Source organism: Ceratotherium simum, chromosome 8 (assembly GCF_057802395.1).
Source record: "Ceratotherium simum simum isolate JZ-2026a chromosome 8, ASM5780239v1, whole genome shotgun sequence".
NCBI lineage: Eukaryota > Metazoa > Chordata > Mammalia > Perissodactyla > Rhinocerotidae > Ceratotherium > Ceratotherium simum.
The window spans coordinates 56,791,251-56,863,339 of record NC_141907.1 but is presented as its reverse complement, the minus strand read 5'-3'; the positions used below and the strand labels follow the sequence as shown (position 1 = coordinate 56,863,339).

Below are 72,089 nucleotides of genomic sequence, written 5' to 3'. Positions count from 1 at the left end.
AAATGTCTGTGTTGGTGATGAGAACAGAATTCTGACTCAAGACTTGCTTATTTCAGTTCTGGGACAGAGTTTTGAATATATTCTTTCAATGCTTACTAGAGGTGTTTCTACCAGTTCTTTATGACATGAAGACATGCTAACATTCTTGATATAAGTTTGCCTGCCGTATTCAGATGCCTCTACATATTCTATGGAGCAGTGGGTAGGCAGAATAAAAACTCCCACCGTATGCTTTCCCAGAAGTTGGCAGACGATGAAGACTGTGAATGAAGGAGGAATCCCTATGAAGAGAGAAATCCCCACCCCCAGAGAATCTTTGAACTCCTCTGATACCTCTCCAGAATGTTCCCTGGCACCAGGTAGTCATATTATATCATAATGGTATGATTACAAAATATCCTTGGAATAGAAATTTCTTTTTTAAACAAGGATGTTCACTAATAATCCCTGTAACTGAAATGCATAGTGTTCATACACTTGCTTTGGAAATTCTGTCTATTCCCTTTTATATCTCTTATTATATTTTCACAATAACTTCATAGTTTCATTTTAGGCTAAATAATCATTTTATAGAAGAGTATATTTCCTTGTCCAGATTTGAGTAAAGATGACATGACAGAAGACGCCATACCACTGATCACCACAGCTGTTGTGGAGAAGTTCAGCACTTTAAAATATAATTAATATATTTTCAAGCAAGATGTACCATTGGTCCATTACCCAGTTGTAAAAATAGATTGATTAATATTTCACTCAAGGAAAATCATCAAAATACATAGGATTTAGCATTCATGTTACCAGTTTATATCCTCTGATTCAAATTATAATGCGTAAATCTGAGGAATTTATATATTATGCTCTTAGAACTCTATCAAAAGTGAAGGACTCTATTTTCTGAATTTATATTAAAAATTTAAAAGTTTATGAAGATAACATCAGTATTATATTAACTAAATTTTCTTGACAGTGACTGTAATTACACCAATTTTTGTAAAATGGTTTTTTGAGAGTTAAGAAATGGATTGCTGCAAATGTGGCATTAGAAAACATAAAACATGGAGTTATATTTAAATGTAAGAATATTAAAGTACTACCTCTTCATTGAATGAATCATAGTTGCTTTGAATATTTCCCCACTAAAAACAAAGAAAAAAAATTGTTTGCTTCATTTAGTTATTTTAATAATGTTTTTCTTTTTAGAATATTTGCTATTAGAATACAGTTACTTTATATTTAAAATGATTACAGAGTAAATTCTTCTTGGTATAATACTCATCTCTGAATTTCATAATTTTTCTAATTGTGTAGTCATTAAAAAAAAGATTATCCATTTTGAAACAGATAGAAAATAGTATTTTCTCTTATAATTTTTAATTTCCATTTTGGGTTAAGATTTTTACTATACACACATATATATACACATGCACATAGATGTACATACACTACTGTATTTTACTGAGTACTCAACCTTTTAGCTGATAGCATACATAATTAAAAAAATGCTTTTAGGCCACCTGCAAAGGTCTTGAATAAGAATCATCAACTCAACAGGATCATATAGAAAATATAGTTTACATTTTACTCAGATATAATACATTATAATGTTGGTCTAGCATGACAAAGATTAATTAAAGTGAAAGTAGTGATCCATTCATCAATGTGGTTGAATCTCAACGATATAAACATTGAAAAAAGCCAGTTGCAGAATGATATACAATATATTACGTGTCGTTTATGTAAATTTTAAAAAATTCGCAAAACTTTTCTACATATTTTAAGAGCCATATATGTGCACACTACAATTACGTGAACAAGTCAGGGAAGCATACACACAAACTTCAGAATGTTCTACATCTAGGATGGGGCAGAGGAGAATCAGATCCCTAGGGGAAGCTTCAGCAGGACTGATAACATTTTATCTCTTTTACTGCAAAGATCTCAGGTCAATATGGCAAGTGGCTTACATTTGTAAAATGTAAGTCGTGGGTAAATAGATTTTAGAAAATTATTTAAATATTCAGGTCAAAGCAATGTGTTCCTATTTTTAACTTACTGAATTTATAAATTAATATACAGTCTAACCATAGAAATGTTTTCTACTTAGAAATTTTTTAAAAGGCAATTGTAAAGATCTTTCTCAGATTCTTCTTTGACTTACTGTTCTTTGCATAAGCACACTCAAAATACAAATCAAAACTAGGAATTTCATTATGGGAGATTTCTGTGGGGAAAAACATTGACATATTTACTTTAGCAAAGTGGAAATTTATAGTTGCAGGATACCATCTGATTATAAGAAGCATGAACGGAGGGTACAATAAGAAAGGAAAATGAAATTGTCTCATTTATACTCAATGTTTTACATAGATTTCTTCATTATTTCCCAAAGCACCTCATTTATGAAACTCTTAAATGAGAGAAGACTAAGTAACTTGGGTAAGGTCATGTCTTATAATGTGACTTACCCTGACCTATTGCTTAATTTCAGTCTTACCTTCTAGTACTTTAAAGAGTAACTTCATATCCCTATAGAAATGCCATTCTATCCTAAGTCTTTCACGTGTGGCTAGATTAGCTAAGGCTGGTGAACATCTCCAGAACGTGCCCATTTTGTGTATTGCTGCCCCTCATTTCAGTCTACTCTTATTTTCTATACTACGCATACAACCTGACACACACACATTCACAAACACATGTCACAACATTGGCCTCTTGAGTTAAAGGGTAAATCCTTCTTGTTAATGATTAGGCATCAATCCTATGTGCAGGAAAAAAAGTGGGGGTTGTTTTATTTATCATTACCCCTACTATACATACTCAAAACATTCCTTCAGATTATTGCTGATCTTTTTCCCTTAGAATTTTCAAAGAAGACATTATCTCTACAACTTATCTAGCAAAGAGAAATAAACTATTTAGCATAAAGCTATTTTGTAAACATCTTTCTTTCTGTCACTCAGAAATATTAGGTTACTGGAGTACTGTGACCTAATCGATTGTTTAAGGAATTGTTAAACTCCAGGCATTTTATAGAATCTTGTAATTACAAGGATCTCACTAAGCATTTTTGGGACTACTTATATATTTACAATGCAGTTCTGAACATGCTTAGTGAGATCCAAAATATATATAGATTTCCTTCCATAAGCCATACATACTCTCATCAGTGAAGGACTACGATTTATGCATACTTTTATCCCTACAAACTAGGCACGATGCTTTAAACATACTATACCATCAATAAATGTTTCAGGAACATATAAATTATCCAGCCCTGGTGTTATTGAGGATATATATCTTAGTCTAATAAATCTGGGAAATTCTTAAGGAAAAAAACACACAATCTCTAATGGTTGTACTTTATCTAAAATTTTCTATTTATATAATACCCCTCTTATTTGGAATAAGACTATTAGAAAGCCATTTCCCCTTTATTCCCCCAAGTAGCTGGAAATTAGGCTATATGAGATTATTCTTCACATTTCTGATGAAAAGTATTAAATAATACCTCTCTAACTTATGCTGTAGGCAAAGAAAGTTAAAATTCTTAATCTTTCTTCAGATATTCTCTTTGCTTCATCTTTTTTACCTTTTTTTTACAAAATTAATTCAATAATATTCAAGTTCATCAATTCTTTGATGCATATTTTTTCCCACGTTAGTACCTCTGAAATTCCATTTAAAATGTCTTTACATCACAATTTGGTATTAAGAAAAGTAATATATTTTTACACAGAAAGTCACAGAAACAGACCAAAACATTTCACGGTGCAGGACTATTATTAAGACCTTTTAATTACCTTAATTGTCTGCATATTATCTATCTATCTGTCATCTATCTGTCTATCTATCATCTATCTATCAATCTATCATCTCTGTATATCTACCATCCATCTATCTGTCATCTATCTATTTAGGGGTACTTAAAGTAACAGTGTGTCTTAGATGAAATATGGAAATATTAAATAATGATTTTCCTTGTTTACCTGTAAGTATCTAAACTCTCAACCATAAAATTTGATAAGATAAATGAAGTTTTCTTTCTTAAACAAGTGACCTACTGTTGCCAGCAACACCACTCTGACCCCACTAGAAACCTGAAAATAAATATTGTGTGTATGTAGGTGTAATAAATTCTAGCAACAATAGTCAAAGCAGCTTATCAGGGGCAAATTAAGCTCTAGGTTGCACAATTATCAGAGTTTACCGTCATACCCCAAAAAATCATTTCCAATTTTAGCAATAAAAACATAAGTTCAAATAAAGTGATTCTATGAGTACACATAGTAGTTATAAGAACATTTTGAAGCAAGGATACAGAAAAACATGTTAAGTTTCTTGGGCCAATCACTAAATGGTTAGAAGCACCATTTTATACAAAATAGAATGCTATGCACTGTGATAAATATGAAGAACAATGAAATGTTATGAATATAATGTTCATATTCTTTTTAGAATCCTAAATTGTACCTTGAAATTAAATAACCGTAGCAATAGTTACCATTTAAGAATATTTTCTGAGATACCACAGAGAGCTTACCTTCCGATTTCAACATTTCCTTCATCTACTTCCCAATTTATTAAATAATTTTATATTAATTAATTGATGATCTATTTAGGGTACAATAAATATAATGTTCTATAAGGATCTTAACTTCCTTTCCTGGTGTAATCAATAAATTGATTGATTTTTTTCCTCCTTCAGAAAATACCTAAAAGAGATTAGATGTAGTTAAATCATTTTTAATGGTGGTACCTGATTTCCACACTTAGTGATAGGCAAAGAATCTAATATGATCTAAGACTCAGTCCCACAGCTATTTAAAGTCTTTTTGTACTTAAGATGTACTGTTATCTCTCATGTCAATCTTTTCATTCAAGCATCACCAGAACTTTGTATGATCAGTCAAATAATTAATCATTTCCATGACCTTTATCTTTCCTGGAAAATTTTATTCTTTTCTATTATGGTGAGGAATCACAGCAAGTCTAGGCTGAAATGCCATTTATGCTATTTTAATAGATATCTCAGAGGCTAGGTCAACGTTTTCTCTACACAAATAAAGGGAAACATGCCCTCAGTAGAGTAGTAAAGTTGTTTATTCCTGTTGGAAAGAAGCTTTTATCAATGTCTGGTTCAGACATTTAATTTTTTCTCTTTGTTATAATTTGGACAAGGTTTATGTGGCAACCTGCAGTATCTTAAAATAATGAGATCTGATGAACATTTTCATATGACCATTTTGAGACTTATATAAAATAAAAAAAGTACTGGATGAGGTGGGAGGTGTACAATGATAAAAGCAGGGAGACCAGTTAGGAAGTTGTTGCAAAAATCCAGGAGAGATATGTCAGACGTGGTGGGACAGTATAGGTGTGCCGATAACTTTGGATAATTTGAAGTTTCAACTTCCTCGCTTTATTGAAAGATCAGATGTACAGTTTCAGAGAAAGAGAGTAATCAAGAATACCAAGAATTTAGTCTTCAATAAATGGAAAAATGATGTTGACATTTACTGAAAAAAGACGGAAAGGCCAAGTTGGGTAAGGGGAGGACCAGGATATTAGTATTGAACAGATATAGTATTTGTGATGCTTATTGAACAACTAAGTGGAAAAGTCAGGTAGGCAATTGGATATATGAGTCCAGAATTCAAAAGATATATCCAGGCTTTAAATAAAAATGTGGGGACCATCAATATGACAGTGGTTAGATGGTATTTAAACCATGTGATGAGATGAGACCAACAAGGAAATAAGTGTAGGGAGAGTAAGGAGAAGTCCAAAGACTGATCCCTGGGACACTGAAGTATTAAGAAGTTGAGGAGATGAAAAGGAATCAGCAAATGTGACTGAGACTGAAATCTTAAAGAGAAAGGAGAAAATTCATGAGAAGTTACCTTGAAGCTTGCTGAAGGATATATTTTAAGAAGGTAGGAATGAATAAATTAGTCAAATGCTGTAAATAGGCCACGTAAGTTGAGAACTAAGATCTGACCACTGATTTAGTAGCATGAATGTCCTTGGTAACTGGCCAGAAACTTTCAGTGAGATTAAGTGTAGAAAGCCTGAATGGAGCATGTTTAAGAGAGATTCTGAAGAGAAAAATATAGAAAATATTTTAAGTGACAGAACGACTGTAAATATATATCAAGCAGGGTCCATCCAGAAGAGAAAGCACAATTCTTTGAACAGAGGGAATGTAACATAACTAACTGTGTTAACCAAGTATTGGAGAACTGAAAAGATAAAAGAGGAATTAGGAAGCACCTGCCATCTACGGATTTAGGGGAACTAAGAGAAGGTATGTTTTTAAAAACTTTATAATTTTTGAGTTAGGCTTTGTGGGGCTGATACCCAGACTTGTGATGATGAGGCACAGAATGGCTATCTCTGAGAGGGAGTGATGTGGTTGGTTTTGGGTGTTTTGGAAAAACTGCAAAAATTGACCAGCTGTTGCTACTATAATGATTTGTTGCTGAAGTGATGAAGATACATTGTTGGGAAAAGCTGATAGGAATAGAAAGAAACAGGAGTGGGCATTATCTCTCCCTTGGTACCCTTTATGGAAAAAGTCTAATAGACTGCTGACAGAAGGAGGATTGGAATACGGTTTGCAGGTTTTCAGCCTTCCCATCACAAAGAAGAGTACAGAAAGTTGACTTTGAGATGAGACAATAGCTTAGGGACAGTAATAGTTCATCTGTTTTAACACTCCCTTCTACGTATATTTCAATTTCCATACAGCAAATGAACTTTATGCTTCCACCTAAGAAGGTCTAGCTACCCTGCATACAAATGAAGACACTACACATTTCATGTTAATATTGCTTTTAGCCAAGACTTCAGGTGACTGGAGCTTTTTCCTGGGTTGAGGGAGTGACCTAAATTTTTATTCCTGAAGGGTCAGGATCCTTACTGGTCCTGTCTTTTTTTTTTAAGTTATATAGTTTTCCATTAACTTTTCCTGTTGCAAACAGAAGCACTACAAAATACCCCGGTTACAGACATAGTCCATCTTGATACTCCTGTCTAGATGCAACCTGATATTTTTTGCCCATTGGTTCAGTGGTATTCTGGAGTCATCCCAATTTCAAACTCAATTGGAACATTTTTGGTCCTCAAGGATGCATTCTTCCCATGGGACACAAGATCTCCAAATTAGTAGAGTTCAAAACTGTGGAGATGAGAAGTAAAACTCCTATGACTGGGTTATTAAGTATCAAAGTAAGAGAAGCTCCTCACACTTCCACTCCATTATCCCAGGAGCTGTGTATTATAGTCATGATGGGAAGAACAGCATATTTAAAGATAGAAATATGCAAATTATAAGATAGAAGCTCATCTTTTCAGGAATGTTGGACTCCCAACAGGCACCATAATTGAGTTGTTAGTAGACCATTTCATCATTCCATTAGGCCAGCTGCTTCTGGTGATGGATTATATGGTAAGACCTGTTGATCCTTTAGTTATGAATACATTACTGCTCTTCTTTTCTGGTGAAATGAGTTCCTGAAAGGGAGACAGTATTATGCAGAATATTACTCTGGAGAATAAGGGATTTTTGAAAGTCTGTGGATGATGGTGCTGGTAGATATTATGAGAAGGGAAAGTTAGTCTATATTGAGTATATAAGCCTATCTCTGTGAGAACAAAAAGCTGTTCTTTTCGTAATAGAAGCAGGCTCATATAATCAATTTGTCACCAGGAGGCTATTTGGTTCCCTTGGGGAATGGGGCCATATGGAGGCTCAGCTTTGGTTTCTCCTGATGGCACATTAGCAGTAGCTGAGCCATGGAAGCCTACACAAGAGAAAGTCCCTGTTTTTAAACCTGTACCTGGCCTCCATCTTTGCCATCATGGCCACTTTATACATAGGCCTCTTAAATAAGCTTGTGATGGCTGGGAAAAAAGGATGACAGACATTCACAGAACATGTCATCATGTGCACTTGATTATTGAGGCCTTCTTTTTAGGTAGAAGTGCTAGATAAGCATCCACATGGAACACAAATACAATTGTAGAAACAACTGATACTCATTCCAAGAAGTCAATCCATGTACCTCTTCCAAGCCCTGACCCTCTGGTCACAAAAAAGGTATATGGTAGGAAAGGATATGTAGCGGGCTGTCTGGTAATCATTGGAAGAAGTTCTTGATACCAGTGCAGAGATGTGAGCAGTTGATACCATTGCAGAGTCGTGAGCATCCTGAAGAACAAATGAGAGTAATCACATGTTTGTAGAAGTCAACACTGAGTAAGAATCAGACGCTTTCCCCCAAGCAGTGGCATTATATCATTTTCCAATAGCTAGATGGAACACTATACAGCAAAAAAAAAAAAAAAAAAAAAGTATAAAATGGAGATACACACAGAGAACCTTGTAGATGTACTTTAATATTGATCAAAAGAAGCAAGACTCAAAATAATGTATATAGTAGTATTTCTTTTATAAAAAGTTCAAAAATAGGCAAAACTGAACAGTATTATTTTAGAGAATGCGTCAGAGGTGGTAAAATTAAAAAGAAAAACAGAATGAATTACCTTAACCTACTAGACAGTTTTTAACTTTAGAGATAAGGAAGGAGGTGGATTGATAAAGGGACACACAAACAGTATCTGAGGCGATGGAAATGGTTTATAACTCAATGTGAAATTTCCAGTTGGTGGTGGTTACATGTGTATTTGTTTTAGGATCATTTATTATAATGTATGTTTAATGGACTTTTTTGAATGTGTCATACATCTCACCAAAAAAAGAAACTTAAAAATGTGTGGTTTTTAAGATATTTGACAAATTGAATGTAATAAATGAGGGAGACAGAAATTGAAGAACTTCCCAATCTTCCGGTTTGGATGACTTTCCTGTATCTCAAACCTGATGCCTGTTTTCTCACTCTCAGCAGTTTGTTCTCCACAAAGGACATGACATCAATTCAAAGCAATAACATTTACCTTTCACTCAACTGAACTCCTCTAATGCAGTCAAAAGAAAACGAACGAACACTAAAGAAAAAAATACCAAAATATTATTGTAATAAGAGATGTAACTCAAATTTCATACCCTCACAACTGATGGACCAGAACATTCCACAGTACTTTGTAATAAAAGCAAAAAAGGTAAATTTTTCTCTATGCTAAAATGTCATGTTTATTCAAAAATGCCAAATTTTTCTTGGATTAAATCCTTCCTTTCACCCCATGAAAAGCTCAACAAAAGACTAAGTTCCAAATGTGATAGTATTACACCACATAATATTCCATTAGCAACCATGATTTGATAGGGTTTTCTTAAATATCTCTTTTGTGTGTATTTGTTTTTTTTTGTTTTAATTTATTATTATTATTTGTTTTTTTGGTGAGGAGATCAGCCCTGTGCTAACATCTGCCAATCCTCCTCCTTTTTTGCTAAGGAAGACTGGCCCTGGGCTAACATCTGTGCCCATCTTCCTCCACTTTATATGGGACGCTGCCACAGCATGGCCTGCCAAGCAGTGCGTTGGTGTGCGCCCGGGATCCGAACTGGCGAACCCCGGGGCCGCCGCAGCGGAGCGTGCGCACTCAACTACTTGTGCCACTGGGCTGGCCCCAATTAATTTTTTCATTGCAGTAACATTGGTTTATAACATTGTATAAATTTCAGGCATACATAATTATACTTCTATTTCTGCACAGATTATGTCATGTTCACCACCCAAATACTAATTACAATCCATCACCACACACATGCACCTAATCATCCCTTTCACCCTCCTCCCTCCCCCTTTCCCCTCTGGTAACCACCAATCCAATCTCTGTCTCTATATGTTTGTTGTTGTTTTTATCTTCTACTTGCAAGTGACATCATCGGTAGGTATTTGACCTTCTCCCTCTGACTTATTTCGCTTTACACAATACCCTCAATGTCTATCCATGTTGTCACAAATGGCTGGATTTCACCGTTTCTTATGGCTGAGTAGTATTCCATTGTGTATATATACCACATCTTCTTCATCCATTCATCCCTTGATGGGCACTTAGGTTGCTTCCAAGTCTTGGCTATTGTGAATAATGCTGCAATGAACACAGGGGTGCATGTATATTTACGCACTACTGTTTTCATGTTCTTTGGATAAATACCCAGCAGTGGAATAGCTGGATCATATGGTAGTTTTATCCTTAATTTTTTGAGGAATCTCCATACTGTTTTCCATAGTGGCTGCACCAGTTTGCAATCCCACCAGCAGTGTATGAGAGTTCCCTTCTCTCTACATCCTCTCTAACACTTGTTGTTTCCTGTCTTGTTAATTATAGCCATTCTGATGGGCCTGAGGTGATATCTCATTGTAGTTTTGATTTGCATTTCCCTGATAGTTAATGATGTTGAAGATCTTTTCATGTGTCTTTTGGCCATCTGTATATCTTCTTTGGAGAAATATCTGTTCAGGTGTTTTGCCCATTTTTTAATTGGGTTAGTTTTTTCTTGTTAGGTGTATGAGTTCTTTATATATTTAGGAGATTAACCCCTTATCAGATATATGGTTTGCAGATACCTTCTCCCACTTGTTAGGTTGTCTTTTTGTTTTGTTGGTGGTTTCCTTCGCTGTGCAAAAAGGTTTTCAGTTTGATGTAGTCCCATTTGTTTATTTTTTTCTATTGTTTCTCTTGCCAGGTCAGACATGGTGCTTGAAATATGTTGTTGACACTGATATCAAAGTGCGTACTTCCTATGTTTTCTTCTAGAAGTTTCATGATTTCAGGTCTTACATTCAAGTCTTGAATCCATTTTGAGTTAATTTTTGTGTATGGTGTAAGATAATGGTCTACTTTAATTCTTTTGCATGTGGCTGCCCACTTTTCCTAGCACAACTTATTGAAGAGACTTTCCTTTCTCCATTGTGTTTTCTTGGCACCCTTGTCGAAAATTAGCTCTCCATAGATGTGTGCATTTACCACTGAGCTCTTGATTCTGTTCCATTGATCTGTGCATCTGTTTTTTTTTTTGGTGTTTTTATTATTTATTTTTATTTATTTATTTTTTGAGGTAGATCGGCCCTGAGCTAACATATGCCAATCCTCCTCTTTTTGCTGAGGAAGATCAGCCCTAGGCTGACATTCAGGCCCATCTTCCTCCACTTTACATGGGACGCTGCCACAGCATGGCTTGCCAAGTGGTGCGTCAGTGTGCACCTGGGATCCGAACCGGCGAACCCCGGCACCCGCAGTGGAGCGCGCACACTTAACCACTTGCGCCACGGGGCCGGCCCCCCGTGCATCTGTTTTTGTGCCAGTACCAGGCTGTTCTTCTGTCACTTTTGGCATTTCAAAATTGATATAACCAAACTGTCTTTTTTACTTTTCCCATTTTACAAAAAATAAAGCAGAACTCCACATGACAAACAAACAATAATTGATCATCTTCTATATTATGATTTGCCTATTCTCTTTCCACTTTCATTTGGGAAAACAATCCAGAAACCCTGGATTCCTCTTTTATTCCTTTCCACCCTTTGTCTTATCTAATTGGTCATCAAATCTTACTTAATTTTTTCTAGCATCTTTCTTTCTCAGTATTTCTTTTTATTTGTACAGTCACTAAACAAGACTTTCTAACTGATGTCCTCAGTTTCAGTTTCTTCTCTACTAATACAGAACACACACTATGTCCATATTATCATTGTAAAAATAATACTTTAATTTCATCCTTCCTTGATCAAAAAATTCTTAGTGGTTGCCCAATGCTTAGGGGCCCTGTTCAACTCCTCATTATGTGCGATGTGTAATCCATAGTCTCAGGCAACTGAAATTTAGATAATCTTTCTGGAGTGTCCTTTAAAACGCCTGTAATCTTTTTCAATTTTATCAACAATTGACCATAGATTGGCTACTTTTTTTAACTTGCAAAAAACTTACAGGTTTATTTTTGAGTAAATGGTCTTCCATAGAATTTGGAGGATTTTATTTTGTGTGCAAAAATGAATGAAATTATTTTCTAGAAATTAATTAGATAAAATTTTCATTTCTTCTTTTTCCATGATATAAAAGTCAGTGCTTCCCAACCCTGGGTGCACTTGAAAATCATCTGGAGAACATTCAAAAATGCCACTACCCGGACCTAACCCACCAATTAAATTAGAATTTTTGTGTGGGGCTTGAGAACAGTGTTATTTTTTTTATTAAATATTTAAGAGAGCTATTCAAGAGTGCAGTCTGGGGTGATGGTGAGGTGGGCTAATATTCAACAGCTGTCAAAATACTTATTTTTGATATTAGGGAGAATATTTTGTGATACGTGGCAGCTGTATACTGTTGAATGCAAGTGACCTATTTATATTACTATTTGTTCATTTACCAAACATTTTTAAAGTAACCATTGTGTGCCAAGCTCTGTTACTGGACGATATAGAGGTAGAGCAAATGAGCAACAGTAGTAATAGCTTCAGTGTATCAAGGGCTTTGTATACATTGTGTATTTCCATAGGCTCAACAATTTTTGAATAGACTGAGATTATTATGCCTATTTTTCAGAGTCTGAAAGTCTGTCTTAGAGAAGTTAAGTTACATGCTTAATATCTTGAAGCTAACAGTTGTTAGAGTCAGGATATGGACCTAGGATACAATCTTTCTGTCTCTAGAATCCAGCCTATTAACCAGTACTGTCTAAGGACAGGAGCTATTTCTGATTCTGAAGGAATAAAAATAAATAAATACTTTAACAAGTCACACCGGTATTCGCTGGGGGAAGTTATTGCAGTAGATTCCTCTTTGTTTCCTTATGGTCTAGCGCCACGCCTGGACTCAAGCAGATGTTCAGTAAATGTTGAGCTCACACGAACCTGTGAAGGTCCTAATGGGTAGCAAGGAGATAATGTATTATCTCTAAAGGGCCAGTTGTCCTTTAACAGGAAATCTCTGGAGAAATATTCTAGTGTACGCCCTGACAGTTGGATTTTCTCTTTTTTGTAAGGCAAGTGACTGATTTAAACTTTGATTTCCAAGGCATTCACTTCAAAGAAGAATCTACTTCAAAGATGGCTATTTCCAATAAACACATGCCAGCCACAGGACTAGATAAAGAGCCAATCTCCCTCCCCTAATCTCCTTCCTTTTTGAGATTTTGGTTGATTTTGATAACTGATCATTTAGAATGCTTACTTTTTCTTTTTCCGTGCTTTAAATTCCCAGTCTTATGTTTTAAATTCACCACTAAAGAGTGAGCCTGTGAAACCCTAGGTCTCCACCCTCGAATCCAATAAAAGCAGAACCCTAGGCTCACACTTTCTCACTCTCTCTACTGAGGACCTTGCTCTGAGGCCCCAGGTGTGCCATGTAACTTCCAGTACCTATAAATAATGACTTTTTTTCAAAATTTCCTGATGGTTATTGCAGAGAGCATCTTGCCTTCATACTAAGAACCACAAGGGCCAATTCAGCCGCAGCATTGGTTATCTGTAGGCTGAGACCACACACTACAGATGTCTTAACTTGAATGAATTTCTAATAATGGGAGTTTGCACATCAGAGCAGGTGTGAGTGTGAGAAATTGGGGCTCAGAATGGATGTTTTCAACTTGTGATGTAAGCTTTGGTAGCAAACAATAGGCCAGGTCTTGCAAACTACATTTGCTTCTTTAACTGGAATTTTTTGTCACAAACTGACATCATAGTCCTTCTAAAAAACAAAAATGTGTTAAAGCTATCATACAGTTCAACTAATTTCCAAATTTCATCCTATGCTTATTAAGAGTGGTATGGATATGAATAAAGATAAGATTAATTTGAGTGATACAGTAGGACGTTTGGGGTATTGTGGCTCTCTTTGAATATACAAAATAGAAGAGAAAAATTACAGACCAATGAGACAGTGATCAAGTTCCTTATCTCAAAAATATTGTCAATAATACCTGAAAGTTGGTAGGTATTAAATGTTATCTATATAGATATTTTTCAAAATTTACTTTTAGATGGCTATTATTTTATTTTATTTTTTGATGAACTAGTGAGAAGAATCACAATGTATAAAAAAGTCAGAGTATGAAGCATTGGTGTCTGTTATTTTCTGGGAAATGTCTCATTGCATTAATAATCCATCTGGTTACCCCTAATTTAGTCCAACTATTCAGTCACAGCCTGAATCTTCTCTCAACATTATCTTTGTCTATACTTGAATAATGCCAGGGATGAAGCACTTGCTTCCTCCAAGCCAGGCCATTGCATTTTAAGACTGTCCTAATTGTTGAACTCTTCCCACATATTGAGTCAATATGTCCTGGCTGATTTGTTACATAACAAATATAATGCATCTTCCCATGAAGACATAGAAATCTTTCAGATATTTGAAGCCAGCTATCATGTTCCCTTAGAAATACTTATCTTTTTAGGTTAAGTCTCCCACTTCCTGCTTTCACTTTTCACAAAGTATACTTTCTAATTGCTTCAAGTTCCAGGTCGTTTTCCCATAATTCTTGTTTAGCTCTCTTAGAGCTCAGTAAATTTTAACCTCTCACAATCATTTCACGCCTTCATATTTTGTTTCCTAATGGAAATATTTCCCAACAAATGTGTTTGGAAACAAAGCAAGGGCTCTTATTTCCTTGTTTATCCATATGCAGGAAGAGGGTCTAGAGTTCCTTTAACCATAGAACAAAGAAGAGGGTTAATCGTTGAGTTACGCAGCTCTCTTCTTTCTTCCCCTCTCCTTGTGGTGTGTGTGTGTGTGTGTGTGTGTGTGTATGTTTTAAAGCAACCAAATAAGAATAAACAGGATCTGTTCAGTCATCATTATTTAAAGGATTCTACCTTACTTGGCTCTAGGAGTAGGAAAGTGACTATAACATCGATTGAGTTCATTTAGTTTAGAAATTTTCTTAACAGTACCTACGGAATTTTTTACTAGAGGTTTTATAGAGAAAAAGTAAAAAGTAATTGGTGCTGATATTTAGAGGAGCCCAGTTGTTATTTCTGATCCCTATGGGTTTTAAACAATTTGAGAAATGGACAGAGCACTTAAACAAGGATTTGAAATCCAAAAGGAACTTTATTCTTTTTTCTAAACAATGAAGGTTAGATTGGGAGACCTTTTTATCATGTCACCTGAATTAATCCTTGAAGTAACACAAGTGGCAAAAGACATGTCTACTGTCAGCTTTAAAAGTCTTTGAGCAACAAAGGCCAAATAAATGTTTTAAAGTGACTGAAGGGAAAGGTCAGGTTAATGGTGTCATATTCCCACATATTTTCCCTAAAAATCATTTGAAGTCACCAGCAAATTAAGAGAGAGAAGCACAAGGTGAAAGAAAATTATTACAGGAAAGAATATTCAACATGGTTACTGGCACATGTAATTGACTGGAGGCAAATAGATGAGATTCCTACAAGATTTTTATTCAACTAGATTGTCAAAGAAATCTTAAGCCCAGACTAAAATAATCCTTTGACTATTTGAGACTTAAAATAGCTAATTCTTGAGCCTCCAGTCTTCTATGGCAGAAAGTAGGCTTTGAAAACCATCCAAGATGGAAAATCCACTTTAGGTATGACTGCAGAGAACAACGGATTCAGTATTTATTTCCAGAGAGAAAAGTCAGGGAACTTCCCCACTTCAAGTCTTTACAACGTGTGCTCAGTAAGATTTTAGAATTGTTATGGACAGTGATGATTGTTTCTACGTGAGAGTGTTTATTTTGTTTATGCTGTCTCAGTTTTATCACTGCACATCAGGTGTTTATGGGGGCAGATAACTTGTCTTTTCAGCTCAATTTTCAGGAAGAGTAGGAGTCACATTACAGTGTGGTGGAGAGTTAGAATCCTGAATTTTGTCTTACTTGGCAAGTAAGTGACAGTGGTCTGTGCTGAGGAGGAAGAGTGAAATGTATGTATTTTAACTAGCAAGGTGAGGTGTGGAGATATAGGCTATGTATTCACCAATCTAGTTTTTGTTAGCTACCTTTATTGTTACATAGGGAACATGTGACTGCCTATTATATAATGGGAGATGGGCAGAAGTGGTAGATCCTTTCTCAGTCCTGGCCATAGAACTTTCCTTGATCTCTTTCACCCTCTCTCTTTCCCTTACCACCGTCATAGAAGCAAGTGTTTTAAGATGGTAAAGCCATACAGTGAAAGGAACTCAGATTTTTGATTCACTGTTTGAAGGAAAGACCCCTAGCAGAATCATCCAACTCCCACTGTGGTGTACTTGAGAGATAATTATTTATTCTTTTAAGCTGCTGAGATTTGGGGGTTCTATATTATAATAATCAGCTTATTTTAACTAACTTGAGAGAAGCCTAAGATAAACAAATATTAGAAATCATAGAGGTAATGGGAGGTCCCATTATCAAGGGTAAAGATTAGGCATTTATTCTGATATCAGAAGTCATGCAACTCTTTACAGTTAGGAAAGTGACATGATCTGACTTTGGGTTGAAAGAGATAATGGATGAACAAGGGTGTTTGCAGGGGCATCAGTTAGGAAGCTGTTGCAGTAATCCAAGTGAAAAATGATAATGGTTTTGGCCAGGTGGTAGCAGTAGAAATAGTGAGAATTTTTTAGCTTCTGCATGTATTCCAAATGTGGAGCTGACAGTATATACTGATAGCTTGGATGTGGTTTATGAGTGAAAGAGATGGGTGAAGGATGACTCCAAGTTTTGTGTGGTAATTTCCTGAGATGGGAAAGATACTTAAAGGACAACTTTCCATGTCTTTATAACATGAAAGGTGAGCACTTCAGTTTTTGTTCCCAGAAGGCTCAGGAATAGGCGAAACTAGATATTTCTCAAGCCTGCTTGTTAAGGTCGTCTCAAGATCAATGATAAAAAATTGCATTTGAAATTAGTAATATAAATTTCTTCCTATTATTAAATTCTCAAAAAATTAAATTTCTTTCTCCTTGTAAAATTCTCTTTTAAAATAGAAAAAAAAAAGTCTTTCTTGTCTCCTTATTCAGTTGAGTGTGAGCGTTTCATTAGCCATGCTGGATGGAGTTGGGTCTTGTACACAGCAACTGCAAGCTGGGCCACAAATTCTCACTTTTAGGGGAAGTTTCCAAGAGAATTACCAGAATTGAGTATAGAGTTTATCCCTATCATATTGCTTTTGCTTGTCAAAATTTAGTATGTTGGAGGATAAAGAAATAATAAGAGAAAACAGAAAAAATGAATGTTACTACTACCTCTATAGAGTAGCGGCTAGTTTTTGCTGGTTATTTTTATTTACAACTATGAGTATAAGTGTTATCATCAGCAATTTCTCAGATGATTGTCATTTGTAGCACCACATATCTCATTTGATAGGGAAATTTTACCTATGCATAGGGCCTTTTCCAAGAGTGGCACTGAGATTTCAAAATTTTTGAATATTTTTGCATGTTGAGACATTGTTATTATTCAGCTTTTATCCAAAGTTTCCTTTATCCTTTTAGTGTTTCTCCCTTCTTCTTAAGGGTCTTAATTACATGTTTGTTGCTGTTTGTGTTACTAAATATGCAATCCTACACTGAATATGGAATCTATCTCAGGAGATGGAGAATCATCCTCAACCATTTCCTGAAGTCAAAATTCTTTTTTTTTTTTTGTGAGGAAGATCAGCCCTGAGCTAACATCCATGCTAATCCCCCTCTTTTTGCTGAGGAAGACCGGCTCTGAGCTAACATCTATTGCCAATCCTCCTCCTTTTCCCCCCCAAAGCCCCAGTAGATAGTTGTATGTCATAGTTGCACATCCTTCTAGTTGCTGTATGTGGGACACCACCTCAGCATGGCCAGACAAGCAGTGCATCAGTGCTGCCCCCGGGATCCGAACCCCGGGCCACCAGTAGCAGAGCGCATGCACTTAACTGCTAAGCCACGGGGCCGGCCCCAAAATTCTAATGATATCAAAATTTGTATCCTTTTGGGCCCCAAAGAATCAAAATTTCAAAATATTGTTCTCAGTCTTTGAATTTTCCAGGCCATTAGTAACTTGTGTCACTGCACTAGCAGCAGGTACATTACTTTCTGCAACCACTTTTCCACCAGCAGAGGGATGTGACTCCAGTGCATCTCTGCCTTCAGTTCTCCTTCCTCTCCTTGTAAGCAGTCCAAGGTGAGTTTTAAAAATATTAACCTACTTCTTAATTAAGTTCCTATTCTTCCTACCTCATGTAGGGCCAACTCTGTTTGCAGGATCTCAGCCCTTTACATTTTCTTTCCCCTGATTTTCAGGTTCAAACAGACAACTAGGAACTGATTTATGAGGATTCGTATGTTTGAAGATATGAAGGTATGAGTTTGCCAAAGCACTCATTCATTGCTCAAACAAATAGCACCCATCTTTCCACGTCTGAGTACGGTGATTTAACTAAGGAGTTATTCTCTCATCAACCCAATACCTAACTCCAATCTGAATTCTATCTATTGCCACTGTGGTATAAAATGGCCCTCCCAAGAGTTATCTCTGTTCTAATCCCTGGACCTATAAAGGTTACCTTATTTGGCAAAAAAGGATGTTTGAGAGAGGTGTTTAAGTTAAGGATTTTAAAATGGAGAGATTATCCTGGATTATCTGGGTAGGCCCTAAATATTATCACATGTATCATTATAGAGGGAGGCAGAGGAAGATTTGAACACACATAGAGGAGAGAGCATTGTAAAGAAGAGGGTAGACAGATATTCGATAATGCATTCCTTGAAGACTGGAATGATGCAGTGGCAAGATAAGGAATGGTAGTAGCCACAGAAAGAAACTGGAAGAGTCAAAGCTCCCCAAAAGCCTGTTGAGGGACCTTGGCCCTGCTGACACATTGATTCTAGCCCAGTAAAAGGGATTTTGGACCTCCAGAACTGTGAGAGAATGAGTTTTTGGGCTTCCAGAACTGTGAAATAATGAATTTTTGTTGGTTAAGCCATCAACTTTGTGGTAATTTGTTGCAACAGCCAGAAGAAACTAATATAGCCATCACGCCTAACTTCATGTTAGTTTGTGTTATATTCTAATTTCTAATAAAGTTCTAATTCCATGTTTTCTTGGTATGCTTTCTCATCCTGCCTCTGACACTTTTCCAGCTCTATTATCTTTGGCAAATCATTTATCTTCTCTGTTACTCAGTTTCCTAATGTTTAAAATGGGGATAATAGTAATACCTACTTATATGGTTATTATAAGGGCTTGATAAATTAATATTTGTTAGGAGCTTAGTACAGCACCTAGCACTGGCAAGTGCTATGTAAGGTGATATGAAATAAATCTACTTTAAAAAGTAGATAACACATTTTGGGGTAAGGAGAATGCAGAGAGAGTTATGGAATGATAGTTGTCTCCCCTTCAACTACCTTCTTCCACTTTCAGGAGAAATAATTAGGAAACAAAAGATAAAAAAATTCTATTTGTGTTGTGAGCTTTTTTAGACAGTGTTTGTTCAAAAGACAGGCATATATTGCTGTCATATGTTTAAATCTCTGACAATTTTTGTTTTCATAGTTAGGAAGCAGCCTTTTAAAATTTTAAATTGGAAAAAATACGTCATAAACATCATTTCTGTATAAATTAAGTCCAATGAAAAAATACCATAACACAACCAATATGGTGAGATAGATATTTTTAATATGACAGAAGGAAAGTCTTTGGAAAAGAAAGTAAATTTTTGTAGATTTCACTGATTTCTGTACCAGTATCTGAAAAAGGAAAATAATATATTAGTTTTATATAGTAGAGTTACCAAATTACTTGCACTTACAGCAAAATTTATTTTGTTGATCTATGAACTTAATGTTAAAGAACTATACTGAATGGTCATCTACAAATCTATGCTACAATTAAATACACATTTAAGAGAATCAAGCTTGTTTTCTTCTATCTTCTTGTAGATATTATGCATTCTTGTAACAATTAATTCATTTAAAAATGCAATGTTAATTCAATGTTATAATTTATTTGCATACATGTATATGCTATACAGGACTTTTTTGGGTATTAGGTTCAGTTCAATACAGTCTCCTGATACTGAATAATTTGAAGTAGAATTTTTTCTCTACTTTAAGAGACTTTTCCAGAAAAGTAGCACTCTTTCCTTTACCTGTTGTGAATTAAGTAATTAACATAGTAAGAAACTAAATACAAATCCTTACTGAAATTATTAAATTTATTTAGTATCTTGAACTAATTCACCAACCAAGACCCTTTTATCTTATATAATAGATAAATAAATAAATACCAAAGGAATATAGCAATAGTCAGGGTTTAACTAAAAAGTAAAGCCTTTCAATTTCCTTGGCAACAGCTGCTGTTTAGAGGCATCACCAACAATACTAACTGCCATCACGCCTGGTTTTCAATTCCACTTCAGCTACTGTTGTCCCTTCAGTAGAAATTCTGATCTGGCTGACAATCAAATAAAGCCTTGCCATTTTCCTGTCTAGTGAATGTTTATAACAGTAAAATTGGAACAGCTTTAGGAAGGAGTGAAGGAAGGAGAACTTGCAATGGAGGTAATCAAGTTTTTTGCTTAGATGACTAAGATGGAATGAGTCCTGAATGAGCTTTTTGACCAGAGCCTTTCTTCCTAGGACAGTGTGTAATGGGGGTTGGGGAGCAAGGTTGTGGGAAGGAGGTGGGAACTGAGAGATTTTAGATGTAAATTGCTTTTTGTTTTTTCCTAAAATAGTGGTTCTCAGAATGGGGTAAGTGTGGTGACTGAATGGATAACATACAGAATGATCTGTGAGAACTTTAACAATGGTTCCTCTCATCTATAATTCAACCCCCTTCCCCATATGGAAGTTTCTTCCCTAGATTGACCACTATTATTTTAGAATATTCAAGTAATAATCAATTTGGATCAATTTAAGGAAGAACTATCTAGTTGTCCAAACGTTACCTGAGTTCCTTACACAGGACATGAATTCATAATTTCAGAGGTTCTGGGCCACAGACCACCAGTACCTCCCTACATCCCACTTTCTTGTTTTCATGTAGAAAAAATATATTCAAAGGTAGTTTCAGATGATGAGATTTAGTCTATTTAATGTGTGATTTTTAAATTTCATTATCCTATATGACTTACAGAAACAAATGCATGGTACTCTCCTCTCTGGAAAATTTCATTCTGTTACCTAAAAAAAAAGAGATCTTACACAATGATAAAATGTACTTCATTTCATAGTATTGGGCCTATCTTTTCTGAATAATTTTTAGTCTCTAAGAAGTTGTGTCCTGGTGATCTCTTCATAACGCATGTTTAGAATACTCTAGATTGCCACCAGATTTAGTTTTGGAAACAGAACAGGTCAAATCACTTACTCTCAACGAAGATCCTTAATAAATTCCTTTGACTACATGACAAAGTCCCAGGTATTTATCAGTGTACCCCTTCTTATAAATCTTATTTCTTTTTATCCACACTTTCTAACATTTCCCTTCTATCCCCATGTGAGCCATGAACTACAGGTATACACTAGTAGATGGATAGTGCTTTGTGTCAAAGAAACCTACTGAATGAACGTGTTAATATGTGCAGCGTTGTAGAATGGGACTAGCTCTTTATACTTCTCTGGAGCAGTTCTAAACAACTTTTAACTTGATCTTGATCCACATCAGGAACAAGGGAACAAGAAGAAAAGTTCGTACCTTCTTCTAGAAAACAACTACTAGGAGTATCGATTAGTGGCAATGTACCGCAGAAATTATTCACCGGTAGTTATAAGCTCTCGTTTTTTTTTCAGCCTGTGTCCAGGGTTCAGAGTATCTTCCATGTGGTTTGGAATCCCACTTTCTCTTTATAAAATAGCCACTTGCTTGGGCTACATATACTAAAAGTTAGGGACTAAGTGCTTCTTAAATATTTTTTCAAAAAATTGTTATTTTTAAAAAGTTCAGAGAACTGTATTTTAGTTCAAGATGAATAACAGAAACTGGATTTATCTTCTCGCCTGAAACATATTTTCAAAGAGTACCAGCAATATGAGAAGCAACAGTTTCTGAGGATCTGAACATTAGGCTGTAACAGACAGTTATCCCTAAAAGACAAGAAGGAAATGGGATGAACCATATGACTATCCTAGCTTCCTGCCTGGAGAGTTTCCAGGCCTTAGTGAAGGGAGATGGAGCTGGGAGTCCAGGAACAAGGTGGCTGAAATTCACAGGGCAAAGCACCTGAGAGGAAGAGGGGGACAAAGTAGATACAAGGATCTAAGGAGGTTACCCTCATATTTTCAACTGAATATAGATTATTTGTATAAAGATACTACCTGAAGCCAGGTAAACAACCACTTAAAAGGACAAAATGGAACTATATCTGGTGTTCACACAGGGCAGGGAACAGTTTTTGATCCCACAAGCCAGAGTAGAAAAACCTCAGAATTCACAGCGCATATGACGGAGCACTCAGAATGGTTTGATCTCTGTGATGGAAACAATTAGCCTTAGATAAAAATGTTTTTCTGTTCCCGCTTAATAAAGCTTAAAGCATAGTGACCTAATGGCATCCTAGAATAAAGCTCATAATGCATGTATGTGTATATAATATGTATATTTGAAAAACAATGCTCTCCCTTAATATCAGAAACAAAGCATGGATGTCCATCTAATAACTTTTATTTAACATTGAACTGGAGGTTTAAGCCAGTACAGTATGCAATGAATAAAAAAATAAATGTCATCCATTTTGGAAATTAAAATGTTCATCAATAGATGAATGGGCAGAAAAATTGTGATATATCCATATAATGAAATACTACTCTGCAAAAAAATTTAGACAGATCTATTGATATACATAGTTGCATGGATAAATCTCAAAATAATTGTGCTGAGTGAAAGAAGCCAAACTCAAAATTCCACTTACATAAAATTCTAGAAAATGCAAACCAATCTGTAGTGACAGAAAATAGATCAGGGATAGGAAAAATGGGAGAGTGGGATTAGGAAGGAACAGGAGGAAACTGGCTGTGGTGGATATATTTATTATCCTGGTAATTTGTTTCATGGGTGTATACATATGTCAAAACTTATCAAAGTGTACACTTTCAGTATGTGTAGTCAATTTCAGTAGTATGTCAACTGTATCTTAACAAAGCTGTTCAAAATGTTTAAGCTGATATACGTTTGCTTGTAGAGAGATTGTGTTTCTTTCCCTCTCCTACAAATCTTGTTCATTACAGAAGTAAGATCTAGGTAACCCACCTGGTCAAGAAAAGGAGAAGGCTGAGTTTCTGGGGCAGCAGGCCCCAATGCAGCAGGTGAGGCTGCAGCAGGTGACGCTGCAGCAGATGTGGCTGCAGGAGGTATGGCTGCAGCAGGTGAGGCTGCAGGAGGTATGGCTGCAGCAGGTGTGGCTGCAGCAGGCTCAGTTTCATCAGGCTCAATTACAGCAGGTTCAACTGCAACAAGCTCTGGGTCAGGAGGTGTGGCTACAGGAGGCTTGGTTACATCAGGTTCTCCTGCAGCAGGCACAGCTGCATTAGGTGGGCCAAAAGGTCCTACAGGTCTACTTGAGGGAGGGACAAAGGGGGAAGCCCTCCAACCAGAAGAAGAAGGAGGGGCCAACCAAATAGGTAGGGGAAAACTAGGAATGTGGTAGAGGGGGGCTCCAGGAACAGTGAGAATCCAGGGATATGGGGGTACCCCTGTACGAGGGTCAGGATTCCCAGGGTAATTGGGGAAATCATTCCCTGGAGGATAGTAAGGAGGAGTGAAATCATTGTCTGGTGTGGGATAAGGAATATTCAGAGATGGGTTAAGTGGGTAACGATTGCCATTGTAATCCTAAAGGAGAAGCAAATAAGTTAATTAAAGTTGATTGTTCATGTCTTCTATTCTATGTATATAACATGTTATGACTGTGATGATATATGATGAATGAAAACTATTTTTTTAAGAATTTCGATTCAGTCTCTTTCTTAAGGCTAATGTGCTTCCATAATTTTTGAAATAGGAACTAATAATTTCTTAAGAAAATTCAATAAACCCCAATTTAAGGGGAAATATTTTGTGTTGAGGCAAATCGGAGTGTTATAAACTGCACAATTTGCCAGCCTAGGCCAGGACAAAAATAGAATAAAAGAGAGTGCACAGTGTAGAATTGATGCTTCCAGGCCCTCTGCTCGGCGTCCCCTGCTCAGCCTAATGCCCTCACTGCTCTCCGGGTCTCAAAAGTGCTCCACTGAAGCATTCACTCGGTTATGCTTCTTCTAGGTGTCCTTCTGAACTCCTCCCCACCCTTCATCAAAGCTTCTACTCCTTCAAGGCCAAGCATCTCATATTGTTATTAAGAATGAAAGCAGACTGGATATGGATGACTTACTACTGCCTTTTTTTTTCAACTAAGATATAATTGACTATGGTTAATAACACTGTATTGTATGTTTGAAAGTTGCTAAAAGAGTAGAACTTAAAAGTTTTCATCACAAGAAAAAAAATTTACAACTATGTGTGGTGAGGGATGTTAACTAGACTTACAATGGTGATCATTTTGCCATATATACTACTGGCTTTTCATGTTTAATTTTCCCTGTGGTGTTCATGTTTTAAATGAGAAGATTATTAATGTTACTAATGCATTTACTCCTAAATTTCACATGATTCCTTTCAGTAGAAGGACGTCCACATTTTCCTCCAATTGCTCTAGGTTTGTCTATTACATGTATGTAAAACTGTTGGGGAGCTCCAAGGTCACAAAATCATGTGAGAATTTACATAAAATTAATATGTTTCTTGGTCTCACATACATGAAGTTTTATTTCCTATTGTAAATTCGTCAGTTTTTATGAGCAAATTGGTAAGTATTAATTTACATATCAAGATCCTGGATTCTTTGATTCATTGCACAGCTCAATTATAATTCAAGGAATTAAAAGTGTTTATAGCATAAATATCATTTTAAAATATAATAAACTATATTTAACATTTCTTATCATATGTTTATGTTAACACTAACCGGTCGATGGAGTTATTTTCTTTACATGTATTCAAAGTTAATTTGTCGATAACAGACACTATTTATGACCGTAGACTCAGTTTTCATAATGGTTGGAAAATATTGCCTTCTTTATCAACAATACTTTTTCTATGATATAAAGCTTTATTTATATAATTAAATTTCCTTTTAAAGCATTTAATCTAATGAGCAGGCAGTGAAACTACTCAGGATATCAGTATGAATAAAAAATTATAGAAAGTATAAATATAAATACGCTTATACGTATACATGTATTTTTAAGTGAGCCCATCACAGCAAGAAAAGAGAACATGTTTCTAAGTTACTTCCTTAGCTTTTCAAAGAAAAACATAATAATTTGAAATTATTTAACATTATTAGATAGAAAATGCTATTTTAAAAAGAAAATTAACAATGTAAAATACATTTCAGTATCTTAAAGTGTAAACAAATATGGATATATTTTACCTCTTCACTAGATGAGAGAAATTTCTAAAACAACAAAGAAAGCAATGTTGGTTTTAAATTTCACACCACTGAAAAACATCTTTCTTTAGATCCCAGCTTATACTCCGAGTAATTATAACTGACAAAACTCTCTGAGTAACATGAAATTTTCTTTCTTAAGTGATATAGTTGTTTGCCTTGTTTTCCTGTGACTGTGTAGACTCAGTCCTGTTATTCTAAATCCATCCTTACAAAGTAGATATGCAACGACCAATTTTAATGTCTTACTGGTTCCAGTGTTGCTACACTGTCATTAAATTCCTTATTCACATATAGTTATAACCTTTCAAGTACAGGGAACCAAATGTTTTTATTCAATTCTGTGACTAGTTGCTTACTTACACCAGATGTTTACATTAGATTATTATTTGTGTTTATCACAAAATCCCCAGTGACTAAGCAATGCTTTGCAATATAACTTCTCAGTAAACGTAGATTGTTCCTCAGTGGCTTTAGGATTTTTAAGCTTTTCCTTGATGGATATTCAAAGATTTATTTTAAAAAGTTTAAAACAAGTGCCTACTATGTGCTGTCCATGTGGTAGATATTGGGACCCTAAGTACTAGAAAGAACAAAGTTTCTTTGCCTGTGTCTGGGTTGCTATGTTTCCCAGCCAGTCAAGCTTCTCCCTTAAAATTTAATATTGTAGGTAATATTTCTTTCCAATTTAAAGTTGGTTTCCTTAGTTACTGAGTTAGGATATTTGCTCCTAAGGTATAATGCATGATGCACAAGTGATATATGTCCTAGAGTGTTCACAGAGACAAATGTCAATGATTTGTATTGTGAACATAGAGCCCTCGACTCTTATGTGTAAAATCTTGACTCTTACAAAGAAATTCAAAATAATATTTCATACTGTTTTCATTTTTTAAACTATTTTCAAAACCTTCCTACTCCTTCACTATATGTCTAATGGTATTTGGTCACAAGTGTGCACATCCAGATCTTATCTCTCTGCCTTTCTTGGCGAGATTGTCAGGTTTAACTACTGCACAGTTGTGAATAGGTACAAGTATAATTTTCTTAGCACTTTCCTGTCATCAGAATTTGAGACAAAAATAACAAAGAACTACAAAGGAAACCTAATATCAACTGATGATTACTTTGGTCTCCTACACAGGGATAATTTTTATGGGTCTTTTCTGCACAAAAGTCATCTAACCTCTTGGGAACACATTGCTCCTGCTAGTAGTTTGTAGATCGTGCTTTCTCCTGCTCTAATCTTTCATATAGGCAAAGCCTTCCTGAATTCATCACTTAGTTTGTTCAAGTAAACCTAGTACATTGTCCTGAAACTTTACAGAAGCATGAGGAGGAAACCTGGGCGTAGCAAAAATTTTATTACACTACAAAAGGAGTGCACTTACTTATGCTTCTGCTTTTTGAAAAGAAATAAAGACTTTATGGTAAATATGTTAAACACAAATATATTTATACTCCATAAACATTTTTCTATCAAAGAAGAATAGGTTAATAGCACTAATATTTTATGAGCAATAGCAGTCACAAAATTGCACTGTAAAGAAATCAGAGAGTTTTAAAATGTAAAATACACTTTAAGGTAAAAACAAATACATTTATATGCAAATGAAAAAAAAAGTTTACCTCACCAATGAAGTGGAAACGCTTCTAAAACGAAGAAAAAAATTCTTTCATTATGGTTATTTATTTGAAAATTTCTGTACCCAGATTTCCATATTACTGAAGAATGTATACAGCCTTATTATTAGTATAGTTAATTTCTTTTTGAAATATGAGTCGCTAGTGTAAATTATCCGTTTATTATTATTATCATCATTATATGTTTTTGATCTAGACAATTGTCTCAGAAAGTTTTACTTTGGCTGATATTGGATTTTGGTTTGGATTTGGGTTTGTAATATTCTACATGTGCATAAATCTTACCGCCTGAAAGATCATTCAGCTCTTATTCACGTATCTGGTTTTGCTAATTCTTTCACCTCTCAGGTTTTGTTTGTATTCTGTGTGTGTATGTAAGTGGTCTCTTGCCACTTCTTTACACTTGCAGAAGGACTATATGTCCATTTGTTCTCCAGTTGAGCTTCAATATATTTTATGAAGTCACCACAGATTATGCACTGCAGCATAATAAAAAATAGCATAGAAGCTCATCATTTACTATTTAAAGAATTAGAGTTTAATTCAGATAATTTTAGAAGATAGAATAGCTTGAAATTTGCACAGGGTGATAATAATAATTGTGATAATTTTTGTTAATAATTTCAAGTAGCATTTCAGTTCCTACTGTATCCTAAGTACTCTGCTAAACACCTTACATAATTCTCTTTTTAATCTTCAAAACCATTCTATGAGGTAGGTGTAATAATTTTCTTCTTTTTACAAAAGAGGATATTTAGCACACTCGTTGGTTAGGATCAAGAATTTTCCATCAGCTATTTCTTACATTAGAGTCTCATCTATTTATACTACATTGAAGGTCATTATGTCCGTTTACTTTAACTCCATCAAGTATTTCTTGTGACTCTAAAGGTGTACCTGCAGCAATGGGGCTTCACTGCCAAAGCCCAATCCGGCTTTCTATAATTTGAAGACATAAACTCTGTTAAGATTATCTACATGGGATTCTGGTTCCCTATAATTTTATCCTCCTCCAGCCCACTGCATTTCTGAACTCACCTCTTTTCCTTGCTGGTTATCTGTTTTCAGATAACACAACTTTATTATTTTGATTTTTAAAATTTCTTTTGAAAAGTTTGGCACAACAAACCTCATGCCCATTCATATGTCTCTCTGCTACATCATTATCAACATTATCATAACATATCGTTAACACAAGTCTCTGTCTACAATTATTTGATGGTGACACTATCGCTGCAATTTTAAAAGTCCATTTACTCACCTTTGCAAAAGCAACACACATGATGCAGGCACAAAGTAGAAGCTTCATTTTTAGGGATCCTATGAACATTAATATCATCAATTGGTTGTTTCAGAAAACATACATTTGTTAGTTATTTCTCTTCCAGAGAGAGAGAAAAAAATGCATGACTTTATTAGTCTGACTAGGAAGACCCCTAACAGAAAATTTGGTCCTGCTATTTAGCTACTGACGCATGACTTAACAGGAATGACACTAACCAAAATTATGCTTTTGACAGATGTCTTTTAACAATTAATTGGCTTTAAACTCAACTCATTTACTTACCTAGGGATATATTTTGCAATTAATTTGTCTTGGAAGACTTACTAGGAAATAAAATTGCTTAAAAGTAGCCATTATATAGGTGCTGTGTGGAGATTTTCTTTTTATAGATTCCATGGGAGATTAGCATCACCTACTTAGAAAAATTTCCAGTCCTAAAGTTCTTGCCACCATGTGCTATGGAATAAACCTTTAGGTTTTTTTTTTTTTTTTTTTTTTTTTGTGAGGAAGATCAGCCCTGAGCTAACATCCATGCTAATCCTCCTCTTTTTGCTGAGGAAGACCGGCTCTGAGCTAACATCTATTGCCAATCCTCCTCCTTTTTTTTTTTTTTTTCTTTTTTTTTTTTTTCTTTCCCCCAAAGCCCCAGTAGATAGTTGTATGTCGTAGTTGCACATCCTTCTAGTTGCCACCTTTAGGTTTTTGATCACCAATTTTTCCCTCTATCCCTGAAAATGAGTGGGGTAGCCGTATATTCAAGTGTATGTCTTGATTAGGTTCAATTTTCTTCAGAGAATGTAAAACCAGTCTCTAGTTGGTTGATTATTAAAGTTTATGGCTTCCTTCTTCTTCAAGAACATAAATCATATCCACTCAAAAAATATATACATTTATTATAGCATTATTTAGTATCTCAAAATAGGAAAAATTTATAAATGCCCAATTACAGGTGTTTATTAAGAATAATAATATCAGGTTCATGATCTATTGCTAAATGAATATTCAAATGTTAAATATAGGTAAAGTATTTAATGGATTATTTCTAATTAGATGATGGCTTATTTTTTTTAATACTAATTTCCATAATTTCATTTTATCTTCTGTAGTCTATAATCTTTTGTAAATGAGAATGTATTACTTTGGTAAGTAGTTTGGTAAGTAGATTCTAATAACATGAAGGATTTTCAAGTTTTTTGATGAGACGGTGAATGTTTTCCAGCCTAATTTTTAACAAACTCTAGGCTGGAAAAATTATATTCATGGAGGAAGCCCTGGAAGTTATATACTCCATCCATTCTCAAAACACATTTTGTGTTTTGGATCAGGTGCTTACCTCTTCAACATGATTTTGACCACATATTGAATGGTCTTTGCTATAATGTTCTTTGGTATTGTACACCTGGTTTTTATTGAGAGAAAATTTAAGACAAAGACTAATAGATTTACTATTGGTTTTAGTTGTAATGATATACAGGACAAAGATCTGTGCCTCATTCTGTTTCTCTATAAGCAGCACTGGAGAAATTCCTGACAGCTCCCAGTACCTAGGCTTTTCTTGAGCTATTTGTATATTTTTATGTCTTAGATACACTGACATTGTTTATTTATTGGTTTTGCATTTATTTTGTTCTTTGCCTATCAGGAATTTCAGAGTCAACTATTTCCCCCATATTAGAACTCGACAGGGCATTACAGCAGCTCAGTTGGGGATGCTTACTTCATATCTTATTTCCCCTAGTCTTATTTCTTCCTCACCAAAATATTTATATATTTAAAAAAAAATCCTGTTTTGACTATTTTGCAAGCTGCCTTAAATTCTTTTATAAACATATAGAATAAGGAACAAATTAGTGAATCAAATGAATCCTTCTAAAATTGTTTAGAGTGCCAAAATTTCTTTCTGGTATACTTTAACATTTTTGTAAAAAGGAAATAAAAATGAGTAATTAGTGAAACAAAAATATCATGAATTTATACCTCAAGAAGATAATATTTTATTCTTCGATATAGTCCAATTATTTTTAAAGTAGCCTGTACCTCATTGTAGAGTCCTAAAGATGAACAATATAAAGTTAACTGATGAGTTGATCTTCTCTCTAAATTCATTTCTTTTATCCCTATCTGGGTTTCTGAAACAGGAGGATTTAATTGACTGGAGCCAGATTTTCACAGACATGTTATATGGCAATTGTCTAATGTGCCATAATAATAATTGTCAGATTGTCTAATAATTATCATATTATATGGCAATTGAAGGACTTAGAAGAATCCCTCTCTTACCCACACTATTATTTTGGGAACCTGTCAATTTGATCATATATAATGGCCCAAAACTATAAATATAGATAAAAGAAACTATGTGAGGAAATGCACATTCACCTTTTTTTGATGTGCTTTTAAAAGAAGTTCTATATAAGCAGTTTAAATAAATCAGCTCAAATTATTATTATATTATAGATAATCCAATAAGCATACTTTAACTTACATTTGACTTTTGTCTTAATATGACAACTATTGATTTAATGAAGCTCTAATACATTAGCAGCTCTTTTAAAGATGAATAAGTATTTCTTCTTCATAAAGAATATAAAAATATAGTGTTAATTCCTATTCATTCCTGTTCATTAACAGCTAACAAAGGATAATAGAATTATAATTTTAAGGTCCTTAATAAAATCACTTCAGATTTGGAAAAATACCAGATTTGTTAACATTTAAAAATCTTTTCTCCAGTGTCTCATTGTCTCAATTTATCTACTCATATATGACTTGTGATTTATACTTTAGAATGCTCCAGAATGAACAAAACTTTCACGTCCCATTGAAATAATAATTTTTCCTTCTCCTTTTCCTTATTTATTTTTCCTTTGAATAGCTTTTGAGTGAGAGGCACTTACTCGACCCCACTGTTCAATTCTTCAGGAAAACATGAGAATTACTGAGTAGAACAAACCCATCCATCTAGGGTTTATGTGAACTCCTGAGTCCAGTCTGAACCTACAGAAAAAAAAAATTTCTTTGATAAGTCTCCTCTCATGTAGTCTTGAAGTGAGAATTCAGGTGTGTGGTGGATTAGATTTACACAACATGCTGTGTAACCAACCTCTCCAAACCAAGAGAGAATATAAATATGCCATACATTTATAGGCACTCTATTAAAGCTTATCTGAGACCCAGCACAGAATCTTTTAAAAATGGGAACATCTTAATACGGGAGAAAAAAAAAAAGATACCTTCTTTCTAGGAGGGCAACTAATGGCTGTAGATCCTGGTCTTGATCTCGACAAAGTGCCTCACTCCCTTTCCTCCAGGAGTATTTATAAGAAGTCCTTAATTTAATGTTTCTTATTTTGTTTTGAAGTAAATCAGCATCAAATCTGAAAGACAAAAAGCCTTTCAATTTGATTTGGCTATAAGCTACTTCCTTTATGTCAGAGAACCATAAAAACAGGGAAGTTCCCATAACATGACAGTACAAGACAAATTTAGAAACTACATTAAACTTAATTCCTAAATACACTTTGCGACTATTCATTACTTGACTGAATTTTGGCATCAATTAGAAAGTGTGATGAAGGAATCTTATGCTTTATTTCATTTTATGTTAAGCATGGAATAGAATGGAATAATATAAATATTTTCTTAAATAACAATGTGGTGTCTCTTCCTGTATTAGTGTTACAAGCATGAATTACCTACTATGAATAAATATAAAAACTGAAAATCCTTTCCATCCTGTGAATTTATTATTGACAACCAAATATGTCTAGTTATATGTAATACCAAATAAGAAATAGTGATAAGACATAGTGCTGGATGGCAGTGCCCAAGTCATAATCAGAGTGATGTGAAGTGATTTAGTTTGATACCCTCTGGGATCACAATAGTGGCTGTAGTGTTTGTTAAGAGTGAGAGAACCCTCTCTTCCAAGTATGTAATTTTCTCTCTGTGGAATCAGTTAACACAAACCCCCACAGTAAAGGCCTCACAGAAAAAAAACAGTGCTCATATACAAGCACAAAAATATTTACCTCATTAGCTCTTGAACTATAACATATGTCTAGCATTGACTAAAGAATTACAAGATATACAGAAAGGCAAGAAAAAAGTCTGAATATGAAAAGAGCGATTATCAAAACCAGAGTCAGTTGTTACACAGATGTTGAAACTCTCAAGGAGGGAATTTAAATAATTTTGATAAACATATTGAAAATTCTAATGGTAAGATAAACAAGATGCAAGATCACATAGCTAATTTCAGCACAGAGATGGAAACTATAAGAAAGTATCAAATGGAAATGCTAGAAACCAAAAGTTTACTAATGGTGAAAAAGAACACATTTGATTGGTTCATCAGTAGATGGAATACAGCCCAGGAAAGAATCAGAGAACTTGAAGATATGATGATTTCCTTCTCTCCCTCCCTCCCTCCTTCCTTGCTTCCTTCCTTGCTTCCTTCCTTCCTTCCTTCCTTCCTTCCTTCTTTTCTTCACTTAGTCATTCAAACAATGCTTTTGAGTACTATTGTAGGCCCCAGAGAATATAAGAAATGCAACCCAGTAGATAAAAAGTAATCTGGGGACAAAATTAAAACAAAATCTTTGGAATTTAAAGCTCCAAAGGTATTACCTTTTGTGAATGAAGAAGTTGAAAAGCTGCATATAAACTTAATCAACTCTCTATTTCAGACTGCTGCACTAAAAAAATAGGTATTATTAAGTCCCTTATTTTATGATGCAACATGATAGGAAATCTGTGGATTATGTTGGACAGTTGGAAAGAATAGACATGAACAATAAGCAAAAGAGTAACCTTCTTCTGTTATGGACAATATCATACTCCACAAACAGTAGGCGATTTAAGAATATTGACGGACCAGAACATATCCTGCTATTTTGTAGTAATGGAAAAAGAATGCCTTTTCCTCTCTTACTGACTGCTGTGCTTTTGGAAGTGTCAAGGTGTTTGATTTGTAAGAGAAATACTCAACAAAGATTTGAGTAAGTACTCAAACTAAGTATTGTTGCTACAAATATGCAACCCATGACCAGATATTTTGTAGTGTGTTTTCCTACTTCAATATTTTTAAAACTCTTCCAGTTACAGGAAATCTTTAGCCATCCATCCATACCAATGAGATAAACTTGAATCTGAGAGTCTTTGACAAATCCTTGAAGAGTATTTACTGATCACAAAAGGAGCTATGGTAAATGCTATGCTCCAGTTTAATTTACTATAATAAAATATTGGGTCTGAAATATATGGAATATATGGAATTCATTTGAATACTAGATAATGTTTTCACTGCTGGAGATTCAAGTGAAACTCCGCTTACACATTGCCCCTCGTATTGCTTACATTTTAATTTGGGAAGCCAACAAATATATAGAGGCATTCAGCGGTTAATTGGGTATACACGTCTAAATTTGGGGAACAAAAATTTAGAGTTGAATCTAGAGAATTTGGAGCTGATTTTAATCAGCTGATTGTATGTGGCAATTAAAATGGTTAAAGTGGATAAGAGCATATAGGAAAAATGTATAGAGTTAGAGAAGAAGTGGCTGAGATCAAAGCCCTAGGGAACATCAATGTTTGTGTGGGAGAAAGAACAGGGGTTCACGCAAAATACCTAGAAGAAGGAGCTAAAGAAAGAGAATTATAAGAATTACCAGGAGATAAATCTTAATCAACAGGTCCAAATAGAATAGTGTCCCTGCGGGCAACTTATTCCTTTTCTACTACAATTTCCTCGTCTGCAAGGTCCAATGCAATAGTGTGAAATGAGTTGACAACAGTGACTCCATTTTGTACGCTGGACTTCATCTTGTTGAAAAAATATAAAACTGTCCTGACATTGTGTACTTACCACAAGGGTGTTATTTGCTAAAGAAGGACTTTCTGAAGGACTGTACAAAAATATATTTTTCTGGTAGCAATAACATGTCCTTGAGTAAGCCAATGAACTGTAACATAAATTTATCCTTCTGAACAAACAACTGAGGTAATTGTTCTTTTTACTAATAAAAATTCCTGACTTTTACTCCTTGGGGGACAATTTTCTGGCTGCTGCTGGAAACTGTTTTCCACAAATTGCAATTCTAAGACTCCAAATAAACACTCTCTTTTTGTTTGGCAGTTGCCTCTTTTTTTTAAGTTGACAATAGTTATTAGTATATAATAGTACTACTAATAGTTGTAAGGTAAATTGAGACAAATATATAAATTACTGTGCACATAACTGTGCATCAGTTTTAGATATCGTAATCATTATTACTTTTGCCACAATAAACATCATTAAAAAGGATATATTACAGAGGATATTTTAAAAAGCTTCAAAAGAACTATTAGCTTTGAACTAGAGGAAGATCACCATATCCCTCCAGACTTGAAGGAAACAGTTAAATTTATGTTCAGATTTAGATCAAGTTATTGAAGTGTCATACTAGGGAGGTGGATAGCGTTTAGGCTTGATGGACTCAGTATTGTCTATGAATTAAAAAGGGAAATTGTTTTCTAGTGAGATTAATTGGAAGCTTAAGGAGAGTTGAGGAAGGCAGCTAACTCTAATGCCAACAAGACTATTTGGTAAGTAGTCTTTGGTGACTGACAAAGTTTAGAAGACATACTTACATTAGAATTCAGCTGCTTGGGTGGAGTAGCTGTAGAAATTGAGTTCGTGGTTGGGTTTTTTCCTGGTAAGACTAAGCGCAGAGGGGCAGAAAAGTTATATGAACTATCAAGATAATGTTTAAAATAATCAAGGATGAAGTCTGGACTGTGTAAGATAGGAAGTTAGGCTAATAGGGAATAGATAGAATGGAATATAATCAGAGTGTTAGGGATGGAGTGTTCTATGAAGACAAAGCAAAATTCTCTTAGCTTCTACCTGTTTCACCGTTTCAAAATATATGTCATATGTTACCTCCTTATGAAAACCCCTTCAGTGTTCAGCCTGAATAAGAAAGGAAGTGAGGCTAAGAGGGATTGGATAGAATGGAATACAATGGGAGGGCTAAAGGGCTGGAGTATTCTATGAAGTCAAAGAAAAAGTCACCAATTTTCAAATCTTTTCACCAAAGGCACATATCATATAATGTCACTTCCCTGTGAAAATCCCTCCAGTGTCTTCCCATCACAACCAAATGCTTAACACAAATTCCTAAGCTCAAATAACCTTCATCTTGATCCCTTCCTCCCTGATCTACTTTCCCCATCCCTCTAACTTCTCTGGACATGTTTACCCCCTTAGAGTTTTCCCTTATAACCCTTGCATACACCTACTTATTTACTTTTGCTGTTTCTTCATTTGTTGATACCATTACTGGGGGGCCTTGGAAGGTTTATGTTCTCCATGTCTGACTCCCTACTTTAGTATGACAATGCGAAATGAGAGAGAAGGAATGAGGGCTCTGGTGAAGATTTGGGATTAATGCTGTGGCAAATTATGAGCATGAATAAATCAGAGAGATGGGAGAATGGTGGCTGAATATCACTGTGAACCCAGCTGTGGTGGGAGAACATAATTTTTAGTGTTCAAGGGTATCCATTATGAGAAGTAAAATTGAAGTGCCCAGGAAGCGTTCAGTTATTTCATTGGTAACCAAGCTTGTTTAAACTTAACTCTTAAAGGACTTTTTATATTATCATCAGTAGCCTAGTGGGCCAGTATGAACAATGGAAATGATGATGACACACCAAATAATGCATTTGAAATTTTATTTTACATGGAAAAGAAATGTGGTTCTACAATTCAGAAAGAGGGGTGAAAACATCTTAAATAGTCATCAGCCTGGTTTGTATGAAACCACAATACAGACCCAGCATATTCAACACGAACTACAGGAAGAGCATAAACAATCCAGAAAATATTCTGCACAGTCTTCATTTGGCTTGATATTTCTGCCTTATTAATAGGCCTCTCCAAACATGCTAGCGGTATGAAGTAATATAGTAGCTAAGAAACTGTAGAAGGTAGATTTTCCAGTCAAACCTAAAAAGAAAAAGATAATACTGCATTATCTATTAGACTTATATTCCAGAATATAATGCATGTTTGTGTACAGCACACACACACTCATCCACACTAGTCTGGCGGAATGTTATTATTTCTAATGATTACTAGTTACTATTTTCTAGTGCCCAACATGATACCTAGCATATAGTAGGATTTTAATAACTATTTGTTGAACGATTAATGAATGCCTAAAAGTTAATAGCCAAGCTCTTCAATCTAGCATACAAAAATAATGTTTATATTTATTTATTAAATGGTAAATATTTACATTTTTACAAATATTTACATTCAGCCAGTTTTGAAGGAACATTTATTCTTCTTTTCTAAATAGTTTATTAAATATACAAAATATTAGTGATTCTTACATTTTAAACCTTTTGATCTAATTGAAATCATATTTTAGTAACATAATTTTATTATGCAAAATTTGGGCTGATATTTTAAGAAACCACTTTAAAATTATTAAATTCTTCAAAACCTATTGTATCTATTGCAAAAGAAACCATAAAATAGTTTTCTTTTTTCTGGTTTCTTTTGTAACTTTCCTCTCAGTTCAATAACTTTTGCCTTATTTTTTTTCTCTGCTGTTGCTTTGCTTAGTCTATTTCTAATTATCTGAAAAGATTTAGTTAAGGACTTAAGTCTGATGCATCAGCTTGACTTTCTTGTACTACCCTATGGTCTCATGCCTCTGACTTAGCATTTGGCCATTTCTGTGGCCTTGTCTAGAACAGATCTTAATGAGAGTGAGTTTGGTGTCTTATTTCTGTCTCTCACATTATGGGATACATGATCAGCCATTTTTTTTTTTTTGGGTGAGGAGGACCAGCCCTGAGCTAACATCCAATGCCAATCCTCCCCTTTTTTCTGAGGAAGACTGGCCCTGGGCCAACACCTGTGCCCATCTTCTTCTACTTTACATGGGATGCTGCCACAGCATGTCCTAACAAGCGGTGCATTGGTGCGCGCCTGGAATCCGAACCTGCAAACCGCAGGCCGCCACAGTGGAGTGCTCTCACTTAACCACCGCGCCACCGGGCGGCCTCACATGATCAGCTTTTAAAACAAATAGAATAAATATATAACTAATGATAGCAAAGGGAATATTGCTATTTATAAAAGTGTGTTTTTAACTCATACAAAGTAGTTATGTTATTATTTTTCTCACATGAGATTATTTTGTAAAGTTATCTGACACTTTTTCATCATTAGGAGGGCCAAAATGACATGACAAAGCAAATCAAGTTTGTGACAATGTTCTTGAAGTTAAAAAATATCCTCTCAAAAAACTCCCTAGCTGGACTTTGGGTGCAGTTTGTCATCAGTAGTGGAGTGTTGGAGCTCTAGGACCAGAAATCTGTATTAGATTCTTGGCTTTTCCATTTTTGCAGGGTGATCACAAAAAATTTATTTAAACTCCCTGAGCCTCAGTTTCCTTATCTCAAATTGGCTCATAATATTAACTACCTCACAGGTTTTTTTGTGAGAATGAAATTAGTTAATATAGGCAAAGGCTTTAGAACTGTGACTAGCAGACTGTAAACCTTCAATAAATTATTGTTGGGCCGGCCCTGTGGCTTAGCGGTTAAGTGCACGGGCTCCACTGCTGGCGGCCCAGGTTTGGATCCTGGGTGCACACTGACCCACCACTTCTCCGGCCATGCTGAGGCCGCGTTCCACATACAGCAACTAGAAAGATGTGCAGCTATGCCATACAACTATCTATTGGGGCTTTGGGGGGAAAAAATAAATAAATAAATAAAATTATAAAAAAAAAAATAAATAAAATAAATTATTGTTATTACTGTTACTACCTATTTCTCTGAAACCTACTTTGTCCTGTTGCAGGACATATAAAAAAACAAGAAAATAAATTGAGCGAGATGGAATTCCAAGATAGGAGATAACCTATATACTGTCAGGACAATATAAGAAAAATAAAAGGTGACCACACAAAAACAACACTGATGTGCATTAGTATATTTGGATCTCCATCATGGCTTTAAAGCAATGGTTAAAATGTCAGAGAAAGAAACAAAGAAAAGTAGGTATTGTGTGTTAAAAAAAATGATGATTTTTCCAGAGAAAAGGATGCAGAGAATTTGTTTTAAAATAGCTTGACTTGTGTAGGGAACTCTCTTGATAGTCTGTATTTTCCACCAAACCGAAATGCTGAGTCTGAACTTCTTGGTTCAAATCAAAGGTGACAGGTAAACATCTCTGTGAACCTTACATTAGTGATGATTTCCACCCAGAGCCATTGCTTCTGGTTGGATGTATCATCAGCTATAGATAAAATTTCTTATAATTTATTTTCAAAATACTTATAAAACACATGCATGCAAATCACACAGATAACTTACATTTGTGAATCAAAAATTGAAAGTATTTCATATATAAGCAAAATTGAAAGTATTTCATAAGCCAAAATATGATTTAATTAAAGGTGAAACTACATTACTTAACAATATTAAGTTTGCATTCACACAAAAGTCCTATTTAAATTATTATTTAAATTCAAGGCCTAAAGACACTTACCAAAGTCAAGTAGAAACAGTTAATTCAAGAATCTTAAAAGTACTTCTATGAAAGAGAAAGAAATGACATATTTTAGCTAAATGTCTATAATAACAAACAAACGAAAATATTTATATCTCCATGGAAATATTTATAACATATTTTAGGCATCTCATATTCAAACTGCAGATACTAAATTCTTATTTTCTCTAATAATAGGGAAGACATCTTTATGAGGCAACTCTTTTTTTTTTATTTTTATTTTTTGTGAGGGAGATCAGCCCTGAGCTAACATCCGTGCTAATCCTCCTCTTTTTGCTGAGGAAGACCGGCTCTGAGCTAACATCTATTGCCAATCCTCCTCCTTTTTTTTTTTTCTTCCCCAAAGCCCCAGTAGATAGTTGCATGTCATAGTTGCACATCCTTCTAGTTGCTGTATGTGGGATCTCAGCATGGCCGGAGAAGTGGTGCGTCCCTGCGTGCAGGGGGGATCCGAACCTGGGCCGCCAGTAGCGGAGCACGCGCTCTTAACCGCTAAGCCACCAGGCCGGCCAGGGAAGACATCTTTAAATCCTATCTATCTATCTAAAAAACTAGATTATATTAAAAAATCCTGAGAAATGAAGTGACTTGCTCAAAATCAAAAGCTTATTTATTGATTCCAAATTTTACTTTGTTTATATTAAATTGTCAGTTCTCTGGGTTCAATTTCCTGCTCTCATTTGTTTATCATGTTAAAAAAAATGTTTCCTAAGTCACATTATTTTTTAATGAAATGAAGGATAAATGAAACTAGAGCTTGGTCTAACTACTTTTTAGAATTTCAGACACTTTCATAAAACGGAAATAATATTCTCTATCTTGACCTATCTCTAAGAATTGCTATAGGAATAAACTTAAGTATTAGAAACAAACACTTAAGAAATTTAAATCCACTGTAAAGGCAATTTATCATTATAATTGTTTTTTATTATTGCAGCTGTATTTGCACTATATGATTTAAAATTTAATTTCCAGCCTAGAAATTTTTGTCTAATTTTGTTTTAGTTTCTACTTGAGAACTTGTTGGAATTTTAGTTCTTTATTTCATTTCCTTAGCTTACTTATATGACAAAAGATAACTCTACATTTTGTAATTAATAATTAAAAGGGACAACTCACCAGAAAGGGGATAACTTGGTAAGCATTTGTCTTAATGTAACTCCACGGATTCATAGTTGTCTGTTGACGAACAATCTTGAGATATTGGGGCAAGGTGAACTTCTGATAATACTGTTTGATTTTGTTTTAGAAAAAAATTATAAGTAATTATCCCAATATCCCATGTGTCAGAGCACACTTGAACATGACCAAATAAAGTAAAACTTTATTTATTTAGATAAATCCTAAGTGACACTAAATAGACCTAATCAAAGGAAAGTTTATTCATACAAAGTTATTTACATTCATAGAATGAACTGTAGAATTGAGAAAATTCTTTGATTAATTCAGACCCAAGGCCAAAATGCTTAAGTGAAACAAAAAAAGAGAAAAAGTACATGTAAGAAGGCAAGATAATGATAATTTCTTAACTTACTAAGATAAATGTCTCAGATTGTGTTTTCTTTTCTACGTCTGGTAGAAAAACCCTGGTTCTTAGAGTCATAGAGAATGTACGATTTTAATTTAGCACTGAGTCAATTGTTAATCTGAGCGTCACTTACTTTTTAGAAGTAAATGAATTGAGAGAGAGCACTTTGCATAGTACCTGTCACCTATTTTATGATTAATGAATATGTATCACCTGTATGTTCTATTTTGAACCATCTATATGGACCTGACTATCGATTGTTGTACGGATTAAAACTGGAATTAAGCACAGTGGCATCTGCCTTCAGAATAATTTCCTGTTTTTACTAAATGGACAATCAGTGAGTTTTTAGAATAACCAGGGAATAATGGTCTGGCAGATACATGGCAACGATACAATTGGTACAATGGGAGAATGTTTTTGTAGCAGTTTTGACAAAGTACAAGGAAGGCTTTTATAGAAATGAGAATTTATAAAAAGTTTTTTTGTTGAGAGGATTGCAATTCAGCAGTGTCTAAGCAGAGTCTGGTTGTGTTATAAACGTTTGTATGGAAAATTTACCAGAAGTTTTAAGTAATTCTTTTCTTCTTCATTCAGCTCATTTTTCTGTTAATAACAAAAATAAACTGTGATAAATATAAAAGAAAATATTGTGAGATGATATTTAATTAATTTTGTTTGAATGAAAATTGTTTACCTCAGCGACTACTTCAGACCATTCCTTAGGGAAAGAAAACGAGAATCAGCTTTAGTTCGATAGTCCGCCAGTAATTTCGTCTATGTCATTACAGTAGAAAACTAGGGCTAATTATTTTACTAAGTGAGGGCCAAGCCACAGCTACCAAGAAACAAATGCTACTTTATAGGAATTTATTATGAATTAAATAAGTTTAAATATCACTTCCACTTATGCTACGTGGAAGGGTCTTGCTTACATAGAAGGACTTAATTGAAAGAATTCAGGACAATTGAGAGAAATAAAGTTAAGAGGTAGAGAAAAATTGTATTTTTAAGTAACTTAAAAATATCACTGTATTTTATTAAAAGAAGAGCATTTCAGATAGGCTTAACTGTTAATATTAGTTTTTGAAAATATAAATTAAATATAGCTTCATGTAGAAGCAATACCTTACCATATCAACAGTCTTCTTTGGGATTTCCTTAAAGAAATAAAAGAAGAATTAGACACTTCATTCTCACTGTATTGGTTATACATAATTTCCTCTTGAATATATACAGAAAAATCCCCTTTCTTTATAAAGAAGAATAAAATTAAATTTATTTATTTATTTATTTATTTTATTTTATTTTTGTGAGGAAGATCAGCCCTGAGCTAACATCCATGCCAATCCTCCTCTTTTTGCTGAGGAAGACTGGCCCTGAGCTAACATCCATGCTGATCTTCCTCCACTTTACGTGGGACGCAGCCACAGCATGGCCTGACGAGCGGTATGTCGGGTGTGCGCCCCGGGTCCAAAGCTGGGCCGCCAGCAGAGGAGTGTGCACACTTAACTGCTACACCAGAGGGTGGGCCCTTAAATTTATATTTATTGCTTCTTTTAATTGCTGTTGTATCCTGAAGATCTAGGAGCATGGAAGGGACATAGTATTTGCTAAATATATATTTCTTTTTTTTTCTTTTGTTTTGTGAGGAAGACCAGCCCGGAGCTAACATCTGATGCCTTCTTCCTCTTTTTTGCTGAGGAAGACTGGCCCTGGGCTAACATCTGTGCCCATCTTCCTCCACTTTATATGAGACACTGCCACAGCATGGCTTAACAAGTGGTGTGTTGGTGCGTGCCAGGGCTCCGAACTGGCGAACCCTGGGCCGCCGCAGCGGAGCACGCACTTAACTGCTTGTGCCACCAGGCCTGCCCCTATATATTTCTTAAATGAACAATGAATGACATATCTCATCAATGAACCAATAAATGGATAAATTTTATCTGACTGGTATGCATGACCACATCCTTTTCCTGGTTATATTTATACAAAATAAGTAATATTTATTGTATAGCCATATCAAAATAAAAAGTAATTTCTTAAATATAGTTAATATAAGTGGTTTCCACTTACTTCCTGAGATAAGTTGGTAGATTTCTTAAAAAAATTAAAATGATACATTTAATCTTATTTATAAAATTTGCATTTTTCTTTTTTTTCTTAGACTTTTATTCATTCTTAGACTTTTACTCATTCTCAGAGATGAAATAAGTAGGAATAAAATGAGGATATTTCTTAGGTGATGTGAAAATGTCTCTAGTCACCTGTGATATGCAGGAAGACATTGGGACAATAGCACTTTGTATGGATCTGGGTGAACGAGAGTCCTTATTCCAGAATGATACACTGGATTCCCCCCACACCGTTTACAAAATTGAAGATGTACTCGTCTCCCGGTGTGATAGGAATATTAATGAGTGACTTTAAAAAAAAGTAGAAGTAAAATTTTTGGTAAACTCCACTAGCACAAATCTAATCTTTGTATCCTTGGATGTGTGCATTTTTCTTCTGCCTTCCACAAATTTTTCTTAGAGGTCTGACGTTCCAATTCTACAAATTATGTAAATCTAGAATTATTGCTTAAAAAACGAGTTCAAAGACTCTAGTACAGTGCATAATAAGTTTATAACATCTTGCTAATCACAGGGGTATTGTCTTTGTAGTAAAATGCCTTACCTCACTGGTGAACAGCTGTTCTCTGTTCTGTATCTCAGGAAAAAAAAAATGGCCAAAACAAGAGAACTTTTGTTATTATTCCTTATATGAGAAAAATTTCCTTAAGATAGAACTGTTTTGTGAAACAAAATGGAAGAAAGTACTTGGAACTCGCGCAGGTTACTGCACTTCCTTACATTATCTTACATTACAGTCTTTTTTGTTATGTGAAGATAGTGATTTCTATCCTGTCCTACATTAGAGAATTGTTTGAGGAACCAAGCAAAATGATATATGAGCAACATTTAGGACATGTATTTTAAATTAAAATGAAATTACTTATTTGTCATTTTCATTACTTTTATTTATTATTATACTTGGAATATATTGTTTACTTTTAATTTCTGGACTATAAAATTTTGTTTACATTTGTTCTGCTTTCTAAGTTAGAACCTGTTGGGGCATTTTGTCTCTAGCTACTTTACATCTCTTTATCCTAAGCTGGTCCCTCACCAAAAACAAAGAAGAAAAACAAAACAAAAAACAAAACAATGAACAACAAAGCAGCACTCACTACAATGGGAATAAAGGGGAAGGCACTTGTCTTAACCTGACCCAATGGGTTCACAAAAATTTGGGGTTGACGAAGAGCCTGAAGATGTCGGAGGAAGTTCCACTTCTGATAAATTTGGTTGATTTTGTTCTAGAGAGAAAGGAAATTATCAACATTTACTCCAATACTGAATCTCCTCCATGGGTCAAGCAGATCTTGGAGCACTAAATTACTTAGAACTTTATTTAATTAGAGAATTTATAAATGGTGGCAAATTTACTTAACAAAAGAATAGTTTGGGCACATAAAATTTACTGTAACTGTGTCTACATTTATAATAAATTGCAGAATTAAATTATTTGATAGATTGAAGCCTCTAGAACAATATCTAGGTGAAAAAACAAAAGTATGTATACAAAGGAAAAGGAAAATTTCTTGAATTACAAAGTAAATATCTGTCATTTTTTTCCCATGTGTGTAAGAAGTCTGGTCTTTGGTGTCAGAGCTAACTTTTAGTTCCCTTGATCCTGGGCACTGGAATCCATCACCCTGATCAATCAGATTGCTTAATCTCTCTGAGTTTACTTATCATGTAGGATTATATCTGTTAAAATATAGAGAATAGTTTGCATAGTGCCTATTATATTTATCTATCTATATCTAATTTTCTATCTATATCTATCTACCTGTCTATCTATCTATCTATCTATCTATCTATCTATCTATCTATCTATCTATCTATCTATCTATCTATCTATCTATCATCTATCCATCTATCATTTGTCATCTTTCTATCTATCATCTGTCTATCTATCTATCTATCTATCTATCTATCTATCTATCAATCATCTATCAGGCTCAATAAATATTATAGTAAATTCCAGAGCCTTTGATCTAACTCTAAAAAATTTTTTTAGAGATGAAATATGAAACCACAATGGCATCTTTCCTCAGCAGAATTTTTATTTCATAGAGACCGAAAATAAATGGATGTGTAGAATGTCAGTTGGTCTTTAGAATTGCTTAGGAATTGTTATTGGATGAATCCATAGTCACATTAAGAGTGGTAAAAGGAGAGAATGCTACTGGAAGCATTTTGACAAAGTATAAGAACAAACTTTATAGCATTTAGAATTTCCTAAAAAGAGAGTCCCATTTTTAAGTGTTCAAGAGAGGCTGTTTCTGTAATAAAGGTTTTAGAAAGAATGTCTGCTCTGTGTAGGGATATGATAATAATAATTGTCACCTTTTTTAGATGCATCTGTCTACTGTATTCCAAGCATTTTTGCATAATTTATGTACGTTATCGTCTAGTATAATTCTGCAGGGTCAATATAGGTATCTTCATTTTTATTGAGGAAACTGTAGCTTGGAGAGGTTAAGTAATAATTTGTGAAGTTGTGTTTGGAAGGCGAGTTGCTGATTCCAAACCATGTAATCTTTCCTTATGCACACAGCAGACTTCTCTAGTCCACAGAGGACGGCTTACGTGACCTCCTATGTGTGGCTTGGATCTTTGCTCTTGAGATATCTATCTATGATGCTATTGTCAAAAAGAAGTTGAGTGGGCATTAATGTGATACCTTAACTACACTGGTATCTAACTTATGTCATTTAAACTTGAAACAAATTTTCCGAGATTTGTAACTCCTTCAAAATCAGCTAGATAATTGCTCAACACTCATTTTTTTTTTAAATCTACAAATTTGACAAGATAATAGAAATTAAAGTAACAAACTAGAAAAAATATTTTCCTATAAATTTGGGGATAAATATCTCATTGGAATAGAATGCATTTTGTGAACATTTGGGAGAAGAAACAGCCATAATATGATGGTTTACTTGGAACTATAATTTGTGTGAGAAATTTACCAGTTGTTTTAGGTGGTGCTTTTCTTCTGCTACCTTTCTTTCTTTCTGTTTAGAAAACAAAGGCACTTGCTATAAAAATACCCAAAAAGACAACACTGCTGGGTGATATCATTTCTTTTGATTTGAATGAAAATTTGAATGACAATTACTTACCTCTGTGGAAGCTGCAACAGATTCCTTAGGGGAAGAAAAGGAGAATTACCTTAACTCGCATGATTTAGCCTTAAAGTTGTACTAGAGTAGTAGGGTCAATTAATTGAATATTTAGGGCCCATGCCAGTACTCCCAAGAAATGATATTATTTATTAGGAATTCAATAAATTAAAACATTTATCATCAAAGCCCTCACTCTGTGTCAAAGTAATAACACATGACTGAAAATGTTTCATTTCAAAATATTCATCAATTCTACATTATTTATACAGTATCAAATGCCTACATAGTATAGGCATTTGACACAAAAATATTACAGAGAAGGCCTGGTGAGGTGTATGGCAAACGACATCCTGCATACTCTTTCTAGAGGACACAATCGTTATTTATAAGTGGCCCTTGACTCTCCGTTTGAGACAGAGTTGCAGGTTAGAGAAAAAGTAAAGCCCGCTTCCTAGACGCTAAGCGGGAAGACTTCAGGCTGCGCCTGGGGCCACAAGGCTCAGGGCCACTGTTATGCTTCTTCCTTTCCCAGGTACCTTTTCCTGTCGTGCTTACTGCTTGGATATTCCTACCATAGCAGGCTTTTCTTGTACCGGTGACCTACACATCTTCATCCATTCTCTTGTTCACTTTCCCTTAAACGAGAGGTTCTCAAGTCTTAAAGTGCATCAGAATGCCCAGGTTGAGGGATAACAGTTGAGATGCTGCAGTTGAGGGATAGCATTGTGAGAACCACTGCCCCCCTAAGCAATATTGAGAGGTTTTTCAGGATAAGACTATGTCAAAGGCAAATGGTAGGCTCTCAATTGAACACTGGCTTGATTTATAATGCACTTTCCTCTGGAGTCAGATATCTGATATCCCTGACAAAGAGCACCCATGTACACTGTGGAGTAGATGGTCAGTTTCAGTCTCCTCCAAATGACATTAAGTTTGGGTAAATGATTTCTCCACTGCTTACCCTATTTGTGACTTTAACAACAAATTAATATATACTTTGCTGGAAATCTGCTATTTCTTGAAGAACTTGCTATTTGATGTTAAAAGGAAAAAGGTCTCTTACCTCACTAGATGAGCCGCTAGACTGTACCTTGAAAAATAATAATGAATATAATCAAGATCCGGTGACCAGAAGAAATCCTCAGCATTATTCTTGAATGTTAGTGGTTATTTGGGATATGTCTCATATTACCTACATAATTATGAGTATGATAAGTTAAAGGAATTGAGATAAAAGCAGTACAACCAGGTTTCTTTGTTGTTCATTATTAATCACCTTTGGAAAACAAGTGGAAGAGATGAAAATGATCTTGCAACTAAATGGAAGTGTCTCAAGAGAATACAAACCAATTTAGGTGGATGCTATTAAAGTGCGCAGGGAAAAATTGTCATTTTTAAACAATTTATAAATCTTTTTCCAGTTCATTAAAAGAAGAAACTTACAGATGTTCCCATATGCCATTAATCTTATAATGTTACATATTGGTAATATGAATCAAAAATTGCTCAAATAAATTTCTCACCATTTCATTTCAAAAAAATTTCTCACCATTTCATTTATGTTTCTTGTGGTTTCCTTAAAGAGAGAAGAAAAAGAATTAGATCTATTATCTCCAAAGTATTGTTTAGAGAATATTTCCCCCTGAATATAAAGCAAAAATCCCTATTCCATAAAGAGAAGCATTAGAATGGATTCATTTTCATTGTATGAGTTTTCTATGAACTACAATAGAATTTCCCATTTGGTGATAAACATGCAACCAGTGGTATTTATTATTGTGTTTATTGTATTTATTGTTGTGTCCCCAGAGATAGCTACATTTATTATTACATTTATTATTGTATCCCTAGAGACTGAGATAGTATTTGGAACATAGATCTTGTTCAATGAATGTTTGCCAAATGAATACACAGATTAATTTAGGCAATGCATGGATAACCTTTTTTTTTTTCATTTTAAAAGTCATTATTTCTTTTATTGTATATTAGAAAAAATATATCACTAGGCCAACTAACATGTGTTTTTGATAGTAAATATATGCTGTTTCTATGATAAACAAATTGATTTAAGTTTAGGTGAGTCAATTTCAAGAAACATATTGCAATATGAAAATAATTTAAAAAAAGAAAATGTTATGTTTGGGGCTTTTAAGACTGAAAACCTCTAAAAGACAAGTTCTTCATTTCTCATAGAATCTGGGAATTGATTCATGCCAAAATATATTTTCTCCAATTGAATTATTCATAGAATTTATATAAAAAGATGTAATTTTGGTCTCATTCTTTAGAAATAATCTTGGTTTTCAAATTTGACTGACTTGAAATATAATTTCCAGATCCAGGTTAATTTCAATTTGGTTCAAAGTACTATAATATTTTTACTTCATATTGTACTATAAATGTGAAATCAATATATACCTCACAGGATGTGGAATAAATACTCTCCTAAAAGAAAACAAAACCAAGAGGGATATAGCATTTCCTTAAATGCAGTATAATATTCTTGGGCATAAAGTGATAGCAAAGAAAAATACAATTTTGCGGACAAAAGAGTACAGAATAGGGGAAGAAAAGTAAAGTTGATGGACCATTAACATGAAATTCTTTCAAAGATATTCTGATTTAACAACGTGGCTCAAAAAGGCTCACAAATCTTTTCCTAGAATCCATTTCATGTTGGTCCATAGCATTTTGGTAAAACAATGAAAACATCACCATTTTCATAATCGTAGTTAAAAATAATGCTCATTTTTGGGTGAATGAGAAAATGACCCATGTTTGCTAGAGAAAGATATCTCATCAATCAAAGATTAATAAATTAAAATAATTAGGGCCAACCCCAGTGGCCTAGTGTGTAAGTACGGCGTGCTCGGCTTTGACAGCCTGGGTTCAGTTCCTGGGTGCGGTCTTACACCACTCATCTGTCAGTGCCGTGCTGTTGCAGCAGCTCACATACAAAAAGAGGAAGATTGGCAATAGATGTTAGCTCAGGGCAAATCTTCCTCAGCAAAATAAAATAAAAAAATAAAAGATTAAACTTTACCTTATTGGGAGGAATGACCACATTCTTTTGCTGCTTAAATTTCTATAAAATAAATAAATTCATTTTATAACCTTGATTAAATAAAAAAGTTAAAATATATGTAATTTAAAAAGTTAGGACTTACTTCGTGGGAGATTTTGACAGATTCCTTAGGGGAAAAAAACCAATATATCTTATTTACCTAAATTGTATTCATACTAGCAATGAAGTATCAATCTATAACCATTATTCATTGGATACGTAACATTCAATCTTTGCCTGAGTTACAGAACAAAGTTGACCAAAGTTTCACTCCCTCTACATAATTAACTTATTGTCTTCCAGACAATGAACTCATTCCACACTCTGCTTTGGCTTATGATAATTGCCTCAAAAGTTTTCTCAAATATCATCCACGGAGAAGAAAGAAAAAATTTTCTATTTTCTCTATGCAATTTCCAATTTACTTCTATTTTCAATATTACTTTTTTTTGGTCTTTTTTAAAGACATGGAATATATCACAGGAAAACAAGAAATTCTTAGGTAGCACTGAAGATGTCCTTGGGCATCTGCTATACACCCATGGCCTGGAAGTCATTTGGAAATTAGCATTTAATATGGATCCAGAAAGGCATGAGTGTTGTAGAAACATAAAATGGATTCCTGTCACTCTACTCACAAAATAGAATGTTTATCTTGACTTCTGAGCTAATATTTTTAATATTGAGAGACCTTTAGAAAAAAAAGCTAAAATCTAACCTTGATAATTTGAATGCATAGATTTTTGGTCCTTACTCCTCCATGTATATTTTTTTATGGCTACACTTCCAATTTTTTCTGACTCTATAGCTCTAGACTTACTGGTGAAAAAGCTATTGTAAAGACTTAATAGTTCACGGCATATTATGTTTCTACTAAGTGAAAGGATTCTATGTTTATAATAGTGTCTTACCTCACTGGGGGAGAGGCGCTCCATATTCTATATAAAAACAAAAACAAATACAAGTTTCAGTTTTATGGTTTATTTAAAATGCCAAGCTGTCTCATCGTTGTTGTTTTGGTGGGAAGGGACTTTTAGAAATCCGTTTCTGTGAATGTTGAAGGTTTAGTTGAATGTTTCCTATAATACTAATAAGCTAATCATTCTATACTTCAAATAAATCCTTGTTATGACTTAATATATTTCTTACTTCTAGGAAGTGGTTAGGTTCTTGGTTTTTAAGTATTAATCCTGTCACAGTTTAAAATATAATATGATATAGATGTGGATGTGCTACAGAATCTTAAAATGTTATAATACTGTGATATTATATTTTAGTTTATGTTAATTGTTAAATTTAATTAATCTTAAAGGAAAGACTGATGACAATTACTAATTTAGACAGAAAAGGAGAAGAGTGGTTAAGACTAGTAGATTATAAGCAGAAGAAACAGTCAAGCTTGTTATAAGATTGATCACCAAAGCATTCTTAATATTTTTTTCTGTTTACTGAACTGGAACTCTTAACCTAGCTAGGCTCTTGAATTGGCTCTAAACTTAAGAAATAACAAAAACTTTTCAAGATTTATTTGTGAAATATGGAAATGCAGAGGAAGCAGAGAACTCTGATCACGCTAAGGATATGGAGCACTTGTAGGGAGTGAGATTTTGGGTATGGGAGAGGGATTGGTGGTGCAGGCGGCAGGGTAAGGAAAAAATTTATGAGTTTCTCCTGAGGAAATTAATAGGTTACGTGTGTGTGTTTGTGTGTGTGTTTTCAGAGTACTTCACATGGGGTATCTAGTCCATCCTTATCATTTTGTGATATGAATATTATTATTACATCCTAACTAGAAGAATATGATGCTTTGAGAAGTTAAGGGATTATTTTGCATTAGGTTATTTAGCAAGTAATTTTCAAAGTTACCACTTTTCAACACATCCTTGTTTTCTGTCTAAACATCATGGATTTGAAGCTACTGTAATCAAGAATGCTGAAATTCTGACACTTGCTTTCCTGCACTTTCAAAGATATCCTTGTTAGGGCATAATATATTTCTTACTTTGAGGAAATGATTCTTGGAGTGAAAATAGTTTCCCAGTAAATTCAAACAAATATGGAAGTGTATGCCTTGTAACTTATAACTAAAATCTCTTAACCCTACAAGGAGAATACTTTATAAAAATTATTTTTGTCGATCCTGATATCTTGTATAGGCAGGGCCAATGCTATCTTTGATTATAAGTTTTAAAGTTGACACACTTAGTCTCTATTCCTTGCTGCCTACCCCTACTATCATCTGCATAAAAGATTTACTCTTCTCATATTTAAATAAGAATAGATACTCATAAATGTCTCATTATACTTACATGCTTTGCAAGAGCAACAGCCAAAAGGCAGGTAAAAATGAAGAACTTCATGTTTACTTAGTCCTATAAAATAGATATGTAGCAAATCAATAATAGTTTTACACTTCTTAAAACACAAATTTCTTCATTAATTATGTATTAATTTATCTTTGTTCCAGATAATTGGGTAAGAGAAATGAAAACTGATAAAAGCAAATTCATTGAGAAACACATGGTTATATGACAAGTTCTTCATATAGAGAAACTTTATTGACAGAACATAATGTAAATTTTGGTTTCTAAATGTAGAAGTTCCTTTCTGATATAGCAAGTTAGTAGGATTCTTGGCCCTATGTATAATTGGTTAATTTATTTATTGACTTAGTCATTCAATGAATATTTGTAATCACATGCCATGTACTATTCCAGACATGAAGGTGAAAAAATGAGTATAATCTATTAGGCCATATTATTTACAACTCTTCTTCAATATTGTGAAGAATGGCTGTCAGAAATGCAAAATACAAGAGGAACTAATTTTTAAATCATATTTAGTTGAGCCAAAACATGCAGTCTGGCTCCCTCATAAAGAGAAGTAGCAGGTAGAAGTAACACTGTGTTAGGTACAAGGAGGCCTGCTGTTCCCAGCTCGACCAGGGACTGGCTGCTGAAACTTGAGCACGTCACTGAACATCACTGCCCTTCAGTTCAGATATCTAGCAAAAGAGGGACTTGACAAAGGAGACTTGATTTCTAAGATCCCTACCAGCTCAATCTCTAATACTGTGACTATACATAAGTCCACAAGTTTTTCTGACCACATATCAGCACAACCTTTCCTGTAGTTAAAGACTGAAAAGTGAAATAAAGTTATTCTAATGCATTTTTGATATATAACAGTGTTTTACTCTCTAGATCTACAAATATTGTTAATTATTTTTAAAGGGGAAGATTTTATTTTACTCAAACAGTATTAAATTTGCTGGTGGTCCATACTTATGAACATCTGGAGAATGTGTACATACAGGCATTATTCTCTGTCTTAAGATTTGCATGGCCTAATTTTGTTATTAATTTCTCATTCCTACTAAAAATTTCAGATATATATATATTTACTCTTATAGGATGATGCATATGATATTCATTTTAGAAGCATTTCATAATGACAATGTTTTTAAATAAGATTGTAAACATATTGTTCCCTCTTAAAATCTGAAATAAATTTATTATATATAGTGGCTTACCTCAATTTTACTTAGACATTTTATTTTCCATGGATAAAAGAAATTGGAACGTTAACTGAGAGTTAAAGAAACACTTTTAGCATGCTGATAAATGAGAAATATAGAAATAGTTGCAGTTACTAAGGACCTGCTATATGCCAGACACTGTACTAGGTGTTATAAACATTATCTCTAGTCTCCAGAACAACTATGTTAGGTTAATGTGTCCGATTAACGGATGAAGAAAGCTATCCAGGAGGCCACACATCAAATATGCAGTGCCCTGGATTTCCAAAAACCTCATTATGATGACCTGGTCCTTAAAATAAGACTTTGGCACTTTATCATAAGATAGAGCAGTATAATAAACAGTTTCCAGTGTCTATATGTTAATTGTATCCAGAAGCACTGAAAAGAAAATAAATCAGTAGCTTACATTCATTATAAAACAAGTTCTCAAAGCATCTTAAGGTACACTGACATTAGTTTCTTTAAAAATATTTTTTAGAACAATGTTATTAGGTTTTACAATATTACAAGGCATATAGAATAACAAAAAAATAAATGAAAACATTACCTTGTTTCCTAAATGGAAGACAAGAAAGTCCAGGCAGTGGGAGACCTGAAATGCGTTATCACAGCACTATTTAAACCTAGTTTCTCCACTATATGGTGATTCTGTGGTTTAAAATACCTAAAAAGGATTCGAATTCTAAGAATTCATGATGATTAGAAATTGTTTTTCCGTCCAACTTTTGTACCACAGATTCCAAGGAGTGCTTCAACTCAGGTTGATTTAGAACATGATAACAGGAAATGAGGATGTTATAACGTATAGTGATTATCTATATTCTGTGCTTGTGTAACTCACCTGTGCCATATACTAGTTATGTGGTTCAGGATAAGTTTATTTTTTCCTAGAGGAACCTCAATGTCTCTTCTAGTCTAAAACATCTTGAGTAAATATCTAAAATGGCTTTTTGGTTATGTTAATTAAAATGTCATTAATATATGACAAAATATATTTCCCATGTTCATTTCTTATGATCTACCAACACTAAATATGTGGTTATCATATGCAAGTCTAAGTGGTATAATGGTAAACTTAGCTCTCCTACTAACTAGCAGTAACTTTCAAAAGCATTTACTTTCTTAACTTCTTTCAGTTTCTGAATCTGTAAAATAATAATAGTCATATTTAATCCAAATTATAAAACTGTAAGGATTAACAATAATTTGTGCAAAATGATTGGTATCTACATGGCACCTACTTTTTCAGAAGTCACAAAATGAAGTGGCTATAGTGACCCGGCAGGTAACATAAATGCCCAGAGTAGGTCCAGGTCTAAGGAAAAGAAGGTCATGGGGACTGTGGCCTTTCTGAAAGTGCAAGCCTAGTGTGAAAGGTAAAGTTAGTACTCAGATCCTGTCAATTTTGATGTATGACATGTAATATATATGCCCCATTGTTGCCACATCTTCCATGTTTTAGGATAAGCTAGGTGTTTCATTATTTATGTGGAATATTTTTGTATATTGATGTCAATGAATTAAAATTTTTAAAAAATATTGTGCCTGCAGACAGAACACAAGCACAGCTGGATTCTGCCAAAGTGCTGCCAACTTGAGATCTCTGGAGAAAATACTAGTTTTTAGGTTCATGTAATTATTGGAAAATGAATCATATTGGAAAACGAAGTCTTCTGGTTAGCTAAAGCATTAGTGTCCCAGCATCAAGATGTTAAAATTCCTAATAATTTTGTGTAGAAATCTTTGCAAAATTTACCACCATGTGAGTACATTTTTAACACTAAAGAAGACCAATTACTACATATGGTATTTAACAGCTTAAAGCTGTTTCTCCCATGAAATTATGTTTGCTGGAACTGCTCTATTTTAATCTGTGTCTGATTTTTATGTCTCCTTTACTGCTGCCTAGCAACTGTCTTGTTTTTTATGGAACTATTTATATAACTTTGTCCTCCGGAGGAGAAGAAATCTGGCTTTTCATCATTGCAAATCTGTCACTTAGGTTGGCCCGACACTTGGTCAATATTTAGTAAACACTTTAATTTAGCTTAACACTCAGGGCTACTTGCAGGAACAGTTTCAGCTCTCACTTATTGCTTTTAATTTTTGAGAGCATGGAAACCAGACAATCATGCTGTTCATTTCTGTGACTCTCTAGGATCTGTTCTATGCATTTCTTCCCTATGAAATATGAGTCTATCTGCTTCTCCTTCTTCCTTCCTGCCTATACCCTTTTCCTCTTAGTTTTACTTGCTTTGCTTGTACTTGCTCCTTCGCTTAGCCTACAATATCCTCAATTCTTCTTCATTCTACAGATACCATCTCATCATTCTGTGCCATTTCTCCTTTCACTCAGCACCAAACTTCTTGGAAGACTTCATACTTGTGGCTTTTTCCTCATAATCTCTTCAATTCATTGCTTCTGCAGCAGTTTATCTTCCATTGCTTAGATAATTGTAACCAGCTTCCTAATAGGTCTTCCAATCTCCTATCTGTTATTTCTAAAATACATTATCCACAGCATCCTCACACATATTTTTTGTTCTAAAATAGATGTAACAAGTAATTTTGCTGAATCAAAATATATCTATGGTTTCTTATACTAAGGTAATTTCAGGATATTTAACATAGAATTCAAGGTCATTCAAAATCTTCCCAAGAGATATTTCAGGCTCCATTTGTGGACATGTCTTATGCCTCATTCACAATCTTTCCAGAGCACACCACGAAATGTCCCATGTTCCTTCTGACTGGGAATGCCCTTCCATCACATTATTTACCTTGTAAATGCCCATGTGTTCATGAAGAGCCAGTTGAAATTTGAACCCATCTGTGAAAAGATCTCCCAAATCTTTGATGTACACAAATTTCTTATGTATACTATGAATAAAATATTTATCCAGATGCTGAAATTGAAAACTGTAGTTAAGATTCTTTGCTTCATTCAGTGAATAATTCTTGAGTACCTAGTATGTGCCAGAAATTATTCTAAGATCTCGAAGAAAGCCATAGAAAAATCAAAAGTAAAGGGAAAATCTATGCTTTCATGGACCTTATATTTTAACTGGCTGAGAGAGACGAACACATGATAAGTAACAAATGGTTTGTTTGACCATGATATGTGCTAAGGAGAATATTGAATTAGAGAAAGAGGATAGGAAGTATTGGTGGGTATGGGGTGTTCATTGTTAGATAGGATGGCCGTGGAATGCCTCTCTGAGCAGAGGAGTAAAAACTTTAAGGAAATAAGGAAGTAAATCTTGCAGATAGTTCAGGAGAAACTCATTTGCAAAGGACCTGATTTATGAACATGCCTGCCAAGACTGAGAAATATTGAATAGACCAGTGTGGTTGGAAAATAGTAAATTTGGTGGAAATGAGGTCAGAGAGGCAAATGGGGCCAATAATGTGGGGCTTTTGGGTATTGCAACCACCTCAAGAAAGCAATTATGCTGATTGGAAACTGATGTCAAGTAGAAGATAACTCTGGATTACTTACCAAAAAGTAAACTGAACAGGTTGAGGGAAGAAATATGACCATTATGGAGCCTATCCAATAATCTAGACACGTGATTATGGCAGTAGTGGGCATGGGGAGAAATTGTCATATTCTAGATATACTTTGAAAATTAGAGCAAATAGAATTTAATAGATTAGAAGTGAGGTGTGAGAGAAAAGAAAAGGTCAATAATTACTCCCGTTTTTGGCTTGATCACATGGATCAAGTTACCACTGACTGAGATGGCAAAGATTGAGAGAGGACCTGGTTTGTGGGGAAAACATCAGGAGCTTAGTTTTGTAAACGTTAAGTATTAGATGCAAATTAGAAATTTAAGTTGAAATATAGAGTAAACAGTGAACAATAATACTTAGCTGTCTAACGGAATTGATGGAAATTACCATCAGTTAGAAATAAAAGGCCTGGAGTAGGTAAATTCAGTCGGAATAAAAATAGAGAGAAAGAAAGGAAATCCTATAATATAGGAAGTCCTATATTATTTCACCACCATTATTTCAATGGGTGCATGCATATTGTTGTCATATTTTTAGTATCTTACAATTATTATAGTTCATCAAGACACTTACTTATATACAGAAATGTCCTTTGTATAAGAACCAGGAAGTCCAGAAAGAAAATAATCTATGAATGTCCTTTGTATAAGAACCAGGAAGTCCAGAAAGAAAATAATCTATGGGGGAGTTTGTGCAAAGTTGAGAGAATTGAGGGGTAGGTCATAAGCAAACACCAAAAAAGGCCAACAGCCCTTTGAGAATGGAAACGAAACATGAACACAGGTTAATAAGAGCCAGAAATAATTTAAGAAATGTCAATTATCATTAAGAATGTTAATAATTAATTTGTGAATATCGGCTCATTGGAAGTAACTTGTAGTCCGAGAGGAAGTGGTCTCTAGTAGAAGACAACATTAAATTAATTTGAGCTGTGAAGAATGATTTATGAGAAATCTATCCACTCATTTTTTTCTAAAAAGAAGGTATAGTTCATATTATGTTTTTGGTATGTGTTGAGACATCTATGAGTGCAATCTTATGTGAACTCAAAACATGGACAGTTACCTCTAATTTTAAAGTCAAAACGTTACTTTATTGCACAGAAAAAAAGACTTTTAAACTAAACATCTGCTACACACTGTAATAGCTATATGCATGTGTAGCACAAGTATAATATAATGCCTGGGAAGCATGCACACTAATTTCACAATTGTGGTGACCTTTGAGGAGCTTTGGCTGGGAATGGAATTGAGAGGGGAGAACAGAGCTTCGGCTGTATTGATAAAAATTTTTCTTTTCATTAACTGAGGGCTTTTAATAAATTAAGGTATTATTTATGTGTGGTGAAATACACATATTGTAAGTGTATAGGTCATTCGGTTACCAAGGTCAAGGTATGTAACGTTTCCATCATCCCATGGAGTTTCTTCCTGCCCTTTTCCGGTTGATCACATCTCTCAGAAACGATCACTTGTCTGAATTGATCAAAAATTAGTTTTTCCTGTTTTAGAACATCGTTTGTTTTAAATCATAGAGCACCTACTCTGTAGTATCCAGCTTTTGTCACATAGCAAAATGTTTTTGAAATTTATCTGTGTTGCTGCAATTATTGCTGAGTAAGCTATTGTAAGAATATACTCAGTTTGTTTGCCATCTACTATTGAAGGGCACTGTGGCTATTTCTAATTTGAGACTATCATGAATAAAGATACTGTAATATTATTTGTACAGTGTTTTTGAAGATGTAGATTTTTATTTCTCTTGGATAAGACAGAGGAATGGTACTGCTGGGTCATATGTAGATGCACATTTAATATTTTCATAAACTGTTAAACAGTTTCCTAAGGTACCAATTGGGATCATTTTACGCTCCCACTAGCAACACACGACAGTTCCTGTTGCTCTACATCCTAATCCTCGTTTGGTTTTTCAGTCATTTTGACTTTGGCTATTCTAGCATGTGTATGGCGGTATCTCATGTTGGTTTTAATTTGCATTTTTCTGATGACTAAAGAGGTTGAGCACTAACCCCTACATCCTTTAAAAATTATTTCTTAAAAGCCATATGCCTCTGATGCTTTAATTGTACTACTCTGGGCAAAATTTTGCATCTTTTGTTTAGTGTAGTTATTATTCATCTATTTAATATATCATTAGTAAGAAGACATTTTTGAAGCCCTAGTACATTGATATGCCATACCAAAGTGTTATGAGATATTAAAGTCACATGTCATTGGGAAAAAAGTTAAAAGAAATGAAATTTAGAAATAACTCCTCACGTTATACTATCTTATTTATTACAGTCAATTTAAATAATTAACATCATCTGAAAAATACAGGCTAGAAACATACAGTATCACAAATGTCATTAGAATCCTGAATTTGATTTATATCATACTTAATAATATCAGAATCTCAGAGTTTCTTCAGATTAACCCATTTATTTTCCAGATGAAAATGATGGAATTTAAAGAGGAAAAATGGCCCCCTCAAGTTGACATTTTGACAAATGTTGATTCTGAAGATAAAAAAATCTTTAGACAGTACAAGATTATATATTCTATTTTTCTCAGAGAATGCTTACAAAGTAATAGCTTCTCCTATAATAATATTTCTGTTGAAATAAAGTGTAAATATTTGAAAAATAGATTGTGATTAGTTTCTGTAAATAAAAATGTCTTACCTCTTCAGGTGAATCTTTTACAGGAAGAGAAAAGCAGAAAAGATATCTTAATTTGATAACAACATGGTTGAGAGTAAAATTACAACTGACCCTGTGCTACTATCATGATTAAACATAGAATTGATACAGATCACCGGGTAATTTGTATTCTAAACCAGCCATTTCTATTTAAGGTCTTTTATTATAAAACTAGCAGTGGGCATAGATTAAAATAAAGGTGTTTCCCAAGACCTAAGAACAAGAGTTTCTTAAATTCAAATATTTGCTTTGCTGGTGGGTTCATTATTCTGTTTTTTTTTTTTTTTTCCTTTTTTTGTGTTATGCTTCCCTCCCCTCTTTCTTTCCCGTGCCATATGAGGTGGTAAACTTTGGTTTCATAACTGATTTGTAATTTTAAACCATAATTGAACATGTATTAGTATTTGGAGTATTGCCACTGATTATGTATGACTTTCCCAGTAACTAGATACAAGGAATACATGAGGTGAAAGGTCTTCTAATTTTACCAGAAGTGGAGGAAAGGTCCAAGGAAGTTAAGTGATGGGTCTAAGGACACAGTTGGACTCAGCTCAGGAAATACTGACTTTTGTTCCAGTGACTTTTACATATAAGAGCGCTCTGTCACCCCACTTCTTTATTGAGTAATCTTTTTCAATTTTGATTTTGAGCCAAATATATCTGTGTGTGTGTGTATCTTTGCGTGTGTGTGTGTGTGTGTGTGTGAAAGTACATTTGGTCACCTTAAGGAAACTTTGTAACCTAATTTGAGGAAAATATTTATGTGAACGAATGTAATTTAATAAACAACGTACAGGTAAATACAAATGTAGTTTAGATCACAAATATACTAGATACTGTTAACGTATTTAATAAGAATTTATCATCCAAGTTTTCTCATGTACTTATATATGGCAAGAATATATAACCAGAACAAGAATACAGGTAATGAATAGAACTTAATTTTATTCGAGTCCTGAGAAAGTAGATATGTTAAAGTGGTAACTCATTCATTCCTTCATTAAACATGTGCTAACCATTCTGTGTGCTAAAGCATTGTGATACTAGTGATAACAAAGAAAATTAGGATTATATGCCCTGATTTCAAAGAGCTTATTTCCTGATAAACTTATACAAGATAAGTTCACCAAAATGCTGTGATGGGAATATACTTAAAAATCAAAGTGTTAAGAGATACTGAAAATGTTCGTATCACCCAAACTAAATAAGTGGGGACATCTGGATAAGGATCAGAGTAAATGATGTGCTAGGTCCTACAATATGAGGGGAGTTACAGAAATAGGGAGGTGAGGAAATGGAAGGTGTTGGAAGCCTGAACAGACATGAAAATAAGAGACTGGTGGAAAAGCAAAGAGTTCGAGCGCAAGAGGAAGATTGGCAAGAGCTAAGGGTAAAGGCCCACAGGGGCTAAATATTTTACATCTCATTGTGGGGACTGAGGGCAGCGTGGAAGACTTTAAGTCAACATGTGACATGGGAAGAATTGCATTTTGGATTAACCACCATGGTATCAATATAGAGATAGGTTAGCAGTGGAGCAAGGACAGCAAACTGGTTGATCATTTAAGAGGGTGTGGGAATAGACTGGTGTACAATTATAAGTGCTGATTTGTACAAAATGTCATTAGGGATGATGATGAAGAAACAATTGAAGAAATGTTTAAAGGAAGAAGCGGCAGACTGTCCAATAACTAACCAAATATTTAAGGACACTTTTTTGTGTCTACTGTGAGAAATAGAATTGGAAAAAACTATTAAATTCTCCCCACCAATTTATTAAAAAGAAAATAAAAGCTTACTCTGGCACCATTTACTATAGTTTCCTAGCTCAATTGTATACAAGTGAATTCAAGCCAGTGCAGTTAAAAATGAACCATATTTGAATTAGAACATCAAAATTAAAATATATTGTGAGGAATATTTAATAACTACAGAACTTAGAAAACTCTCATATTTTATCTAATTAAAAAATGTAAGTAAAAAATAATAAAGGGGTTTCTCCTGAAATTTTTTATGACAATTATGATAAAATGTTACAGAAGCATATTGTATCTGAAAATGGAAATATTATGTTTCTGCTAACAGTTATTTTGTTCCTTTATTATTGACGTATTTACACGGAGTAAAGTACGGCAATCACAAGTATACAGCTGGCAAGCTTTCGTGTATACATGCACCTGTGTTACCACTGCCTCGATCAAGACGCAGAGCCCTGGAGGGCTCACTTTTCCTCCCCTGCACTCTGTCAGTATTCCATCTGAAAGGTAACTACTGTCATAACCTCTAAGCCAGATTAGTTTCACCTGATTTTGAAGTTCATATAAATGGCATTATACAGTATAAATTCTTTTGTGTTTGGTTTGTTTCACTCGTGTCTGTGAGAGTCATCCATCTTATTACACATAGCGATAGATGAGTTATTTCCCTTGCTGAGTAATAATCCATTGGTGAGTATGCTATAAATTATTAATCTATTCTCTTTTTGATAGACATTTGGGTTGTTGCAGTTTGGGGTTTTTTTTGCCTTTTATGAATAACACTGCTAAGCACTTTCTTGCACATGTCTCTTGGTGGGCATAAGCATTTATTTCTGTTGCATATTAGAAAATTTTAATCATCAAACACATGAAGATGTGATAATGACTCATATGTTATTTTATGTGGTTTTTATCTGCCAGTTTCCCTTATTTATTTAAGAACATTGGATGTTATTCAGAATATGAAATATTAAGAGTATCATAATGAAGTTTTCCAACAGGCAAGCACTGCACAGAGTTTTAGACCACGTCGTGATGCAAGAAACTATATAATCATAGTCTTATTTTTCTCTGGTATTATATTTAAATTAGAATAAGGAAGAGTTCTAGAGAAAGTGGTCTTTTCCTGCCAAAAAATCATATTTGCTGGCTTTAGAAAAACATATCCAAAGGATAAAATTAAAAATGTCCTAAAAAAAGAAAATTTCCCTCTTTTTAAACAATTAAGATATGTACAATGATTGAATAACACAGGATGAAGAGTTGGTGTGTGCTATTAATTATGAAAAATAAATGAAACTTTTTAATGATGGAAATAAAAATAAAAAAAGGAGGCAAACTTAGATATGGGAATAGAATAACTTAGAAAAGTTCACATCAAACTTTAAAACAATTAATTTTGCAAAAGGACCATTTATGCTAGCCAAGAGATAATATATGTACAGATTCTAAATTTACCTTGAGGTTAAAAATATAATTAATTGTAACAAAGTGTATGTTAGACTTTCAGGCAATAAATAAGCTTCTAGGTAGTACTCACAACAATAAATCAGTAATTCATTCTCCTCATTGGAACTTGTCCTTTTTTTTGGATTGTAAAGAAGTGAATAAATTCATTTGATTAAGGCAGCTAGATAGTTCAAATAAATTATTTTGGCATTTGATTTCTAGGTATTGTAGCTACATAGGCCTCCTCTAAATAACAATTGGAATAAGTCTTCAGACTTTTAAAATACATACTGCTAAGCCATGTTCAGGGTTTATTCCAACATGTTGGATTATATTCTTTTTCTTTCCAGTTTTACTTCCTTCTTTCCTCCCTTCCTTCCTTCCACCCTCCCTCCCTCCCTTTTTTCCTCCCTTCCTTCCTTCCTTCCTTCCTCGTTTCTTTTTTGTGTTTCTCTCCCTATTCTTTCCAACAACAGATATTGAGTTCTATTATAGGCACTGAGGTTACATTACTGAGTAGATAAAAAGCAATATATGGATAAAGTGAACACAGGAATTTTTAATTAAATTTAAATAATACTACTTTAATGTAAATGAAAATGTTTTTAAACCACATTGAAGTTTAACACACCCTATATTTTATGTTGGAACACTAAATTATAAGTATTAGTCAGTTCATTGTTTTACGGTTCAACAAGATAGGAAGTATGTGGATTATGTTTGACATTCAGAAATAAGAACTGCCAACTCTAAGCACAGCAGTGGCATTTTATCTATAATCTTATATTCCATGATCAGTGGATGACCTCAGAAAATTAATAGACCATAACATGTATTGCTATCTTTAAATAAAGGAAGGATGATTCCTTTTCCTCCAAGATCAAATGTTACGCCCTTGAAAATGTCAAGGTGTTTCATTTCCAACACAGTTCAACAAAGAGACACTGATATTTCATAAGTATGGTGTCACAAGGATACAACCCATAGCCAGGAAAACAATATTTTCCTGTTTCATGTTTTTTTATCTCCTCCAATGACAAGATGATCTTTAACTATCAATCCATACTAATGAGAGAAACCCAAATCTGCAGAGTCATTGACAAACTCTTGATATCCATTTTTTAAGCCCCCAAACAGCTTAGGTATATCTAATATTACTGTTTCATTCTACTGTAATATAGGAATATGAGACAAAAAATTTGAAACAACCTTTGAATGCGATTAGATGTAAGATTTAGTTTTTTTTTTTAATACTAGAGCTGAAAATTTTCTTTCTTTTTTTTTTTTATAATTTTATTTATTTATCTATTTTTTCTCCCAAAGCCCCAGTAGATAGTTGTATGTCATAGCTGCACATCCTTCTAGTTGCTGTATGTGGGACGTGGCCTCAGCATGGCTGGAGAAGTGGTGCATCGGTGCACACCCGGGATCAGAAACCGGGCCGCCGGCAGCGGAGCGCGCACACTTAACCGCTAATCCACGGGGCCAGCCCTAAGATTTAGTTTTGAGTTCAGGGGATTCAAGTGAAAAGATGTTGACAGTGCCCTCAAGGTGCTTACATGTTAGTCTAGGAGACAAACATATAGAGAGATGTGTAGGAGATAGTTGAGTATATTTGAGAGTCATAGGCTATAGATGGTAATTAATGTGGATAAGATGATATAGGAAAAATGTAGTCAGTTAAAAAGCAAGCTGAGGTCAGAACCTTAGAGATCATTAATGTTATGCATGGCGGAAAGAACAGGAGTCCATGAAAACACCTGGAATAAATAACCAAATGAAATTTATAAGGAGAATTACCGAGAAGAAAATCATAACAAACAGAACCAAATAAAATAGAGACCTTCAGTGGCAAATTACTTAATCTCTTTCAGCTGCAATTTGCTCATTTGCAAGATGTTATGGTAATAGTTTTGAGAAAAAAATTGTGAAAAATGTATATAAATCACATCACACAGTTAAGTTGGTCAGTAAATTTTAGGATTTATAATTGTCATTCTTACTTTATTACCATTACTATCAATAAGAAAATAGATTGGGTAGGGAACAAAAGGACAGAGAAATTCACTTTGAAGTAGAGGAGAGTCAGGTTGTCTTCTGAAACTGGAGGAAAAGTTAATATTCAGATTTAGATTGAGTTACAGAAGGTTCTGACTGGGAGGTTGATGATCTAATGGCTTCAATATTTTCTACACATGAGAAAGGGAAATTCTCTTCTGTTCGTGAGTGGAGGAGAAATAAACTGAAGGCTTGAACAGAAAAATGAAGCTACTGGACGGTTTCTGAAGGAAAAAGAGAAAGATAGCTAACTCTAGCTCCACTAAGGGATAGTTTGGCAAGCAGTAGTGAGTGCTCAGCAAATTTCAAAAACATACAATTACAAAGGAGACAGTTGTATGGTTGGGAAACTTTTTTCCTTTAGAATTTAGCTGCTTGGATAGAAAGCAGCAGAAATATTTTTTAGTTTTTCCATGGGTCTTTCTCAGGTGGGGTGGATCCAAAGCAAAGAAGGAGAGAAGTTATATAAGCTATTAAGATAATATTTTAAATAATTAATGATAAAGACCAGGCTGAGCATGAAAGTTCAAGAGGAAATGAATAGAATGCAATACAACGGGAGGAGTCATAAAGACCGGAAAGATTCTATGAAGTCAAACAAAAATTCTCTTGCCTTTTATCCTTTTCACAGTTTAAACATAGAGGTCACATAAGTTACCTCAACTACAAAAAATCCACCACTGCATTTTGATATCAAACCAAATTCCTATCACAAATTCTTACCATTTGTAATGGATGCTAAATAAGCTTATCAAAATGGGTATTTATTTATATAAAATTCAGTGAAATCTTTGCTACATCAATAGAATGTCCAGCAAAACTGAAGAAATCATCTGGCTAAGGTCCCCATACAAAAATACCTAAGTGATAAAAGCAGAACCATGTGTGAGAAAGAAAGTGGAGAATTTCTCCAATTATCAAGAAAAATGTCTCAGTAAGCCATTTCTTTTGCCAAGTCTGGCAGAAAGCTGATCTTTGAAGTTAGATAGAACTCAGTTTAAACTCTTGTTACACTCTGTGCTAGAAACAGTGACATGGACCAGTTTCTTCATTTTTCTAAGCATAAGTAACCGTATAGAAATATACAAGTTAACGTTTGTGGAACACTTTGCCTAGTGCCTGTCATATGTCAGGCTCAATAAATATTTTACTAAATTCTTACTTTAATCTGGCAAAGGAAACCTGATCATAGATTATTCTAGTGATCAAGGTTGAAAATTTTCTATTCCTACAGAAAGAAATCGTGTTTATAGAAAGTCAATTATTTGTTAGAATTTCCTAGGAAGAATTGTTAGATGGAAATGATAAGGGTGGCACCAAAGAGAGATTGCTACTGGAGGCATTGTGACAAAATATAAGGATGAGACCTTAAGAGCAATTAGAACTTTGTAAAAACAGAATGTTTTACTTGGGAGGATCTCAATGTAAGTATTCAGACAGAGAATATTTCTGTTATAGATATTTTCAGAGGAATCTCTGCTGTGTGTGTGAACATGATAATTTTTATATTTTCTGTAGGTTATTTGGCTGCTTCTCCCTATGAAAATGAATCTTCTGGTTTCTTGCACTTTCTACATCCTAAGTGAAACCAGAAGTCCTTTTGGTAACATTTATTTCATTAAACATATCTTCTCCCTCCAAATGGCAAAACATTAGCATTTGTACAATATGAATGAGTGATGACTTCACAAGTGTTTTTAAAAAAGTATTTTTATCTATATACTATTCTATACACTTGGAATATATTTTACTAAATTATTTTTATTAAGAAACTAATCTAAAAATTATTTCAGGAAAGAGCAACTGAATTTCTACTTTTTATTTTAATTATAATTGAATTTTCAACGTAATCTCAGAGAACATTACTTTTGAACATGTTCAACCTAAAAGTTAAAAAAAGAGTGTAAGTTGATCATTTAGGTGATACTTCTAGCTACCACACTTGCCACACTCTCATTTAAAATGCTGATGTAGACTAGAACTTCATTGTAGAAGATTTCAGTGGTTAAAGTTAGCACATTTACTCCAATATAGCATTATAATATCATATGATCTAGGGCATTTTCTCATTATAGTGGCCTAGATACATGGTAATATATGTAGGAAACATGAAGAAGGATTATTTGAGAAACAATAGAGTTGGCATGTGTTTGAAATTTTTCCTTTTGTATATGTAGCCTTGTAACCACAGGACCAGTTTAAACTGACCCCATCTTATTGACAACAGAATGTTAAAGTTGTTTTCAGGGGCAGGGAGCCAAAATTGCAAGTCATGCAGCTGAAGCATGCGCAGAGGAGAAAATTTTGACCTGAAATAACACCTGGAAGCAAAGAGTCTCCTCCCATGGAACCAAAGGACCAGAACATGACGGGAACTTGAGAGTCGGACTCTCTTCAGGAGCGAGGAGTCCGTTGTCTAGCAAAATTCAAAGAAAATCTAGGGAAAAGCCCCTTTCCACACCTTACCATAAAAGTTTAAAGCCCTCCAATTGAAACCTGCCCAGCTAGCACTTCTGAGTACCAGCCTATTTCCCCTAACCTCTTAAATTTCACCTCAAACCCTGGAGCTGGAAGACAGATATGAGAGCCTTGCCTCCTGTCTCCTTGCTGGTTTACCTTGCAATAAAGCCTTTTCTTTTCTCAAAAGCCTGTGCTATGTTATTGGCTTCTCGGTGCATTGGGCTATGGGCCCTTTTGCCTTGTAACAGCCTTATTTATTCTGCTCAGAGTTGAATCCCCCTCCATGGTGATTCAATAAAACTAGACAACAAGCTCCTCAAGGGTGAAAACCTTGCCTTAACTATCTTTATGTCCCCAGTGTCCATCACATGAGTGGCTCATGCTGTGTGCTCTGTAAATATCTGATGAACAACTGAATGATTACACATTAAACCTGACTTCTTGTTTACTAAAATTACATGTGAATCAGAACTCCTTTCCTTTAATTTGTTCAAAGACTCCTTTCTCATATTTTCAAGCACCTTGGCTGATGCGAATTATATATAAGCTCCTAGAACATTTTATGGTACTATAAGTACCTGATAAATATTTAATGAACAAATATTTGTCAGATATATTTCCAATCTTCTTTCAAAGATGTTTCAGTTCTGTGTCTCAGCCTACTTGGCATTTCTATTTGAATGTCTTTCTGTGATTTTAATATCAAATTACCTCCGCTATATTCCCCTATTTAAAATTACAATGAAAAATTTCTGTGAAACAAGTGAAACCAATAAACAATATAGACAAATAGATGACTATTATCTCTTTTCTGAACAGCCTATTGGCTTAGCACCTTTCTTTAGTTATTCAATTCTGAAACCTTGCATTTCTTTCCTTCTTTCTCCTTCCATTACTTGATCTCTCATATTCTATCTAATGATCCTCTTTTCTTAGAGCCTCCTTTTACATTTCTTTTAATTCTTATAGCTACTGACCTATTTCAATTTATTCTCCTTCTAAGACTAATCACACACTCCCTTTTTATTGATCTCCCTAAAAATGCTATTTTCAGTTTGGCCTTTCTCAGCCAAATATCTTCAACACTGCTTAGAGCCTATAGGACTAAGTTCAGACTTCTCATGTTGTCATGTAGAGTTTCAGGGAATCTGTTGCAAATTAAAATGCATTTGAATTTGAATAAACTCTCCAGGAGTGCATTTGAAAACAATTGTAATCCCCTGGAATAATTGCAACTTTGGTTTGTACAAAGGTCTCCTTCTATCTTAAAAATAAATAAATAAATATTTATTTGGGAGAGAAATATTGAATTTTTCGTATATTTATGAAAGACTGTACAAATAGACAAAATTTAGTTTCTATACATTAAACCAAGTTTTCTTGGTATTGGCACTATTGACATTTTGGGCTGAATAATTTGTTACGGGGTGCTGTCGTCTACATTATAGGATATTTAGCAGCATCCCTGGACTCTACTCACTAGCTGCCAGAGTTCCCCCTGGTCCTTGTTGAATAGGAAATCTTCTTTTAATATTCTATCATGTCAGTGGTCCCAATCCTGACTGCTGTGGCAGGGCTTCTGGACATTTATTGTGCATATGAATCATGTAGGGATCTTGTTAAAATGCAGATTATGGCTCAATAGATGTGGATGTGGATTTGGATTTTAAATTTCCAACATGTTCCAGTTGGTGCTGGTGTTGGTGCTGCTGCTCCAAAGACTATCTTTCAGATAGAATAATTTTAAACAGTATCCATTGACAGATGCAGGACAGCCCAAAGAAGAATTATACACAATTTTGATCAAGGCTTTATACACAACATGGCTCTTAATAGTCTCATTAATCCTATGCTGTGATTGAATATTATTATACCCATTATGTCAATGAGACAATTGAGGCTTATAGAGACTAAAGTATTGTCCAATGTCTTTAAGCTAGTGGTTGCCAAAGCCAGGATACAAATGCAGGGCTTCCTCTCTCTAAACCCAACCACTTAACCACAGCAAGACATCAACTTATTCTTGGAAGCAATCAGAAAGATCCAACAGACCATTTTTTCTTCTTTTAATTAGAACAGTTTCTGTTTGTTTGATTGTTTATTTCCACCCCACTCCCCATACAACTTTTATAAAAACTGTCTGCTGTTGGGGAAATATAATTAAAAACAAATATTGTGTCACCCCAGATAACTTATCTTCCACGCAAACATAGAAGAGAAAGAAAACAGTTTTATTACTGAATCAGGATTAAACCAGAATGTGATGTGCATCACAGGTAATCCACCAATGAAGTTGCAAAGATGGGAAGAAACCTCACTCTTTTATATAACCAAAAAAATACAACCCATCACATACACGTTCCTACCCTCCCTCTAACCTCCCACTAACTGGAAGATAGGGGCTCTATCTTCCTGGATAATTACATTTCAAAGAGATGGTCCCTGTCCTTGAGAAAGACATTCCTAGATTGCAAAGCTGACAAGAAGTTTATTTAGCTTTTAAGAAGATTTACATACATTTCAAAGAGACAGCAAGAGAACTTACAAGTTTTCTAAAATAAATAAGAAAAAGAAGAGGAGAGGTCTCTTCTTGTTTTCAGTAGAGAGAATAAAGCCTCTTATTTGAAATTTATATTTGCTTTTACACTGCCACCATTTTTACTTTTATGGAGCAAAGACATTTAAGGCTACTGTCTTTGAACTCATCTTATCTCTATAATCATGTCCTATGGTTTTTGAGTGGAGACTGGAAAAGCAACAGCTATCGGATGATACTGAATTTTCAAGTCTATTGGACAATCTTTCTGTGAATACACAAAAGAAAAGAGAATATTGTAACATAGTGGGACAGTGATTGAAATCCTTTATGGCAGTTGTATAGTTTTACAAGAATTGACCCTTAAAGTTTAAATTCTTAAAGTTGATAAAGAATTATATGACAATTTTTTTTCAAGTTTTGTTTCCTCAATGAAGCTCTTTAATGTTTCATGGCAATTGTTTTTATAAGTCATGTGGTATCACTGACTTAGGCAGAACTTTAAATCTTTATTATGTCATTAGCTCCATGCTGCTCTCTTGCCTGTTCTTGAATAGTTCTTGAGAGATGAAATTTACTAACAACTCCAGGCACTTGGAGTGAATATTTAATTCTGACTGCTGCATATAACTATTGATTCATATTTACTTTGCCCTCTGTTAAAACCTCTGTGTTTTCAAATGTTTACTTTTATTAAACCATATCTCCCTGGTACTTTGTTGTTAGTATTTTTGGAATAATTTCTGCATCTTTTACTTAGCATAATTAAGATTCATCTGTTGACAATGTCAATTATTAAGAATAATTTTGGGGATCTTATCACATTGAAGGGTCATATCAAAATGATGCTATATCAAAATATCCTATCATGAAAATAGGCAAAAGAAAAATTTAGAGGTAACTTCTTTCTATGTATCTTCCTGAATATGATCAATTTAACCTATTTATTTCATGCAATAAAGAAGGCATAGGATAGGAACCTATAGCATCAAAGGTGTTACTAAGATCTTTTAAATGCTATTGAACGTATATCATACTTAATAGAATAAGAATCTCAGAGATATTCTGGGTTGAGCCATTTATTTTACAGGTTAAGATAACGAGATTCAGAGACAATAAATGGCTCCCTCAGGGAGGCATTTTGAGTTTCCATCTGATAGCTGCTAGAATATAAAGCTCTTAAGTCTTTTCACTGTGTATCATAAATACAGGAAACCTATGTGACTTTAGTCATTCATGATACAGAGTCAACACAGGGACAAATACTGAAAATAAGGCAAATATTAAGATAAAAGAGTATCTCTAGACAATACATATTATATAACCAACTCACTTAAGGGAACACCTGCAGGAGTAGTTTTTCCAAAATAAAATGCTGTTGAAATGAAGAATAACAACTTAAAAAGTAGTACATGGTTGGTTGATAATCAAATTTTTGTGTGTGTAAATGAAAATATCTTATCCCATCATATGAATCATCAGCCACCTTTGAAGAGAAAATTTAACTTGATTTTATTATATGGTTGAGAGTAAAAATGCAGTTGACTTTGTCACTCTCATGATTAAACATAGAATTGATAAGTAATTTGTATAACATAGGTTATTTCTGCTTAAAGACATTAAATAGAAGTCAGCGAAGAGTAAATTTTCTACAATTTCATATATTCAAACTCAAGCATCTACTTTATTTTGGCCCATGTTTACCTTGTTCCTGAAAGGGAGAAAAAATTATCATCATGAATAATAGTTAAAATAGAGAAGATAAACAGGGATGTATCTGAGGTCATATGAAAAAAAGTAATTAAACTCAAATATCTGCTTTGCTGATATGCCCATTCTTTTTTTCATTATTATTTCCTGTAATGTTATTTTTCCATTTCTTTCTTTTACATAACATAATGAAGGCTAAACGTGTGGCCCCATAGTTCATTTGTAATTTTAAACACAGAAGAGAGCATGTCTTTGCATTTAGAGAATTGCCATTATTTTTACATGACACTCCTGGTAATTAGATGCAAGGGGGGCCAAAGGTACTCTAATTTTCACAAGTAAGAAAAATCCAGAAAGGCCATGTGAGGAGCCTAGGAATAGAGTGGCACGTAGATAGAAAAATCCTGACTTTCAGTCTTGTGCTTTTTATGTTTAAGAACAATGTGTGATCTCTACATCTTTACTGGGACCCCACTTTATTTTTTACAATTTTTAATTTGGGCCACTTATAGATGAATATATGTAAGTGAAGGTATATTCTATAACTTGAAGAAAAGTTCTTAAGGCAATTTCAGGGAAATGTATAAAAATATTGTAATTTAACAAACATTGTACAGGTAAATGAAAACATAATTTAGGACATGAAATATTAGAGACTGTTCAGGTAATCAAAAAAGAATTTATTCTCCAAGTTTTCTCATATACTTACTGACATAGCAATCACCAGAACAGTGACAAAGGCAAAGATTAGAAACTTTATGTTTAACTCCTGATAAAGAAGATAAAATAACTCATTATTTTGTTTGTTAAACATGCACTGATCATCTCATGTGCTAAGTAAGGCGTTGCGCTATCTACTACAGATCCAAAGAAAACTATTTCCCTGATTTCAAGATTATTGTCCAACAGAGGTTATACAAGTGAAGAAACCCAAATAGTGCTCTGATAGAGAAATTTATAAAATGCTATAATAATTAAAAAGTAAATCTTACACAGGCTGAGAACAGAGGGATGTTATGATAAAGAAAGGAGCAAGTATTGAACTGAGTCCTACAGCATCAGTGGGGTTGCAGAGAGAAGGGAGTGGGAAAAGAGGAGTGATTGGGTGCATGCAAAACTACAAAAGAGAGAATCCAGTGTTTTGAAAGAGCACATAGCTCAGCATAGCTCTAGTATGGGATGCAAGTGAAGAAGTGGCAAGAGCTGAGGGTCAAGTGTTTAACAGTGGTAGATTATTCAGAACTTTCTATGCAGTGTGAGGTATTTAAGATCTTATAGAGGCCTAGGAGAGCCTAGAGTGAGCTTTAGACAATATGTAGTGTGAAAAAAAAAAAAGAGCTTTTAGAAAGATCAACATGGCAGCAACGGTAGAGAAAGATTATAGGAAATAAGAAGAGGAAAAAAAAAAGGATCACCATTTAGGAAAGTGTGGGAATAGACTAGTAGAAGACTAGGAGATCTTGGGCACAAACAACTGCAGATGATGAGTAAGAAACAGATTGAAGAAATTTGTTAGAAGGTTGAAAAGACAGGATATCAATTGACTCACAAAATTACAGACATAGTATTTGCATATACCATGAGAATTGTATTGATGAATATTATGTAATACTCCAAAATAGTTTAGTCAACCAAATTTGTCTAATCTGGCACTCTTC

At 34.2% G+C, this 72,089-nt stretch overlaps 2 protein-coding genes across 2 annotated transcripts; both read right to left on the bottom strand.

Moving 5' to 3' along the window:
• Positions 1-21,057: 21,057 nt before the first annotated feature.
• PRR27 (proline rich 27) lies at positions 21,058-28,326 on the bottom strand. The gene is made up of 5 exons (XM_087434668.1): positions 28,279-28,326; positions 27,003-27,026; positions 26,501-26,509; positions 23,135-23,716; positions 21,058-21,069 (listed from the first exon to the last, which is right to left on the bottom strand). The coding sequence occupies exons 1-5, from the start codon at positions 28,324-28,326 to the stop codon at positions 21,058-21,060; spliced, it is 675 nt and encodes a 224-aa protein (XP_087290794.1).
• Positions 28,327-36,286: 7,960 nt separating this feature from the next.
• LOC101401707 (alpha-S2-casein-like) lies at positions 36,287-51,066 on the bottom strand. The gene is made up of 14 exons (XM_087434667.1): positions 51,016-51,066; positions 49,618-49,644; positions 48,686-48,727; positions 48,061-48,087; positions 47,192-47,218; positions 45,640-45,663; positions 45,487-45,555; positions 43,636-43,764; positions 43,083-43,109; positions 41,537-41,563; positions 41,101-41,124; positions 40,966-41,009; positions 39,995-40,121; positions 36,287-36,292 (listed from the first exon to the last, which is right to left on the bottom strand). The coding sequence occupies exons 1-14, from the start codon at positions 51,064-51,066 to the stop codon at positions 36,287-36,289; spliced, it is 651 nt and encodes a 216-aa protein (XP_087290793.1).
• Between the last annotated feature and the right edge of the window lie 21,023 nt (positions 51,067-72,089).

Bases quoted from the DNA above. Each gene is read 5' to 3' on its own strand.
- PRR27 (XM_087434668.1), bottom strand. From the start codon at position 28,326: ATGAAGCTTCTACTTTGTGCCTGCATCATGTGTGTTGCTTTTGCAAAG. The intron at 27,027-28,278 runs GTGAGTAAATGG...TCTTCGTTTTAG, and splicing joins TGTGTGTTGCTTTTGCAAAG to AAGCGTTTCCACTTCATTGG.
- LOC101401707 (XM_087434667.1), bottom strand. From the start codon at position 51,066: ATGAAGTTCTTCATTTTTACCTGCCTTTTGGCTGTTGCTCTTGCAAAG. The intron at 45,664-47,191 runs GTGAGAAATTTT...TCTTCCCCTAAG, and splicing joins CAAGAAACATAAATGAAATG to GAATCTGTTGCAGCTTCCAC. The intron at 40,122-40,965 runs GGTAAATTTTCC...AATTTTTTTCTA, and splicing joins AAGAATTACTTAAAACTTCT to AAACAAAATCAAACAGTATT.